Genomic DNA, 69,245 nt, shown 5'->3' on the forward strand with positions numbered 1-69,245 from the left:
TTCCCCCTTACCTCCTGCCAGCTTCCTGGCCACCAGGCCAGTCCCAATGACTGACCCATGCCACTTTTCTCTCCTTTGCTGCAGCCTACTTCTTCCTCCAGGTGATCCATGCAAGGCGCACGTTTGGCGTTTCTCCTCCCAACATCTCAGGCCCACCTGAATTTGAGCGGATCTTTCGAGCACAGTAAGAAACTTCTCTCATGACGTGCTTTGCAGCCCTCCTGTCTGGGGGCACTGCTCGTCCCTTCCTTTGCTGTTCAGTTTCTCTGATGCCTTGCAGCACTTTGGAGATGTCCACCTCCCCTGGGGTCCAGTTAATGGATAGAAGGGTCGGTACTGGGATTCCGTGAGCTCAGAGAGCTTTGAGTGGGGCTCAGAGCGGGACTGCCCAAGTTCAGCATCTCTGCTGTCAGTCCTGTGTCCTGCATGATCTTCCTCCTTTCCCTTGTTTATAACTTTTCTCTTTCCCTCTAGGGTGAACTCCTCAGAGTATTTTCCCATTTTCGTGGCACTCCTGTGGCAGGCTGGACTCTTTTTCCACCAAGGTGAGAGCAGCCCCACAGCTGCTTGGGTGCCAGATCTGCAGTGCTGCCTCTGTCTTCGGGTCCTGCTCACCCTCTGAGGAATGAATTAGGCAGCAATACTGTCTGATAGGAGTTCAGAGACAGTGGGCACTGCCTCTATTCCTCACCTTCTGCTCTCCATTTAGGAGCTCTGTAAATCCTCTGGAGCTCTCAATATCTCTCAATCACAGGTCTGGCTGCAGCCCTGGGCCTGCTCTATCTTTACTCCCGCTATTGCTACTTTACGGGATACAGAGCATCATCCTCAGACAGGTAACACCTCCAGCCAGTGCTGACTGCTGGGTCTCAATTTGCTCAGTTCCACAAGCTGTTTTGGGGTTGCTGTGTGAACCAGTGCTGGGCACAGCGTGGACAAGGGCCATGGGGTGAGGCTGGAGCCAGGGCTGCCTCTCAGCCCTTGGTGGGAGCAGGGCATTCCCACAGCAGCACAGTGATGTTCGGTCTCTCCCCCTCCAGGCTCACCCCCATCTACTTCAGCACCGGCGTTCTCTGGGTGCTCGTCGCAGCAGCGACCCTGGGCCTCCTGCATTTCTTTCTCTCTCACTATGTGGGTCTGAATGTCCTCCGGCTGCTTGCAGCATGATGCTCCTGGCCATCACTGGCATCACCACTTCGTATCTGCCCCCAGCTACAAGCCCACCTCACTGTGCTTCCAACACCTGTGGAGCTGGCAGAGCCACAAAGGCCTTTCTGAAGGTTGTTTGTGCCCAGCACTCCATGCCTAGCTGCTCTGTATGACTGATGGCCAAAGCAAGGAGAATTTTTGGAAAACAGAAGTAAGCTCTTCTCAGCCCCCGCATCCAGCCCAGGCACCGTGGGGTCAGCACAGCCTCCCATGGTGCACAGCCAGGAAGAGAATTTCTGAGGAAGCATCCACAGGCTGGGGCAGGGCAGAGACAAGGGGCGACCCAGATCAGGTCCCTGCACACTGCTGGCTGTGCTGCAGCAGTGCTGCTGCACACAACATGCACAGGAGCTGCTGCCAATAAAAGGACACTGAGCTTGCTGAGCTATGCATGTCCTCATGGGTCTGCATCTGGCACAGGGCAAAACCTCTCTTTTGGGGTGCAGGGCTGTTTGGTTTCCCTGCAGGGATGAAGACAGTAGTGGTGCAAAGCTGGTTATCAGCAGTGCAGAGCTCTTCAGGTGGGCTCAGCCCCTGTGACAACAGGGCTGGAAACGCTGGTTCTGTAGGCTGGCAGTACACAGCTCAGGGAATAGCAGAGGTGCTCTGTTGCCCTCGGCACCAGGAACCTCTCACCAAATTCAGCGAGAACAGCTGCATCAGCGTGCTGCTGGATTAACAGGATTGTAAGCCTTGTCATGCTCCCTCCTTTCCCAGTGACAGGCATATCTTACATTGGAAGAACACAAAGCACTTTTTGGGGAAGTTATGAACTTTGCAAATTGCTTAACTTCCTTCCCTGTGGTTTAATTGCTTTGTCCAGCAGAGCCCCGGTCTGTTTCCCTTTCAGGCTCTTGGATTTGTGCAAACAATTCAATTCCAAACCAAACTAACAGCACTCATCTGTGCAAAGTTTCCAGCACAGCTCCAACCTTACGGGAACCCCCTGGATGTGAAATCCCCCCTCAAGCCCGGGCAGGTCTTGCAGCCGGAGGAGAGCTGCTCCCCTCTCCCAGGGATGCCGCCATCGCTCTGCTCCTCCTGCACCAGGATAGCAAAACAAACAAACAAAAAAAAACAAAAACACTTCGATCCGGACCATGGCTCCACGTCCATGTTTGGGATTTATCAGGTTCAAAAGCTGAGGCACGAGTGGGTGCGGAGATCCACCGCCCACCCGCAACCGCCAGGGAGCCTCTGTTCGCCCCGCTGGGAGCACCAGGGGGCGCCGGTAGCACGCGGCTGCGGGGCCGGGGGCAGCGGGACCGGGAGCGGGAGAACGAGGCTGGGAAGGCCGAGGGAACGGGGGGATCAGGGACGGCCGCTCCCGGGGTGGGCAGAACGTCCCGCTGCTCCTCCCAAGCACGCGAGGCCGGACGGCATGCGGGGTAGGCAGGTTACAGATGTCATTGTAAATGCAATGCAGTACGTGATGGTGCATTGAATGAGGTGGCTTAGTGCTGGGAATCGGTGATCTCGAAGGTTCAGGCTAGATGGTTCTGGGATTCTGCGTCTTCTGCACAAAGCTTTTTGTGACCCATTTCACACAGCCCTGCTATTAAGGTTACCAGTGGGAGGGAGTCCTGTAGCCCCACAGAAACCACCCCGACGTGTCTTAGTAATGACCTGAGAGCCCCTGCAAGTGCCTCACAGGTTCCTGGACCTTCTTGCTCCCTCTCCTGCTGCCAGCAGGAGGGCAGCTCAGCTCAGGGTACCTGGAGGGAAATTTGCAGCTGGATGAATGGGAGCTCAGCAAAGAACTAAGAAAACATGGTGAAGCAGTGAGAATCCTTCTATACTGAGAAAAGCTCAGAACCAGGCCTCCCTTCTGCACTTCCCTGTGTGCAGCGGGGAGGTGGAGGCACTGAGCTCTGCCCACCAGCAAAGCCACTGCCTCCCCAGCAGGGATGGCCATGTGGGTGCATGCTTGGATTCATGTGCACGTGCAGAAACTGAGGCCCCTGTAGGGCTTTTATGCTCCATTGAAGAAGTTCATAGCATGTTGACTTGAAAACATCAAGGGTGCACACACATTGTTTCCTATCCAACATGTGACAGCTGTGCAGGATACATGCACAGAGAGGTCTGGTGACAGGGCTACATGCAGCCCACAGCACCCAAATGCTGTGCCTGGGGCCAGAGGAGGCCATGCAGCTGGCAGCAGGAAGAACTACTTGTTACCAGAGGTAGTATCTCCTCGGGGTGCTGCACATGCAGCCCTGCTGAGCTGGGAAGGGTGCAGCAGGTGGCCTGGTGGCCTGGTGTTGTGGCTGGCATGGCACCAAGATTCCCATAGCACCAACATCCATGGGCCAAGGAGAGGGAGGGAAGTAGGTCAGAGTGGGTGACAGTACCCAGACAGAGCTCAGGCTGGTGAGGGAAAGGGGATGAAGCAGAGGACAAAAGTAGAGGGGAAGGAGACAGCTGAAGAATGAAAAAAGGGAAACGAAGCTTTCATATTTCGAACAGCTCATTTCTTTCCCTTCAGAGAAAAAATAAAAAAAATAAAAAAAATAAAAAAGGAGGAGGAGAACCTCTTAAAGCCACCTTTGTATATCAGTACTGAGAGACCAAGGCCAGCACCCAACTCCTGCCCATCTGACAACGAGCTGCGACGGAATTCAGATGCTAATTTGTAGCCGAGCTCCTCAATGGGTCTTTATTCCCACAGCTCCGGCTCCCGGCGGACCGGCCAATGGAGGAAGCTCGGCCGCGGCACGGGAAAGCTTCCCTTTCCCTCCTCTTTCCCTCCTTCCCTCACCCCGATGCTGTTATCGGCTCATCTCGGTTTTATCTGCTGACATTCGAGGGCAATGAAAAGGGAAGGAAGTTGTGCAACAGGAATAACGACCCATCTTACGAGCAGGAGCTGCAGGGACCGCAGCAGTGTGCATCAGAGCAAGGAGTGCTTTGCTCCGAGGAAATCGAAGAGTGCACTGCACCGGCAGAAACCAAGAGGTTGGCACGGTGCTGGTGGAGACAGAGCGAGAGGGGATGCAGTGGATGCAGTGCTGGTGCACGGATGAAGAGAGGGGCTGCAGGGAGGTGTGGATGTTCCTGCGGACTGGGGAGGGCAGGCAAATACTGCCTGCAGGGAAAGAACATTCCTAGATTAGATACCATGGTAAAACCCAAGCAAAACCAAAGCTGTCCACCATTTTGTATTATCAGTCAAGATAGGTAGGCCTGGAAAATCCACATGCAAAGGTTAAAATTTGCCTAATCATCACCAGTTTTATACATCCCAGTAAATAACTCTTCTCAGGCAGCACAAAGAATTGATCTTTTCCTGGTTAGGTGAGAGCTGTAGTGTACATGAGGTCGGTAGGATCTAATGCAGCCTCTGAAGGAGAGGATGGACACATGCTGCAGTGTTGCTCTAAAACCAACAGTAAGAGGTAGGTAGGAAGAGCAAAGCAGAGCCAGCACTCAGGAAGATGCACAGAGCACTCCTGGTCTGTACATCAGCTGTATCACTTGGGCACTGTGTCACTCAACAGGAGAAAACAGAGTGACCCTGCACAGCCAGAGCGGTGTTACCACATGCGACAGGAGGCGGGGGTCACCAGGTCAGCAAACATGGAAACAGTGAGCACTGGTGGTCACTGCTCCTGGGCTAAGACAGGCTTCATCTCGTGACTCCACGTCACGGTCAGATCTATGGCTCATCGACTGCAGTGGGCTCCTCGTGGCTCCCCTGCCTCAGTGCCTGCAGCCCTCCCTGCCTGTGTCCCTGGAAGCTGCTCCTTGTCTGTCATGATGCTCCCAAGAATAATGAGTTTGGCAAGGGCTGGGCTGTGAGCTAGAACTGCAATGTTATCTGTCCAGCTACATAGATAATGCAGCACACTCCCCCAGAACCAGACTGGGGCACCCCCATTGTAAAGTATTTACAGATTTACAGCTCATTCTGCCTCTGGGAGGGAATAAAGAAATGCAGACAAGTCTAATTGCAGAGGATGCACATGGACGCTTGCCCACCTCCTTCCTGGCAGGTGCAACACCAAAGTGCCAAAGAGCTGCAAATGTTCTGCCTGAGCCCAGAAGCAGCCTTCCCAGAGACCAGCCTTTTTAGCTCACCCAGCATGGCCAGATGGCTCCTGGTTCACAGCTGACTCATGCCCACCACGCTCAGTCAGGCAAAGCATGCAGACAGCTGAGGTGTGCTGGGAGAGGACTCTTGCTGTAGGAGGATGCGATCACACAGGCAATTCTTCCACGTTGCCAGATATGAAGGATGGTCTGAGCATAAGCTGTGAATAACCTGGTGGTATAAAGGCAAGGGTGATAGATTCAAACAGGACAGCAGCTTCAGAGAAAAAGACTTGGTATCTGCCTCTATCTTCAGCAAAGTGTAGCAGATTCTCAAATTGGTTTTCAGACAGACTTGACTCTTCAGTAAACTTGATAAGGAAAACAGAAACATGAGCTCTTGCCCAGCCTCTGCTGCAGAGCACCGCATTCAGTGTAATGAATAAGGACGGAAGGGGTGAAAAGGAAGAAAGGAAAGGTGAAGTGTAACCAAAAAGCTTCTGGATTTGCCCAAAACAAAAGGGAGTTGGAGGGTGGATTAGCAAAGCAATAAATTGAAAAAAGGAGCGGATCATGAATGTGGCCATGTTATCTAATATGGTAGAACACACAGCGTGCATATTTAATAGTATTGTTTAGCTTGTATTTATCACAGCTAGAGGCTGTCTAGTGCTATGGGTAGGGACAAAAGAAAGGTTATAACGAACTCTGGGGCTTCTGAGTCTCACGTGGAGAAACTGTTACTAGTATGGGACTTCTATATACTTCCCATTTTCAGACCTCAAATGATACAGCAAGTCAGCTGCTAGCAGCATTTGGTGAGAGATAATCAGGTTTGCAGATTAACTGTTAGATCCTGAATTATACATGCTTATATGCAAACACAAGGAACACGCAACACGTCTAGACGACTGAGCTGTGGCTGAGACTTGAAGGATTAGTCTTACAGTAGAACAAATGGAAAACTTCTAGCTAGGAAAGCGGGAAATGTACAGACCACACAGCATTCGGACCAGGATGAAGTGTTGTCATCCTTTCAGAGCAGGTATTTAGACTCTGATTGCTGGTTTTTGTTTTTGTATTTTTTTTCTTCTGTGATATGGCAGTCAATAGTAACAGAATTATTGGTGATTACTTTTTGCACTGCAGTAGAATCTCCAAAGTTCTGTTGGGGATCAGCATCTGCACCACTTCCAGACATGCAATATGTCTCCATTTGCTTAGATGCCTATAAAACACTTGAAGCAGAGCCGTAGAGTTCCTCTACTGTTTTACTGTTCAGGAAAGAAACTTAAGAAACCTAACAAACAACAGTGTATGGCTAGTTCCAAGCAGAAATGTCCTGAGCAGGTAGCAAGCTTCAAAGAAGAGCTTTACTTTAATCCTTTGGTCTAACTTAATACTTAACATTTCTGCCCAGCCTTGTGCATCTCTCTGCAGGCTGGATCAGAGTTCATGCAGCCCATCCCCATTCACCATGAACTTCAGTGAGGATGTCACATAGGGCCGTGTTAATATTGAACAATTAATTTCTCCAGTCGGTTTCTACCCAAGAGGGCCCCCCTTTTTTGCCCATTTTCTACCAGATGGACTACAAAACTCAGCATGCTGATCTCCCTGTGCAGACTTGAACACAGCTTTATTTTCTTTCTGTTAATGAAAGTGGGAAAACAAGAACAGCTCCTGTTTCCACCAGCCTGCAGGTATGCCTTTTGCAGGAACAGGCCAGTGAAATTCTGAAGCTGAACAAAGCTCTTTTAGAGGAAAACAATTACCTGAAGCTGCAACTTGAGTTGCTGAAAGACATGCTGACATGCAACAGCTCAACCATGCCTGTTGGAGGTGTAGGCGTCAGACTGCAAAAAACAAACGAACAAACAAACCAACACAGCAACAAAAACACAACCAACAACAGGTAAACAGACAGTCCTCCAAGAGATAGTGGAAGCAAGACCCAGAGGTCTGCACATTCATCGCTTCAAGAAACCTAATAAAATCCTACATCAAAAATTTCTAGCAAGATTTTTGTCCCCTATCTCATGCTTTGCAAGTGCTCATTTATTATGAGACTCCCCTTACTTGCAAAGGCTCATCTCAGGTACGGCAACACAAGAAAAGGGCTGCTGCCTTCAGTTGGCAATTGTTTTCAGTTTTCAAACACCACGTATATGTTGGTTAATTATAACTCTTCTGATAACTATTTCGATCTTTGCTTGCCTCTCTGCATGTCTGCCTTTCTGCTGTTCACTGCCACATTCTTCCTCCTGGTAGTGGCTGCATACAACGCCTTGTTGGCTGTGTCAGCCCGGGCAGGCGTTTTGCCGGCTCTTGCAGTTACATATTTACAAAGAAGTCGCATGACCTTTATTGTAACACTAGGAGAGTATGCGTGTAGCAGGACTGCTTCCCAGTGTAAACACAGGAAGACTGCCATTTCCGAAGTGCCCTCTAAAGAGGAAAGTCAGAAAGCAGACTTCAATAGGCATATGATCGAGACAGCATTCGATAGACCTGACTTTATTTATCACTGAAAACCAGACAGTGCAGCCCACTGCAAAGCTGCGCACTGCTGTGGATCGCGTTGAGTACAGCAGAGAGCCAGCCCCAGTAATCAGATGTTGTAACAGAGACTAAAAAGGCCAGAGCAATAAAATGGCACTTACTAAATGAGCCTCAGCCTAAGTTTATTAACACTAATTAAAGGAGGACAAAAACGGCTGTCAGAAATGAAAACGTTTCAGTAGGAATTAGCGCAGGGGCTCACTGCACATTGGCCGCTCAGTCAGGAAAGCTGCGAGGAGATGCCACACCTGCGCAGTCCTAAGGTCAGCCCGTATCAGACCCATCCCTCTGGCTCCTTCGCAGCTATTCCAAGCCGTCCTAGCGACGCATTCTTTCTAACAGTACTTTCGCTAAGAGCTCTTTGCAACAACGCTCTACAGAAGGAGCAGGTCGGGCTAGGAGTGCCGCCGAGGGGCCGTGGAGAAAAGGTCCGCGACGGCGTAGGGCCGGCCCGACGAGGGCTCCTCACGGCCCTTCCCGCCTCGCCCTGCCCTCCCCTCAGTGCTGTCCCCGCCTCACAACGCCTGCAGTCCCCCGAGCGCCGCCCCGCTGCGGCCAGGAGCGGCGCTGAGGAGAAGAGCGGTAGCTCTGCCCGTCCGGCTCCGTCGCGCGGGAGGCGGGGCCAGGCCCGCTGACGACCGCAGTGCGCCGAGCCGCCGCTCCCCGCCCGGCGCCGCGCAGCGCCGTGAGTGAGGGCGCGGGGCGGGGTTGGTTGGTGCGAGGCGGGCGGTGGGGACAAAGCGGCCGCCATCTTAGGTCTGCGGGCGGACGGCGGCGGCGAAACGGGTGCGCGGGGCTGAGCGCCCCCCGACTGCCCAGATCCGTAAGGCGAAGCGTGGGGCCGGAGCGCGCGAGCGGCCACAGCCCCCCACCGCCAGGGGAGCCATTAAGAGATCATCCCTGCACCTCTCTCCCCCTTTCCTCCATCTTCTCCCCCCCCCCCCCCACCCGCAGCGAGCGGCGGGATGTGATTGGTCGGTTTTAACTTGTCGCGCTGCCATTGGTCGGCGGCCGGCGAAGGGGTGGGGGCGGGCGGCGCGTGACGTCAGCGCGCAGCGCAGCGCGGCCGGCGGCTATTTATAGGAGCGGAACGGCGCTGCGCAGGAGCGAGCAGGCGGGTCGGGCCTTGGAGGGCCGGAGGTTCCATCGGGCTTCATCCCCGCGGGAATAGGGAACAAGAGGTCGGAAGGTCGCGATCCGCCTTCGCCGAAGCCTCTTTTCGGCGTTCGCTGAGCTTTTGTCTCCGTCTGTACAGCGCTCGAGCGCCCCGTCAAGCTTTTGTCTTCTCCCGGGCCCTGTCCGGAAAGGCGCGGCCGAGATGGACCCCTGTCACACCGAAGAGACCGAGGGCGAGATCCCCGGCTTGGGTAAGGCCGTGTGGCGGCGGGTGGCGGCCGAGAGCGGCGTCGCGTGAGGAGAAACCGGTGGGGGTGGGGCGGCGGGTGGGGGAGGGGCGATCCGAGGCCCCGGCGCCGTGCGGCCCCCCCTCGTGTTGGCGCCTGCGGGCGGCGGGGCGCGTATGGCGCTGAGGGCCCGGCGCGGCCGCGTGTGCCGCTCCCCCCCTTCCCGCTTTCTCCTCCCTTCTCCCCCCCGCGCCGCGTGCGTCGTGGCGGTCGTTGAGCTCCGGGTGGGGGTTACGGGTTGAGGCGCCCGGCTGGGCGGCTTTGGAACGGGGAGGAAGGTTTGAGGGGGGGGCGGGGAGAGAGCGGTGCCGCGGGCGGGCGGGTTGCTGCGCGTTTGTTGTCCTGCCGACGGCTCCCCCCCGCTCCCTGCTGGCCTTGTGGTAAGGGGGGGGAGGAGTGGGGGAAGGGGAATTCCGGTGATGGGGGAGATCGTATACGAGGCACCCTTAAATGAGAGTTTGTTCCAGGTGTAATCCTTCTGGCTGCAGTAATGCCTGACCTTAAGTAGTGTAAATCCCTTGAAAACAGCCATTTAATGAGGCACAAGTTGAAAGGAAAGGCTCAGGACGCCATAACAGTCTGATCTTAAAATGGTGAACTATGCCAATTATTGCAAAACAACCCTCCCCGGCGCCTGGTATCTATATTTACCGGTTGTCAGTTGCTGATAACCACTTAACTCCTCTGTGCTTGGAGCCAGCTACCAGCCTGTGTTATTTTGAAAATGTTTATTAAAGAGTAGAGAATATACACAAAATGAAATACATTATCAAGGCACTCTGTATTTTTCTTTAAAATACACAGTAAAGTCTATCTAAAAAAACACAGTTCAAACAAACAAAACTACTTTTCTGAGGTTTATAAGTTATACTGACAGTACATCTAGTTTAGCTAGACTGTTGAAGACCACGTGACTGTTCGGTTTAACTCTTGAGTTCCAAGCATTTCATGTATTTCTTAATTCTTCTTAAGAAGTCAGGAAAGATTTGATCTGTGGAAACAAAAGCGTATGTTTATCATGTTCTAAAAAGAAATGGCAGAACACCAGAAGTTTCCCCCTTTTCAGAAGGAACAAAGGAGGTGTTACTGTACTCCTTCTGCATGCTGGTCTCCAGTGCTGTTTTGCCTCTACATACAACTCATCTACATATAATTTGTGATCTGAAATGCCTTTTACTATAATTAGTACTGGGTAGACTTGAGTAACCTAAATAATTCATTAGAAAGATAGGGAAGGTAGCTTTACCGTATATTGTTCCATTAAAGAAAAATGGATATGCCTTCACTAAGTAGCCCTTCCTTAGGAAAAAGGGGATTGTCTGAAAATCGAGCCAAGCTCTGCTGTGTTTTCCATAGTGGAAGATGCAAATTCATAGCAAACACCACCATGTTATGTTGAGTGAACATTATGCACCCAAGCATAGATTTAGATTTTAGATTCAAACATTCATCTTTAGCATTGATGACCACAACAAGACAGAAAAGTAGTTCCTAGGATTTCTTTTGCTGTGGACTGGGTACACAGTAGTTAGCTACAGCAGAGTGCTTTGGGGCATTTATTCCCTGATCTTGTCTTTCCCCAGAACTAGCAAACACCATTTTGTCTGGTGAACTCAGAGTTTCTTCTGATGGCTGTTGGATTTCTGTGTTCCTTCTTAAAGTGTCACATCGTGCACACAGACCTGCATACATCCTTGTTTCTCAGATATGTTGTGCTGTCCGTGGACACCCTTGATATTTGAAGGAGCACAAGTAGCTCTGATCTGACTAGCAGTTTCTAAAGGCATCATGGATGGCATGAATTGCACGCTACCGCTGTGTCAACTATTTAATGAATGGTGTGGCAGTGCAGACTTGGCAGGGAGCAGTCAGTCTGACTGGCCTCCACAACTGCCCCTCTTTAAAAAATAGTCATTTCTCCCTTGAACTGCTTCAAGTAAGGGATTAAATGGTTTTGTAGAGGAAGATTAAATGCATCTTCCTCATCCGTGTGATGAAGAGGGCCAATTGTAGAAGCCCCAGATTACTACTACGTAATTCTGTATTTTGAGTTTTTAAGGTAATACATTAAAAGTCATAAAATTCAGTAACTTCCAATTGTTACCGCAGGAGAAAACATGTAATACTTACCTCATCAATCAGGTACTCCTGTTTAATTTTATCATTTTTAAAATCTTCATTGACATCCAAAACAAGAATAGGAATCTCCTTAAGGTTCTCAAAATCAACTCTGTTAAAAGATGAACATAGCTTTACAAATTACTTTATATAAAGCTTTACTCACACAGTGTTCTAATTGCTTTCCAAGGCATCTCAGATTACCACGTACACCTGGGATGTTGATGACTTTGGTATAAATCCCTGTCCTTAATCACTCATCTGCACTGCATCACTGTAATGTACATTTCATAGGACTGGCTCTTGGTAGGAAGAGGAAGAACATTCTTTATGCTTCTCTACCTCATTCTTTTTGCTGTGGAGCCAACTATCAGGAATCCAATTTTTATAAGAGGGAGTGAATATTTTCCTCTGAAGTACCTCTTGCCCTGTGTGTCCCCCACCACCTTTGTAGTTAGCTGCTAATCCATTTACCAAGATGAAGTTTTAAAGCTTCCTTTTGGGAATGACCTCTAGCAGGTTCTAAGACTGGTGTTTAAAGTTGCTAGGAGATGAGCAAGACAGTTTCAGCTGCGGCCTGACAGCAGTGGCTGTGCAAGTAGATGTCACTTAGAAAATTCGTGATTTAAGAGAACTGTCTATGCTTGAAAACAATTTCCAGAATGCAGTGAAGGGGGCTGAACAGCATTCTAACTTGTATTAAAAATACAGGAAATGTTTGCTCATGGGTTTGGAATGAGTACACAATGTAAATGTTATAATTCCACAACACTGCAATACATTCTTGTCTCCTGAACTCTTGGGTCATCCTACATGAATTCTAGACTTAGTAAAAGCAGATGTGCCTGTTCAGCTTAACGTACTTTTCTTGGAATTGTTTTGCATCTGTTAGCACACCATCTGGAAGTAGTTTTGTTTATTTCAGCTGAAAAGTCACGCTTGCCTACCAGGAATATCCTGAACTCTTCTATGATTTTTTTTTTCTGTTGTTGCAATGGACTTAATATGCTGATGTCATTTATTACTGCTGCAGTCAGTAATAAATGTTTAACCTCTTGTTTGCATTCAGTAGACTACTTCAGGTTCTTATAGGGAAAACCTGAAGTTAGCGTTTATGTCCAGCTAATTCCTACGTGGGGAAAGCTGATAAGTATGACTCAGTAAGAGTCGGGGGGGGGAAAAAAGACGTGCAGAGATAGCTTAGTCACTGGCATGTTTCCTTCATACAAGGGACTGCCAGAAGCCTTTCTGATAATTGCTTGTTTTGAAGGTAGGGTTAATATTTAAACCTTGCTGAGACACAGTCACCCGAGTTTAAAGGTAATCAGGACTTTACCTTCGCTTACATTGGAAGTTGCTTAGTAAGGAATTAGCCACTGAGTCCAATTTCAACTGCCCTATTTCTATGTACTTCCAGTTCTAAACTTAAGGAATTGCTGGAGAAAAATCACAACTAGCATAGCTTTTCAGTTGAAGCTAATGCTTAAGTCATTCCAACCATGCCCGAGTGAAACTAGAGATGGATCTCAGGCTTTTTTCTACCTTCTGATTGATAGTAAAAACTTGCTTATAAGTTGAAATGAGAATTAGCTGGTAGTTGTCTGGTTCCTCATGGCAACAGGTTATTTAAGCAATTTTGCCCACATTAGTGGTCCAGGGGAAACAGGTTCCTACCTCATACTTCTTTCGTACAGCCACGTCTCATGTTTATAGTGGAGGTTTTCCAAGTACTCGAGGTCAATTCCTTCCTCCTCTTTTCTTCCCCTCTTCTGTAGCCTTTCCATGCATTTCTGAAAAATTGCAAGCCTGAATGTTAACAATGTATTAAAGTAGTCATTAAATCAGAACCATTAATGTGTAACGTGAAAAATTATGAAGGTTTGAAAAGCATTAGGCATCAGTGAGCATTAATTTGAATGCTTGGGTGAGTCACAAGTCAACAGTTCTTACTGAAAGATTCTTTCCTTCCCATACGCTGTTGTTGAAGTACAGCTCTAAAATGAGCTTTGGCTGCTTAGTGACTAGGAGATAATAGCAGAAACAGCGTTTGTAGGCTTTAGAAAGGATATGTTCAATTTGGTCTCTAAAGCAAATCTGAGTTTACTGAAGGCTTCCTGTTACTTTCGGAGAAGAAAATATCCTGGTTCAGTGTGTTAGGGTGTGAAGTCACTGCAGTATGTCATACATAAATACTTCAGCATACCTGAGGTGTGGTCCTTAGGTAGATCATCCCATCCAGTTCTATTTCAGATTGAAACTGATTTAAAAGCCATGTGTGCCAGTCCTGATAGATAGCCCACTCTGTTTCATTGATGTTTCCAGATTCAAACAGGTTAGAAGCAAACACATACCTGCAATGAAAAACACTAGTGTCATGGTAGGAATAACGTAAGTGAACTTTGTAAGTACTTCCCATCAGAATCAGTACTGAGAACATCAATGACATAGACCTACATCTGCAATGCTCCCTACATCATTGAACTCGTGCCTGTTGGTTAAAACTGCTTCTTACAGATAATAGTTAAAAGTGTTGAAGCTGTTACTCTGAGCTCTTGTTACATTGGATCATTACCTGTCACTGTACACAGATCTCTCAAAAAATTGCACTGGATGTTCTGCTTCATGCAGCTTGGCTGAGATGGGTTTCAGTTGTGCCCTTACTCGGCTCAAGCAGGCATAAGTCTGAAAAGTATAAGCCCATCTTGTAGGTTTATCGTACAGCATTTGAAGTAGGTTTCCTCCACTCTTCTGAGAAGTTGAAAGTTCCTAGGGGAGAAGAGAGAAGACTTTCATAGGGCTTCATAGGCTTTTATTCCTTCCTTAATGTCTCTTAAGAAAAGCACAGTGGAAATGACTGAATGGACTTGGGAGGAAACAGCATCTCTAGAAACTAAGTACAGGCGAATTTTGGCACGATTTCCTTGGTGAATGACTTCAGTTTTCCTCCCATGCCCACCTTTCCTTGGGCCCCCCGGCACAGCACACCCACCTCGCACTCATCCTCGCTGGTCTGGATGTTGCACCACTTGGCGATGGGCTCGGGGATCACCTCCCACTCATCGCTGTGCTTCTCCAGCAGCCTGACAAGTGTAGACTTTCCGGCTGCTGCAAAAGATTCGTAAAATGCAGAGTGTGAGTGTTAACTGGGCTGTTGTGGCGGATAGGATAGTGGCAGCTGTGAGGTTTCTTGAGAGACCGCAGGCTGCGTTTGTGCAGTGCTGGGCATGCAGAGGTGCGTGTGCACGGCCCTGCCATAGCATCTTAGCAGGGCCAGGCGCAGGCTCGGGTACGTTCTGAGAAAAAGGCGCTAATCTGCAGCGCCGGAGCTGGGTCCGGGCGATAAGGATGTAGCGGGGCCCTCGTGGGGCCGCCCGCGCCGCCATTTTAGGAGCAGGCAGTGCCGCGTTGTTGGCGGGCTGGCGGGGCAGAGCGGGGCTGCTGCGCCTGCGCGATGCTGGGCCGGAAGGGGGGGGAGGGGGGGGGGGGGGGAGAAAGCCGCGCGCATGCGCGATTAAATGGCCAGCTGGCGGCGGCTGAGCGCTGGTGTACAGCGCCGCTTGCGGGCGGGAACTCCCGAGTGCGGTAACGGGTGGAGGCTCGCGGCTGCTTCCAGGTGGATGCGGCCGCACCGAGAGAAGCCGTGTTGTTATAGCGCCCGGCGGCACCGCTGAGGTACATAACAGGGACGGAATGCATCCGTCCCGGACAGCCGGCGGCTGCGGATGGTGGAACGCAGTGCCTCTGCCTCTGGTGGTGGTGCCGCTTCCGAGCGGCGCACGGATGCAGCGGGGCTCACCCGCCGGTGCTTCACAGCACGGCTCCTCCAGCGCAGTCCGGCTCTTTGCCATTAACCCATTCCCCCTCGCCGCTGTTCCTTCACCCGCTGGGATGGGGAAAAGGCGCTCCCACACAAACATCCCCCCCGCCCCGCTCACCGATATTGCCCTCGATGGAGATCTTCCTGAGGCGCTTCTGGAAGCTGGAGTCCAGCTCGGCGGCGGGGCCGCTGCGGCTCCTTTTGGCGGGAGTGGACATGGCGGGAGCGGCGCTGCGGCTGCGGCCCGCTTTAAGGCTCCCGCCGAGCGCTGGGCGGGCTCTGCGCTGCCTGCCCCTCCCCTTTATTTCCCGCTCTAATTTGCATCCCCCTTAACAAGTTCCCCGTGCTGGCGGCTCCGTATCGGTGTACGTGCCCCGCTCCCCGCGCGGCTACCGGATTGGGTTCTGTGGGCTCGCGGTTGGACGCGGCACGTGCCGTGTGAGGGGCTGCTGTTGGCGCCGGTAACTGTTGTCTCCGACAGAGAGGTGCAGGGCGGAACTAGCTAGGGCCAGTGTGTTTGGAGGAGATGGGAGGGGTGGATATTTTCCTTTACGTTATGATAATTGTGACCCGTGTCTCTTCTTTCCCCATCTCCTACAAACACACCAGGCTTCAGTGACCGAAGCGAGCAGATTGTTTCACGTGGTGTAGCGTCAGCCTTTGAAGCTGGTAAGTGCCGGTTCCCGCACACCCCCGCTCGGTCAGAGCTCTCCACACGCCGTGTCGGAGGGGGTCGGGTGGCGGCGGTGCGGCCCGGCGGGAGGCCGAGGGGGGGGGGGGGGGCGCGGCCCGCGGGGCATGCGCAGTGTGGAGAGCGGCGCTCAGAGGCGCGTGCGCGCAGGCCCGGCCCGCGCTCTGCGCGGGAGCGAGCGCCTTGGCTTTGTTCAGCGCAGCAGGCAGGCGACGCATGCGCACAAACCGTGGGGGAGGGGGAGAAGGGAGGCGGGAGGGGGAGCGTAGATTAGCGAGGACGCATGCGCAACTTGGCGGGAGCGGCGCGGGGAACGTCTGCGTAGGGGGTTTGTGTCCCGGGGCGGCCGAGCGTGGCGGCGCTACAGAGCATGCGCAGGCGGGGGGGGGGCCGAGAGGCTCCCCGATTGGCGGCGCGGGGCGCGTGCGCGCCGTCCCAGCCACGCCGAGGTTGCGGCGAGCGGCGCGGCCCGTTCCGGTGGCCACACGTCGGGCTCCCGCCGAGCTCCGGGCCCTGAGCCGGGAAGGAGTGCGGCAAGCGTCGGTGGGGGCTGCCGGACGTCGGGCCCGCCCGGGCGGTGCGTGGGGTCGGGGTTCTTTGTGCGGCGGAAGGCCCGGCCCAGCGGAAGCGGGAGTACCCGCCGCCATTTCCTAGCGCGCTCTCGCCACAGGCTCGCCCGCTTGCTGCCGCCTGACTGGGACTAGGCGCTCTCCGGACAGCGGATCAGGCTCGGAGCCCTAGAACCACCGCGGAGCCCCACCATGTGTGCGTGCGGGGATGGGGGCTGGGCGCGGGCAGGTGGGCGGGAGCGGCTCTGTGTGTGTGAGGCGGGCAGCGGTCCGAGGTAGAGGAGGCTTGAGGGGGAGGGCTGGGCCGGGGGTCCGCCGGGCGCTCTGAGGGGTGCGGGTGGTGGCCATGCTTTGCAGCGGCTCAAAAAGACTGCTTTGGTCTTGTGCAGCCACCACTGAGACCGAGGCGGAGCCAAACCTGACCTCCAATGTGATGCTGAACACGGAGAGCAGCGAGGGATACGTGGTGAAAGTGAGGGGGCTGCCCTGGTCCTGCTCCACGGAGGAGGTGCAGAGGTTTTTCTCTGGTAAGTGAAACAAGTCAGGCTTTAGGGGGCTGGCACTCTTTGGGGTTTCTCTAGGTGCGCTGCAGCTGGTGGGTGAAGGAAGTTCAGGGTACTTCAGTAGCCAGCAATGTTCGTGAAGCAAGAGCCCCAGCCAGGATGCAGTGTAGAAAGCCATGCTTCTCAAGCAGGAACTGAACAAATGTAGCTAAGGGAGCTGCTGGAATACCTGTAGCTCTTTTTGAGCCGCCAGGGTAGAGAATCTTCTATTTGAATGAAAATTGCTTACTGCAAGCTTAATTAAAGTAGTTTTTGATACTGTTGTAACTAGCCAACTATTTCAGGAATTTGATGCATTAGATCTGGTCCTGACTTTGTTCATTATGCTCCATTTGATTGTTACTACTTATCTCAATCTGTGCTGACTAGAAAGTCTGTCAGCTGTGATCAAAGGCATATTTAACTTGACTTGAGGCAGCAAACATCTTTCTAAAAAAAAAAATAAAGTTAATCTTTAGTCTTGAGCAGAAGAATAAGTTGATTTTAGCTAGGCCCTCAATTAAAAGAAAAAAATGCCCTATTTTAACAGGAACACTGTTATCTTACACAATTTCAGTTATTTGCTTCCTTTTGGAATATCTGAAGCTTTTAAAGCTACCACATTCTTCTAACAGCTAAATTAATGGGGCTTCTTGTTTCTGTTTTTCAGACTGCAAAATTCTGAATGGAGCTTTGGGTATTCGTTTCATCTACACAAGGGAGGGCAGACCAAGTGGAGAAGCATTTGCTGAACTTGAATCAGAAGAGGATGTGAAATTGGCACTGAAAAAAGACCGAGAAACAATGGGACACAGATATGTTGAAGGTTTGATTTGGTCTAGTAACTGACTAGATGTATTTGTTTTTGGTGGGTTTTGGTAATCTGTTCCGTCTCTAAAGTGCATGTGGAAGGACAAATGGACTTCTGTTGTATCATAAGTTGACTAGTTTCAAGGCAAATGGCTTTAAAAAGAGCTGAGCGTTCCTCAATGCATTAATTCTAAGTGCCTTTTACAGTTTTCAAGTCAAACAACGTTGAAATGGATTGGGTTCTGAAGCATACTGGTCCCAACAGCCCTGATACGGCTAATGATGGTTTTGTACGTCTTAGAGGACTCCCATTTGGCTGTAGTAAAGAAGAAATTGTACAGTTTTTTTCAGGTATGTGGGGTAAAAGTACTAGCTGTAGCAGTAATGGTTAATGCTAAAAGGAGAAACAACAACAAACAACTAACAAAACCAGCAACCAAAAAAGAAACACCCCCCAAAACAGGAAATGCACTCCTGGCTGCCCAGTAATACCTCCAGCAGCATGCTGATCTGCATTAAGAGCAAATAAGCAGTTGCCAATTAATTATCTGGACTCATGAGATAATTTCTTAAGTATTTATTTGCTAAATAACTCAGGTATCTTGCAGAAGCTGTCCTGATTCATAGGTGTGGTGCAGACTGTTCCAAGGAGGGATAGTAGGAAATGTTTTTCTGAAGCACAAATGAACGATTCAAGTGGAAAGATATTTCCTCTCTGCCTTAGCTAGTTCATGTGCTGGTTCTGGCTTCCTCTGTGAAGGTAGAGGAGGGCAGTGCATTTTGCCACTGATTTCTTAGAAAAAAATACGGATTTCCTACTGAAAAATACCCCAGGTAAAAACAAACAACGGCGAAGCCATCCAGCTGAACTGTGCTGAAGTAGAGCTTTTCCCGTGCCCGTCCCACTTCCCTTGGTGTTGAATAGCTTAGTCGTTTCTTACGGAGAGAGAATGCTTTGCTGACTCTAATTTTCACTTTCTTGCAGCTGTTGTGTATATTCTTATTTTCTTAGCGATGGGATGCTGTTGTAAATGCTAAGAATGAAATCTGTTCTCCTGTTTATGATCAAAAGTGTCAGTTTTTGCAGTAGTAACTACCTGCTGTCTAACTGTAAATGCTACACGTGGCTAGACTGTGTTATTAGCAGCCTTTAGATGACTCAACCTGTTGTCTTTCTTTTAAAGTATTCAAAATACTGCTATGAGTTCTGAAAGCTTTACTGTATTCTGAATTAGCAGTTCCAAAGTGTACATTTTAACTTTGCTATGGTTAAATTATTTAATCTTCAAAGACTGTTAAATGTGCTTAGTATCTGAAGTGTGCCTCTTGTGTTCGTTAGCTAATACTTTTGAAATTCATGATTTCTCTTAATTGAGCACTGAAACTTTGTGTGATTATTTTACTTGACTGACTTAAATAGTTCTGTGAAGTTGTTTACCTTGATGTGTTTGAATCTGTTACGTTGAAAAGTTCATCTTAAAATCAAATACTTTCACAGAGTTGAAAAGATTTGTACAGTGTAACCTTCTTAATGCACCCTGCCTCAGATGCCTTTTCTGAGGAGTTATTTTTGACGCTCAGAACTCGTCTGTGCTCTGCAGGGTGGATTAAGAACACAGAATGGTATGTGGTGATACATTTCTTCTGTTTACGTGCTTTTTCCTCTAGTGTTCTAGAATCAACATACCATTCGTTTACAAATGCTGAACTTCTGGTGTATTTAAAGCTATAAGAAAACTCATGACTGGGCTTGTGATGTTAATATTGCCCCCTACTGGGGTTATTTGTCCTTGGGTTGAAGGGTTGGAAATCGTGCCAAATGGGATAACATTGCCGGTGGACTTCCAGGGGAGGAGTACGGGGGAGGCCTTCGTGCAGTTTGCTTCACAGGAAATAGCTGAAAAGGCTCTAAAGAAACACAAGGAAAGAATAGGGCACAGGTGGGGATGGATGGTTGGTTGGATATGTCGCTTTTCTTATGGTAACCAATTAAATCCATATTCTCTCTTCTGAAAATGTTCGTGTCCAAACAAACACAGTATTTTGGTCTCTAACTTGGTCATCAGTTAAAGGCGCTGACTGACGTGCGGCGTGGCACAGGCTGTCTGCACTGACTGAAAATTGAAATTGGGCTCAGCTGCGTGCTTTGAAAACGTGGTCATTCTGAGGAGTGCAAAACCAGTAGCTTGAGAGTGGCAAAGTTGAGAGACTATGGCTTTAACTTCTCCAATAGCACCAATTATACCTCTAGCTCTAAAGTCACGCACAGTACTCTTATTACCATAAGAAAATGTGATAATTTCTAAACTTGTTTTATAAATTGAAATGTAACAAATTTTCTTACTGTATTAATCTTCCATGTGATAAGCATAGCTTTCAAGAAATTGTCACAAAGGGTTTTTATTCTATTTTACTTGTGACTATTTTTCATTGAAGCATGCACTTCTTGCCTACGCTGAATCACTGAAGCATAGGCTGGGTTCATTAGCACATGCAGAGCTTTTTGTAGCATCCTGATGGGTTAAAATCGTGGTGGAGATCAGGTTTTTAACCCTCTACTTGCATTGCCACATGAGCAAAACAGTGCTGAGTTGAGTGGACGTCCGTCCCTCCTGTATTTTCTTGACTAACACTTTAAATTTGGGGGTGGGGGTGGGGATTCAGTCTCGCTCCCCCGCCCTTAAGGGTGGGATACTGTGAGGTATGAGGAGCACATGAACCCTTCAGTAATTGTAATTTCTTGAAAAGATACTGATTTAAAAGTAACGTAGGGTTTTTTATTTTTCGTAGCATGTCATTGCCTGTATAATGTAAAGAAACCTGGCTTAAAATACGCTGCCAGTTTCAAGGCTCTGACTCAATGTCTTGCTTTATTGTGAAATTGTAAGGTCTTCTGTGGAAGGAATGAGAGACTGACTACTGCCTGTGGCAACAATTTTTAGGTACATTGAGATCTTCAAGAGCAGCCGGGCAGAGGTGCGCACTCACTACGACCCTCCACGCAAGCTGATGGCGATGCAGAGGCCAGGTCCCTACGACAGGCCTGGTCTCACCCGCGGATATAACAGTCTTGGTAGAGGAAGTGGCTTGGAGAGGATGAGGCGCGGTGCTTACGGAGGAGGTGAGTTTGTGAGGCCCAGGGCGAGCTGCAGGTCGGGAGGCAGCAACACCTGGAGCTGAGGTCTGGTTTGTATGCGGGTCTGGCTTTATTTCTTCGGGAAGAAACAGAACTTCTGGTCGCGTTGTGTGCGGCGTGTTTGTGTGCATTGGACATTCCTGCAGTTGAAATGATCATGTTGTCCTATCTACTTGCAGGTTATGGAGGTTATGATGACTACAATGGGTATAACGATGGCTATGGTTTTGGTTCTGATAGATTTGGGAGAGGTAAGCTATCTCTAATAGGAATTGTAACTAACCTTCAATACATATAGAACAGAAACTTAAATACATCTGAAAGACCTAGAATGGACTCTCTTCTCTGCAGGAATGTCGGACCACAGATACGGCGACGGGACGTCCACCTTCCAGAGCACGACTGGCCACTGTGTCCACATGAGAGGTCTGCCCTACAGAGCGACGGAGAACGACATCTACAACGTGAGTTCACACCTGCTGCTCCCTGAAGCCCTGGGGTGCCGCAGTTGTTGGTGAGGGTGGTAACCGTGCTGCTGCTCAGCAAGTGTTCCTGCACAGAGAACGACTTGCTGTGAAACCAAACTGCTATATTGGTGCATTTTAATCTCTTTGTGTTTTGTATATAGTTCTTCTCACCTCTGAACCCTGTACGAGTACACATTGAAATCGGACCAGATGGCAGAGTGACTGGAGAGGCAGATGTTGAATTTGCTACTCACGAGGATGCGGTGGCCGCCATGTCCAAAGACAAAGCAAACATGCGTAAGTGTGACTGTTGCAATACGCAGCTCTGTGCCGTGCCCCCTGGAAGTGGGATGCCAAGCATTCTGCAGCCTTTCTTGCGGTGGGACTGTGAATTTGGTGTCAAGCACTCTCTTTTCTTTCAGAACACAGATATGTAGAGCTCTTCTTGAACTCAACAGCAGGAGGAACTGGTGGTGCCTATGGCAGCCAGATGATGGGAGCAATGGGTATGTGCGAACAGTCTGACTGTCCTCGTTACATGAAACTTAATGTTTAATGATACTAATAAAGCTGGCTAATCTTGCTCAGCTTCTGCTTATTCTGAAATACAGCATTTTATCTTAATCACACAGTCAAGGAGTCTGAAGGAGTGGTTCAGGATTGGAACACAAGCACATTGGCAGGTATGCAAGTCTTCAGAGTATTCCCATTTTCTGGTTTCTTAGAAACCTTAAAGTGGAGCACCTTAAAATGGGGGGTGGTGTTTTGGGATTTCTTTGAGGGGGGGAGCTGGGTATCTGTGTGGGTATAGTAGTATTTTAATCACGGAATGTCTAGAAAGTAATGCTGGTGTTTTATCTATGGAAAGGTTCTGTAAGAGTACATGTAGACAAGAAGTAGATGAAGAACAGTGGTTAGAAAGCTTAAAGAGCTCCTGTCAGGACTGTAGACAAAAACAACTCCAGGTGCTGAGTTAGTGTCCCGCACAGGGCAGGTGTTACAGCAGGCTGTGATGTGCTCCAGATAACAGATCTGTCCCACAGTGTGGAGCGGGATTATGGGAGTTACGCAGCAGAAGCTGCAAGAGTAAAACCCTCTTGTGCTTGAAAACGAGTGCTTGCCATACTTCTTAGAAGCTTCTGTTGCCGCTTGGTTATAGGAATATTTTTTTCAAACTCAGCTATTTGTTTGGAACTGGTTACGTTATCTATTTAGGAGGTTACCTAGGCTAAAGAGTGAGCTATTTCCTGAGCATGTGGGACTGTTGATGATGGGCTGGTTTGTAACGTTTGTATCCTTCTCTTGAAAGGAAGCCAATCCAGCTACGGTGGCCCAGCTAACCAGCAGCTGAGCGGGGGCTACGGAGGAGGATATGGCGGCCAGAGCAGCATGAGTGGATACGGTAAGGCTCTGTTTGCTGCCTCTGTGGGGCTGCAGGCAGCTCCAGCGGGAGGTCCTGCTTGTTGGTGTTGAAGGGCAGCTGTATGGAGTGGGCTGCGATCCCCAGAGTGAATTGAGAACAAGAGGGAGATAAATTGAAAGCGGGAATCTGTTGCCAGGGAGAAGCTTGCTAAATCGTTATTCTGAAGTGGATCAGGAATGCCAGTCTCCAGACTTCCTAACTGGCACTGTGGTACTGGAGACGCCCTGGTGTAAATGCAGCAGAATGAATTGGTGGGGAGGAAATGGGGTACTGTGCACAGGAGAGTAATAGAAAATGCTGAGGCTCTTGGAAGGGGGGGGGAGGTGTTGGCTCACAGCAAAGCGGTCCAGTTTTGGATAGGGAGCTTTAAGCTGCAGCTCTCAGCACGGGGCGGAGGAGTTGCTGTGTGTGGTGCGGAGCTCGAGAGCTGATGGCTGCAGCTGCTGCGTGGGGTGGTGCCGTGCTGCGTGGGGTGGTGCCGTGCTGTGTGGGGTGGTGACAGTGCTATTTGGTTTCCACCCAGACCCGAGCAGTCAGGGCGCCATGAACAGCAGCTACTACAGCAGTGGGAACCGCGCGTCCATGGGAGTGAACGGCATGGGCGGGATGTCCAACATGTCCAACATGAGCGGCGGCTGGGGAATGTAACCAACGGCTGACTTTTGGTCAAATCTTTTTTTAAAAAACAAAAAAACAAAAAACTAAGTTTAACAGTTTTGCAATACGAGCTTGTGATTTATGCTTTACTGTAAGTGAAATCAGGATTGTTATTTTAAACCTTTCGGGTTCAGTATTTTTGAACATACAGAATGAACTTTCATCTAGGATGTAATAACCCAGCTGAGCAGAGATGATAACTGTTAAACAACTCAGAGCGTTTCTCAAGTTAGTTTTGTTGTAGGAGTGTATTTAAGCAGTAAGCGTATTTAGGTTAAAGCTGTTTGAATTATGTTAAATGTTGCTCTTATACCATATTACATCTGACACTGTTTTGAATACATGTTGAAAAAAACATGCTTTTTTGTAAAGAAACAATATAGGAGCTGTGTCTGAAATTCCAAGTGAACATTTGGCATGTTAGTTCTAGTTTATTTCTTTTAATACCCTGTAAGGCACGTTAAAGCTTTTTTTTTAAGTTAATGGGGGAAACGTGTTGAGACGCAATACGGCTACTTTAGGATTTCGGTCTTGGTGTTCGTATACAATTCTGAGGCCTTGATTTAATCTTTCATTGTATTGTGATTTCCTTTTTAGGTGTATTGCGCTAAGTGAAACTTGTTAAATAAATCTTCCTTTTAAAAACTGGAACTCATTTCTTCTTGAACTTCTGCCTCTATCTGTACCACAGAAGTTGAGATGCTGCTTTGTAGTCAATAATTGTGCTACTCCGTGTCTGCTGTGAGTTACTGTGCCTGGCTGGAGGAATGCAGAAGCTGTGGGGCCTTGTGGGGTGTAAAAGTGACGACTGTTTCCCAGCCACAAGCAGTTAGTGAAGGAAGGTGCGTCCTGTTGGGGTGGGGGCTACAAACTGCAGGAGTTCAGAACGCCACGGTGCCTGATGTTGGCTGCCTAACGTGGTTGTGAAGTTGCAAAGAGGGCTGGGGGTAACTGTGTACGTAGCTACAGGCGTCGATGCTGGATCAATGGACTTTGCAGCTTAGTGCAGCTGTGTTTCAATAAATTCAATTTGTCAAACTCCATGCTCACAGATGTGGTTTTATAAACAGTTTAAGCTTAGTGACAGCTGAAGCTTCCTCTGAAGCGGTAGGGCAGCTGTTTCCATGCATCTACCATGGAGAATTCGTCCCTTTCTAACTAAACTTCTAACCTGTGGTTGAAGGGGAACGGCTGTGGGGTGTCTTTCTTCAGTGGTAGAAATCCAGCAATAGATTTGAAAAGATTAAAGCCAGTTTTATCTCTGCCCTATAGAAAACGCTTTCCACTGCTACCAGGCTGCTGCCAGTGCCGGCCTGCAGTAATGGATCTCCAGTTGTGATTGGTGCAGCGCTGTGTGCTCAGACCTCAGCAGTGAGCACAAGTGCTCTGAGCAGAGCGCAGGCAGTAACAGCCCAGCTGGTGAGGCAGCTCACCTGAAGGGCTGCCCTGCTCCCAGCCATGCTCACTGCCTGCAGTATTCAGTAGTAGTGAAATCTGTTTCAGTCTGTATTTCTAAGCCTTAGCCCTGCACCACGCTGTAACAAGGCTCGCTTCCAGGCTATGGGACTGACGGAGCATTAGAAAAAGTCAGAACTGAATCTTTTTGCAAAAGACTTTATTGTGCAGCTACCACACTGTGCTCACAGCTACTTTCAGAACAAGTGTTAAGGTGTAGTTTTTTTACTCTGAATACAGAAGGCACATTCATGGACACTCATAAAGCTCTTTCCATAGACAATTGGTAAGTGAACATTCCTTTTCTTAGCCCATACACAACTGTACGTTAGCCAGTGTCACAGGAATGCCTACAGTGAGGGTACAGAGGAACTGAAGTTAATGTACAGAAAAAGTAACTTCTAGAGGGACTGAGTAACTAGAAATCCCATATACAAATATTAATACAAACATCTCCTGTATAAAAAAATCAGAAAATGGATTTGCATTTTAGTCTCAAATAGAACTTGAATGGAACTCAGGTAATACAATTTTAGTTATCCCACTTGCATTACCCCTACCATTCTTGCACACTGACCTGTCCTAACGATGGAAAATAGAGCAGACGCTGCTGCAAAGGTGCCTGGAATTCAGAATCGATGGCTACTTGTCCAGCGCTGAGTCGGTCCCTCTGAGGTTACCAGAGGCTTAGGAGGAATTAGATGAACACCGCTGAAGTAGCAAGGTGTGACAAGTGTCACAGACACGGACAGGTTTAGGATACGAGGGCAGCGCCAGTTCGTTGCTGGAGCAGGTGTTGCAGAAGATGTCCCCACAGTTTCTGCAGTGATGCTACAAGCAGAGAACTGCAGTAAGAACAGCTGCCTACAGAGGAAGCGTACTGAGGAGGTACGACAAAAGCCTTGAGTCCACTAATCTCATCCTCAAGTCCCAGAATCCCACCCTGCACAGCACCGTCTCCTATGCAGAGAACTCACACAAAGCAGCTTAACTTCCCCAGCTGCTCTGAGCTGCCCTCAGCCCCGGGAGCTGCCTGCTGCCCCTCAGCTGTGTTCTGGCACACCTGGCTGCATCAGCACGCAGGTGGGCCCTGCCCCGTTGCCTGCAGGCACACAGAGCTGTCCCCAGCTGTGCAGCAGGTCCCCGTCCCCTGCAACTGGAAGGCACCACCAAGCTCGGCCTGTCAGCATCCAGCCCTCCTCACTCCTGAACTCAGCAGGAAATGAGGACAAATCACAGCACAGGAGAACACAACCCACAACAGCCTCCTGCCAAGGAAAGTGCCCAAGCAGAGACGTACTGTTCTTAGAGCGGGAAACACCAAACTACTGCTCTATTTAGTTCTCACACCCACAAGTCCTTAGACTGAGGCAGTCAGCAAACGATACAAAGCACTTTTCTTTCCTGAGAGAAAAAGGAGAAATCCAGTGAACAATGGTACCTTTCTTCTTGAGATAGAGAATTCCTTCTCGCACTGCTTGCAGTGTGTTGCTTCATCATCTTTCAGCCAGGTGTGACCCTAAGAAATTGGAACAAAACGCTCACGTTGCAGATAAGTACATTCATAAGGCTCAGAAGCAATTTATCCACACTGTTTGTAATTCTTTTTCCAAAAGCCATCTTTTTAAAATAGGATAAAATAAATGAAGAGTTAACGGCGGGGAACTTTGAAGGTGTTAAGTGAAATGCACATATATGCCAAAATATCCACAAAATAAGAGAGTACCTTTAGTGCTTTGTTTACTTCTTTGATGTCTTCCATCTTCAACTTAGATCTGGGGGAAGAAAAGAAGAAATGATTCCCTCTGCACAGCATTGTTTTACCTGCCCTTCCCCTGTCCAGCCACTGAATCTATTCTTCAGTCAGCTCACCGTTACCATTCTGAGCCACTCTGTATCACCAGGAAACGTTGCCACCTCAGGGTACGCCCTGCTTTTGGTATATTCAGAAGCAACGTGGAAAAAGCAGAGTTCCACATTATGAACTAAGCCTTTACTGCATTGTTTCTTATCCCTGCCAGTTCACTCACACAAGGACGGCCGTTTTGCTTCGCCATGTGCAGTAACTGCCTCCTCAAATTCTCACATCTACCTGTTCTACAAATGGACTCAAACTTCTTTGTACTTAATTTGAAACCCCACCCTCCAAGTCACGCCACCCCCAGTTCAACTCCTATCACTCACTGGCTGAGATGAAGCCCCATCTCTTGCAGAGCTTGCTCCTGCTCCTCACAGACTTTCTCCAGCTGCTGCTTCTCATCTTGCAATTTTCTCAGCTCCTGTAAAATCAAACTCAAAAATCAAGTTCGTGTGCTAAGCGTGATCTGAGACACAGTCTATCCGAAACACCAAAGCAAATCACAAGCATAAACTTCTTTACAAAGCTGCCTATTTCTAAGGGTTCATTTCTAGTGTTAGATGGGGGAACTACCCATGGATGCTTGCAGGGTGAGAACAATGAAGTCATTTAACCATATTTACCAGAAAAAAAGGAACAGTTTCAGGCTTTAATCATCCCTGAGCACAGCCAGAATGCAGCAGTGCTATGCCCACAAACGTGTTAAGAAAAGCCCATCTAACTCATTTATTCTCTGTGCTTGAAGATACATTTCAAGCCAGCTTTAGTTCTGAACACAGCATGCCTGCACCATGTATACCTTTTTCAGTCCTTCCATTTGTTCCAATTCTGTTCTAAGCAGAGAGGTGGCATCCTTCTCTTGGTGTAGTTCTCTTTGCAAAGTTTGTCTCTGCTCCTTTTCAGATTTTAATTCCTTTTCCAGAGTTGAGCTATTTAAAAAAATGATTGATTCAGAGGAACTCTACAGCAGAAAAACATCCTATGGCATTTAAGGCCATCAGCAATATGAGAAGAAAACTTGTCCTAAAGAGGACAAAACCTACATCAGTATTCTGCCAAAGAAACAACAGAGATATTACAGCAGCAGACAAAAAAAAAACCCCATAGTAGTACTTAGAGAGTACAGAAAACAAGCAGTGAAACTGGTGAATAGCCAGAAGGAAGAAAAAAAGCAACCACACCATCTCCACAAAAATGCATTGACTACTTGTGTTCCAACGACGCCCTGCCCTGATGTGCAGGCAGTGAACGAAACATTGCGTTACAAACCTGGGAGGACAAGAGCACCAACCCCAGTCTGCCTTCAGGAAATCCCAATTGCTGTGGCTGACAGTCACTGATGCACCAAGCCTACAGGATGAGCACTGAAGGCACTTCTTAAACAAATAGAAATGAAGGAAAATAAAAAAAGGAAAACTGATGAAATAGCACTGAAATACCATTTGCTATCCAGCTGGGACATTTGCTGCCGACAAGTGTCAAGTCTGCTGGCAAGCTCTTGCTTCATCTTGTTGCATCTTTCCTCTGCAGCTTGCCTTGCCTTTTCTGCATGCTGCAATCTGCAAAGTAAGGAACACATTTGCTGACATCTCACATTTTCCTCATCTATTCACTGGCATTTTGTTCTTTCACATTTTTTTGCATAGATCTTTACAGAAAGTAGAACTGAAGGTACTGGTGGAGAAGCAGGAGTTCTAGAAGGCTGTTTCTGCTGAACTCCCAGGTCATACCTGCTTTTCAACCCACGCCAACACAGTTTTTAAACAGTCTGCCTACAGCACAGATCTTTTTCAGACGAGTCAGTGCTGTGCATTTCTGCTTGGGCAAAGGGAACAGATAAGCGTGGAGCGTGGTAATAGGGAGAAAAAGAGCAGAATGCTGGCATGCACCCCACGTATCTATAGGAGACACTTGTGAGCGTTATACTGAGAAATAGAAAGCCATTCTATAATAACCTCAGTCAGGTCTATAACAACCTTCTACCGACCAATGGTATTGAGCTTCTAATTATTACCTCTCTTCCATTTGTTTCATAGAAGACATCATCTCATTCGTTTTTCCTTCAAAAGAAGATATTACTTCTGTTTTCTGTTGTAAAGAACACTCTGCATTCTGCAGGAATAAAGCAGTCGGGGATTGCAGACAATACATTGTAGTTTTCTGAAGGTCACTCAGTCAGCAGATAAAGCCTGTGCAGTTTGTGACAAACCGTGCCAGGTCTAAGAGCAGCGCGCCAACAGACGCTGATAGTGGCAGAGCAGACACTGCTCAGCTGCTCTGTTAAGAGCTCAGAACAAAAAAACTTGATTCCAATAACATTTAAACTTAAGAGATCAGCTACAGGCCAAGTCTTCTCTTAAAGAGTCTGAAGAAGGAAATTGTCACATTATATTTGTTACTTTTGCAATCTGAATGCAAAAACTGCACTTGAAGGACATTGTTTCACAGGGAAGTAAAAAAACCAACACACAAACTTGGCTTTCTATTGGTTTAGCGAAGCTTGCTGGTTTTTTGGTAAGCAGTGTGAAATGCAGTGCAACTGAGAGGCAAATGACACAAAGGGAAGCAGCAGCAGGGCAGTTCTGGCTGCAGGAAGCAACTGTGTTTTTAAAGACTGCTCCTTCAGCTGTCAGAACAGACACCTCCAAGCCACCTTCCCTCCCTGCCAGAGCTGCTTCTCCACAACTCGCTCAGTGCCTCCTGGATGATCCCAAGCACAGTGCTCAGCATCTCAGGGAAAGTCCTTTCCAAAACCACCCAATCTCGTATTAATAACAAAACTCAGCTAAAAAAGGAACCAAACAACTTTTAAAACAGATACTCCTAAGAAAACAGATGCACCCATTTCTGCAGATACACACACGTGCGTTACCATCACATCAAGGCCATCACTGCAGCTGCTCTGTCCTCTGCTCTGCACATACCTGAGATTTGTGAAACATCTGCAAGTTAATTGCTTTCACTTCCTCTAACTGTTGGCGAAGTGCAACCAAGGTATCTTGTTTTTCATGAGTATCTTTTTCCAGAAGTTTCATGGCTATTTCCATTTCTGTTTTCATTCCAATCTGTAGCTCCAACTCCTTCTCTAGTTCCTTACAAAGGAGATTTCTTAATTACTGCCAGGTAATCACACCGGGGACAAGTATTTCCAAAGCCCACATCAAGCCAGACAGAAATTCTGCATTACTCTCTCAGGTACAGACCTACAGTTCTACAGAAAAGTTAGTCTCAAATAATACAGTGAGTCAGTAAGGGCAAAAAACTATTTTGGCTCTCCAGGTCGTGGCAGCAGATCTGAGCTCTTGCCCTAAAATGTAGAGCATGGTGTGCATCTCAGCTGTGCAATTTCCTGCAGGCTGGAGATGGTCTGAACACAAACCACAAGCTTCAATGAGCCTGGCACTCATTTCACCAGTCACTGCTTCGCAGGTAACTGTGAACGTGGCTGCTGGCATCCCACAGCAACAACTGCCTTTCTGTGCTCTTAGCTCAAGTCTCTGCTCAAATAATCCTGGTACACTGTTAAATAGGCCCAGATCTGCAGTTCTCTTCTGACACTGTAGATGACCTATGAGCAGCACCTTCTTTCCAAATCCATCACGAATTCTGAATAGTTTAGAGAAATGCACACCATGCACCACGTGCTCATAATCCTAGCTCACAGCAGGCAGTCCTGTACCTACAGAGAGTGAAACGAAAGGTAAGCTTCCTCACCAGCCTCATTTTCTTTTCTTCTTTCAACTGCTTCCAGACATCGCTGTACATCTCATCCAGACCCTGCCGGGACTGCCGGTAAGTATCCAGTTCTACTTTTGTATCCTCTTTTGTCACCTAGAGGAAACAATTGCAAAGACCACAAAATCACAACGCTACAATTCGGCTGTAACTGAGAAATACTGTTTCACTGAAGGATTTGTGTGCGATTTCAAGCAAAATCCTATTGTTTCACAATGGAAAAAGTAGCAGACATAAAGTCATTTACAGAAGTGCGTTAAGCTGTGCTCCATTGCATTCCAGTTCAAAGCTGTTTCAAGAGCTCTAACTGTAGCTGAACAAGAGAACTGGCTTATTTTAAGGACCCCACCTTCAAGTCATGCTCCTACCTCAACACTTTTTTCACTTCGTTCCCGAATTAATTCGTTTTGTTGCTTTAAGTGCTGCTGCTCTTCCTGCAGTGAGCCAATTCGGTCAGTTGCTGCTGCAAGCTGTGAAAAAAACATGTCTGTATTTTATCACTGCACGAACATGAAACACCAGAAGAAATCCTGAAGTCTGGAGCTCATTTTTCTCTTGGCCCTTTCATTCTTCCCAGAAGCTGCCAGGCCATTTTGCAGCTATAGTCACCCTACAGCCTCAACAAGGCCACAACATTTATTAGTGTGCCCCCTGCTCGATGCCCTCATCACTTATTTTTGAGTCACAGCACAAAAAGCCAAACACAACCCCAGGTCTTTATGTGCAGTGTTCTTCCTGGTACCCAAAACAAGGCACAAGGCAGCCATGGAGCTGCTGGAACATTATGGCAGTTTCAAGTGGAGATTCCCCAAAAGGCACTGGATGCTGAATTATAGCAGTTCAGACTGTAGGCATGTAGTGCATGTAATATGAACAATAAAACAACCATTACCTGAAAACAAACAAAACAAATACCAACCAAGCAAAAAAATCCCCTCAGCCTTTGTCACATGTACTGATGGCTTTTACTGTGGTTCCCAACTAGGAAAGATTCCCAAAGTGAACTTTATTCTTTTATTTTTACCCGATTTCCATTCTAACTCACACGAGAGATATATATAAAGGTGTGTGAGCAGAGCAAGACAAATCGTGTTCTTTAGTGATATGATTAATTTTGGATGGAGACATCACTGACCTTGATTAAGGAAATCACTCATACTTCACTATTATCAACTCAGTCCAAGTGTGTGGTGAATTCTTTGGGTGTTTTGTCTCTGACAGAAGAAAGCTAAGAAACACTTAATAGCCAGACACAAACCTCTTCCTGCAGCTTTGAGTTGGTCTTTTCTAAGCAGTCTATTTTGTTCTGAAGATCTGTGACTGTGCAACTGCATTGAGAAAAAAATAATGCATGAAAACAATACAAGCTCCAATGTTCAACGTTTATTCCTGTTGACAACCATACTTCCATCATCTGGTATTTGCTAACAATGACTTTTGTTCATTATGACAGCTGTTTTGGGTTAGCTTTTAGTCTTAACACCTCTGCGATACTGCAGAGGTTGAATGAAGCCAGCTACCAGCACTGAGCAGCTACATAAGAACACATCTCCATCTAAAGGGTGGACTTTGAGATGTTTGTTCAAGGGAAAACTGTCACAAATCCATCTGCAAAATCCTCTGTTGACCACTAGCAAGTTTTGGAACAGTCAACTATTACTACAGAACTTGTTTTCTGCTAGCATCTGCCATAAGAAGACTAAGGTTGCAACATGAAACTAAGTTTTCGGCAGAGAATCAAAAAAGACAGTTCATAATCAGACAAAAGTCTGCAAGAATGACAGCAAAGACATTTAAAGCTGTAAGGGAAAGTGACTGGTTGTGCCTCAGAACAGCAGAAAGTCCTACCTTAGGTGCCGGTTCAGCTCTTCCACGTAATGCTTCTGGTCAAGGACAGCAGTAATGCCTCCATCTCTAATTGTAAAGCAAGAATGTATCGATTGAGAAGAAACTTCTCTCCATTTGAAAGTGTTAATTTGTACAGAGGTTGTCAGCATGCACTTGCAAATCTTTTTTTGTGATAGAAATGTGTTTGAGCAAGGTCAGGAAGCAGTAACATCATCACTTAACACTTCCAGTAAAAATACTTCTGTTCTCCATAACTGGTATCTCCCACAGAAAAAGCTCCTTCACTGAGCATCTCACTGAGCTGGTGCTCAGAAATCAAGCAGTGACTTAGCAGAGGCTAAGTTCACATTTTGAGTGTCATTAGTTTGGTGCTGGCTCGGGACAGACTCTCCTCACCACATTGTTTAAGTTGCCACGGGATCAACTATTGTTGTACTTCTGTTTAGCTAGTAAATCTATTTAGGATTCTCTTTTTTCAGTTAATAAGAGAGCTTGATATCTCTAGCACTGATGTGCTCCTACAGACTGACAGATGGGCTTGTCCTTAAAAAATAACAAAACACAAAACCCAAACAATTTAGAATCACTAATCCACCATACATACTGTTTGCCATCACTGTCTTGTGTTTCCTTAAGGTACAGAGAAAAATCAATCACTCCAACCTGAAAAACATTATTTAAGAGATTACCATGCTTTCACAACACAATTCTGAGTAGCAGAAGGCATTTCTTTGTATTTGGAAAAAAAAGTAAAAATCTAAATGTTCGGATTTGGGAAGACAGATAATGCCTATGTCCTTCACAACCAAAGCAAACCTCCAGGCCAGTCTGTCAGCATCAAAACCACCACATTGGGTGCACTCAGTTTCCCTGAAGTTACTGTTTTTGACAGCATTTCCATAAGCTGCTACTGAAGGAGATGGATACTTTCATACTTGTCAGTATGGAAACATGACCAGCTTCTATGTGGGACATTCCTGCCACTCTCCCTCCCCCCAGCCTAAGGAAAAGCTCCACTCACCCTCAAAACAAAAGACCCCACAAGGCCTTAGCAGACTGACTGCAACGTGTCCCATGTGTTTAGCTCACTTCATCTAAAGTTTGGTTTCTTATGCAAGGAATTCAAACGTCCACTTACAAAAGCAGTGACAATCCCTATCTACATAACAGATTTAGGAATTCTAGGCTCATCTCTGTGAAGTATTTATCAGAGTGCTTAATTCAACTCAATTATTTTAAGGACTGATCATATTTAAACAATCTTCACCTGAGAATCCAAGTCTTCTCCTTTCAAGCAAAGGTTGGCATCAATGACATTCAGTCCAACTAAGAGACCCACAATGACTGCTCCCTCCTCCTCCATCATCAGTGCATCAGGTTCATAAAATTCACTAGAAGAAATAAGATAAGGCATCACTGAACATCATAATTACAATGGTACCTCTATCACTAAAATGACATAAGCAGTAATGTTGTGCTTTTAAAGCTCAGCTGACCAGCCTCCCCCTGCTAAGGTAGTGCACGAGGCAGAAGATGCAAAACAGAAAATTCTCCTGACCCTAAGTTCACTGCAAGAACAATGAACAACTTATTGCCTTGCAGAATGCAAGAACAACCCAAAGTTAAATGGGACAATTAATGACTTTTTTCTACAGCTATGCAAGGATTCAGTGAATGCAAGGTATTGGTGTTGTTACCTCAATAGATGTTTATGGTCCAAAAGCACTTTAAGATAATCCGCCAGTTTCTTTTGCATGAGTGCCAGATAAAGCCAAGCCCTTCCTCTTCCTACAGCAGTCCTAAAATGAAACATTAAGGTTATGGTAAAGCAAAAACGTTTAAGTAGAGCTGTGCAATTGAAAATTCTCTCTTTACAAAGGGAGAAGAAGGCACTTATTTATTAAATTAATTAAATCTCAAAGGAAATAGTTTTGTGGCCAGAGCAAGAGAAGGATTTGATTACATTCTGTTGTTTCAGTGTCAGGAAAGTGTACTGTAACATCTTTCTGAATCAGAAAGCCCTACATATCTTCAGCTGACACCAGAACCCAACCGTTCATACATTCTGGGAATAAAACTAGTCTCTTCATTATCCTGAGGCCTCAAACGAAATGTACATGCACACGAAGTTAGACAAAGCCATAAAAGTGATGGGAACAAGGGGAAAGAACCACCTGTGAAGATCCTACAGTCATTTGCAGCACGCTTACAGAAATTTTGCAATGCTGTTTTTGAGTGCACTATTTGAAACAGAAGAGCGGAATATTTTGAGACAGCCTCCTTATCTCTGGGAGCACTCAACGCCTCCTACATACCCTGTTTGTCTCTTTGGAACGAGATCTCATTAATGAAGCTAAGGAACCACCCGAAGGATTGCATTTCCCAGCAGAGTGAGCGAAACACGTAATTCCCAACAAGGAACTTACTTCAGCTCTGGCAGATTTTTGACACTAGTCGCTATATCTGATGCTTCAGGACAAAGCTTTTCCACCAGCTCCAAAGGACCAAAGAACGATTTGTTCTGTCCAATAAAGGTCTTCTTCGCTACAGGGAGCACACAGAGAAGTTCGTGATGAGAACCGACAGCCTCCCAGCCGCCATTCCACAACCACACACCTGCATCTCTCACAAGCGGACAGCTGAGAGGACAAACAGCCACAGGGCGCTCGGACAGCCGGCAGAGCACCACACAGCCCACAGCAGACACGGCCGGGCACAGCGCAACCAGTGTCACTGCGGGCCTCCCCTCAGCGCACGGCCGCACAAGCCCACCTTTCAGGCCGTGCTTCAGGCAGTGCTCCAGCACCACGAAGAACTGCTGCAGAGGAGGGAAGTCGGAGTCCAGGGTGCGGCCCAGGCTCAGGGCCGACTGGATCAGGGTTTTGATGCTCAGCTTCATCATGTTCATGAGGTTGGCGCGCTCCTCCATGGCGTGGTGCCTCGCGGCTGTGCGGCGGGGAGGGGCAAAAACAGAAAAGCCGGTTTAAGAAACGCGCTCCCGCCGCCCCCCGCAGCGCGGCGCCCCCCGCCGCCCGGCCCCAACTGGGGGCGCTTCAGACCAGGCCCCTGTGCTCCCGAGTTACCACGGCAACAGCAGCCCCCAACAATCCTGAACTCTCGCGAGATTGAGCGTGGCCCGCGCGCGCCGGGCGCCATTTTAGAAATAGTTCGTTCTGCGAGCAGGGTGTCCCGCGCGCGCACAGCGCCGCCTCTGAGGGGCGGGAGGCGCTCCTCACCTTGACCTGAGCGCGGTAACCTGAACGCGGGGCGAGGCAGAAAACAAGCAAAACCCATCGCCAACAAAAACAAATCCACAGCAACCAACCAAAACCCCGAGACGGTGAGCTACCGCTTCAGTCAGCGCAGGCCCACGGCCGACTACGTTTGCTTCGGGCCGAGCGCGCTGCGCTAAGAAGCCTGCCGCCTCTGTGCTGTGGGGGCGGCCTGGTCGCCTGCGGGAATGCGAGTTACGACGAGTGAGTCTAAAAGGTACAACCCCGTCAGTCACGTGGAAGAGGGTGAGGGCTGTTAGCAACACCGCACAGAAGTCCGTTTGAGTAGTAGTTCTCATCATGATGTTCTCGTGCACAGAATAGTAATGTAGAGTTAAAATCGAGTGTAACTTTTCCCTATGAGAAGAGTGTAAGCAAAGTTATCCTAACCAAATTATTTCAGCAAATCACAGCACATGAAGTCCTGTCCTCCCAGCAGCCTAGCTCTGCCATATCAGTACCAAAGTTGCTCATAATGCCTGAGACTGAGGATTATGAGGGCTGTAGCATTTTGGATTTTAATGTCAGGTTGGACATTAAGGACAGAGAAAAAAGCCTGACTAGACATAAGAAATCTGTGGCTTTGTTTAGATATTGAGGTGTTCAGTAGCAACTGAATATATATTGTTATGCTGTTTTCTGATCTTGAACTTTCACTTATCAGGGATATTTTGCTTGTAAGCCTTTCTGAAGAGATGCATATATATATATATATATATATATATATAAATACAAAAAAAATATATATAAATATATATAAAACACTATATATATAAAACACTGTAACACTATATATATTATCCAGAAGACTTAAAAAATGAATACTGTGAATGAAGTGTTCTTTATGAACACAAATTTCAACTAAACAGCACTGTTGATGATTTGTATTCGGTTTAAGTAACAAACAATTGCTTAGTCTGTTGGAAATCTAGTCACACACACCTTTAGCAAAACTATGTACCAGTTGGTACATGCAGAGTAGCCAGGTGTTAGCAAATTATCCAAGTCCACCCTCAAAGCTCACAAACTGAATTACGTAAGTGCAAAAGATCCCAGATATGCAATCTTTAAAAACATGTTATTGTAGTGTCTGACTCAGTTCGGCTGATTTTAACATCACTTTGAAGCTCCATGCTTTGTTTACCATACACTGTTCTACACACAGTAGGAGAATAGCATAAAGAAAAGGTGACAGTTCTCCATCTTTTGGTCTTTAAGACAGTCTTTCTTGATTTGCATTCTTTACATTTGCATCTCCTGCCTTCCCAGCCAGGCAGAACAGTTTCTTCAGTGACAGAAAATGGGTTTATGATGTGCCTTTCCCTCCTTTGTCCAGCTGACCACACAGCGTGTAGCAGAATCTACACGTGATCACCAGATCTGAAGTAGGGGGAAGTTAAATAAAATCCGTACGAAAAGATGGCAGCAGGGAACAACTTGTTACTTTTCCACAAATACACTTGCAGGCCACAAGTTATTTCTAAAAAACACCTCATTTAAATCAAATGATGCTTGGTCAAAGTTAACAGGGAAGTGCTTTATACAGGAGGGTAGAACAGGTATGAAATGTGAACAGACACTGGATCACCCCAGTTGAGAAGTTTGGTGTGAGTTCTGTGGATGCAGAAAGAGATAAGAATGGAGGCTGCTTTCTGGACAGGAAATCTTGACCTCTGACTATGCATCACTGAGGAATTTTCACACAAAAAATATTCTATCAGCCTTATTCCACCATGCAGTTACGATTCATCCTCAGGAATGCAGCTTGAATACGTAATATTCAAAACAAAAAGATTATAACCAGCCAGCATAACTGAGCTCTGCTGCCCAGAGCCATCAGACACCAGCTTGGGAGCTTGCAGCCCAATGTGCTCATGTACTACTGCATTTGAATGGGTTTGTTTCCTGTATTGTAAATATTACTGAGATTTAATTTCCATAAAGATCCCACTTAATTCAGTCTTAAGAGAGCTCTTCCATAAATCCCATGCTACTACACCTATCAACGCAATGCTTAATAAAGCAAGCTGTGATTAAATGAGATGTTTTTCAGCACAGTTAGCAATTAGTTTGTAAGCAACTCGTTCCTTAGTCCAGCTGCCTGCTGTCTGACGTGTGAGCCGTGCAGGAAGCAGCGTCATTCCCTCCCAGGAAGGCACCCCGCCAGCAGGCTGCTGCTCAGCACAACTTCAGGCAGAAAGGGAATCAAGAAAAGCCACCTGAACCACAAATACAAGTGAATCTAAGGATGCTGACAAGAGCTGCAAGAGCTTAGGGCTCTTCTGGTTATAGTTTGTTGACTTCTCCTGTGCTGCCTGCGTGCTCTTGCTTAAAGAAACAAGCACAGCATTACATTAAAAACAAAACAAAACACCCTAAATTCAAAGTAATAATAAAGCATCACACTACTTAACGCCACTTACGGGAACTAAACTTATTTGTGCCGCATAAAAAGCAAGTTTACTAAATAGACATAGCCATACTTGTTTTTGCTGTGCTGTCATTGCTGACTGCTTTGGATATGAGTCCTACCGAAGCCGCAGACTTCAGAGCGCTGCCATAGCTCAGCGCCAGGTTTTCGGAGGCTTTCTTTGCCAGCGATAAGATGGGAGCGGACCACTTCGCTTCCTCCTTTTCTTTTTCCACGTTTTTCAGCTCGGCTGTGTCAGGCACCTGCGTTTTGTCAATGATCTCAAAGTCTTCCTTCATCCCCGCGGCAGCGCACGGCTCCCCGGCAGCCATCTTCCCTCCATCACATGACTGCGCTCCGGCAGCGCTCGGCCCGCCTCGTCCCGCATCTCGGGGCCGTGCCGCGGGGCCGCCCTGCCAGCGCAGGCCGGGCTCGAACCGCCTCCAGAGCTGCCGGCAGCCCGCTGGTAGCGCCCAGCTGAAAGCTTTAGGAGAGAGGGGATGGGCGGCGAAACCTGAGCGGAGTTCTCTTTTGAAGCGAGTTTGAAAATAAGAAAAAAACCCGCACGTTATGTTTTCTTTCCTTGCATTCTGTGTTTCCAAATGTTACTTTCATATACATATAAATATATTTAGTATCTTTCAAAATGCCAGATTTTTCTGGTATTTTGTATGCTGAAACAGATCTTTATTACTTTTATTGATATAGTTATACACCTATAACTGAAGCCATCCTATCTTGATTCAAGTGGTGGGTAGGAAGGACAACTTGCTCTTTTGGTAAGTGTGTGCTTCTGTCACTGCCATTACAAAGCAGCTGGGCACAATCAGGCTATTCATGACTGTGATTGGGCCATGCTTAGTAGGAGAGATTTATTGCAAAGGGGAACTGAAATGACAATGATCCCAATATGATCATTGAGCCTTAGTAGGTGTCCCAGATACTGATGGTTTATCACCCATTTTTTTTCCTTCCAGAAGTTGTATGCACCCAAGTTGTATTGGTCATTTTGTTGCGAGGCAGATAGATCACTTACTCAGTCATATGATTTTGCATATTAGCTTTCCTGCTACAAAAGTTTCTTTGTTTTCTTCTCCCCTAAGAAAAAAAGAGAAGGGGAGACGGAATAGGAAAGTTGGAGATCATCACAGCAAAACAGATCTTTATGTCTGCATCTTATTTATCCTCCCACTTTGAGCTAGTTTAAGATTGATTCTATCCTTTTGGCTTCTCAGATACCGCAAGTTTGTCAGCTCCTCTCCTACAAAGCATAAAGAATCTGGTTTATTTTTGCCTAGAATTCAGAGCTCAGCAGCCTCTTGTTCATCCATGACTCACGCGAGCTAAGAGCGGGCAGTAAGCTGCTGTTGCTGGAAGGGTGCAGAGTCCACCTGGTGGACTCCAGCAGTACTTAACAGTGGATTTAAGCGACCACTGTGTCCAATAGCTTCGCAGGTTCTTACCTTGCTGCTGCTTACAGAAGTATACTTCTGTCTGACTTGAGTAAGACCTAATGCTGATTTTCAGCCTTCACTGTCTGTGCAATACTGAGTCTGAGGACAGTATTGGCCAGAGGGGCAAAACAGAGTTGTGAGTTTCAAAATAATTTTGTTATTCAATAGAGTAGAAGAATAGGATGTGGAAGGTTTGTGACTGAAAGTAAAAGCAAACAAAGACCCCTGTCCACCTACCATCATGTTGATCCAGTAATGTAATCATGCATCATACTTCCCTGTGCTGCCTTGTAATTAACCTCTGTGTAAAAACAGTAAATGAAAGATCATCTTTCTGCATATTGCTATTAAAAAATAATAATCAATGTACATGCTAGAGAAATGACCACAGAGGATGTAGTTTACAGAGAATAGAGCTTTAAGCACAGCTAGAAAAAAAAAAGTTGTTCATTATTTTGGTCTTGAATGAAAGACAGGCACTATGCATGAATAAGAGTGCAATTTTAGCTCTGAAAGTGGGTTCATTTCTATTTTCCACTTCTGCATTTGCTATTTCACCTCTGTTCATTGCAGACCACTAGTCCTGCTCTTGTTCTACTCTAAACTATCACCTGTTTTTTAGCAAAGTAAAGGAAATAAAAGACCCATAGCAGGAATGCAGTGTGCTGCGATCTGGAATGTCAGAATACAGTTAAGAAGTGCACGCCAACTTAGCTTTTTATTATTTATCACATTATTTGTTGGTGCTTTGCGAATGGGCAGCACACAGAGCTTCCCGCTAGGTGACACTGTGGCACTGCTGTATTCGTGGGGCGGCATCTGACGCACGGCAAGGACGCACCGCGAGCAAATGCCGTTGTGAGGCTGCCTGGGAAACAGCAAACAGCTCTCAAGGTGTCACCTTCCCAGCAGGGCGTATAAATACTGGAATTGTTGTGCTGGGCTCAATCTACTGTATGCACAGGGTTTGATAGTGATAGGGCAAGTGGAACGGTTTTCAGCAGAAGGAGGGGAGATTTAGATCAGATATTAAGGGGAAAGTTTTCCAGAGGGCGGTGAGGCACTGGAGCAGCCTGCCAAACAAGCTGTGGGTGCTCCATCCCCAGAGGTGTTCCAGGTCACCTACAGCTGTGCCTTCTGATCTTTCATGGAGATTTGCAGGGGTCTGCAGGGGTTGGGAGGCAATGTTCCAGGCCAGAGTCATTACATGAAAAGTGGTGTGGCTTTGCAAGTTCACTGGAAGCAGTATGAAGGTATAGAAACATTTAATATTACAAAATAGTGGAATGATAAAAATGGGGGTGTTGTAGAGGAGGTTCCGTTTTTGCAAGGTTCTGTGCACATCAGACAACAGACTGCTTTGCTGCTTCAGTAAGAATAGAAGGAAAATTCAGACAAAGGATTTTAAGTTACCTGAAATACATTTAAGTGAAGTTTATTCTTCCGTAGGAATAATAAAATACATTTTTTTCACATAATATACCACAGATCATTTAGATGCTTGCTTACAATCCTGGTGATGCTGCTCCTGTTCACCCAAGGGCAGGATGTGGCACAGGCTGCTTGTGATTAAGTCTTCTTCATAAATAGTAAAGATCTTATAACTAAGTCACATCTTAGATGCAGTAAACTATTGAAAGAAATTGCAGGAGGCATTGAGAAGTGTAATTCCCTGCCTTTACTTTGCCTTGGATTTTCTCATTTTTATGCTTGTTTTGTGAATGTCACTGCATGTTAATTGGTCAGATACTGCAGAGCCTAAAACAAAAGGGAAATCAATACATCTTTGGCTAGATTTTTATTTAAAAAACCAACAAAAACAGTCTCTTCTATCTGTCTCTTCCTTTCTTTTATCCTTGTGGAGTTCAAGCTAGCAGCTTGTTTGCCACAATTAGGGATAACTCCCAAACCCTTTGATTCAATAGGGATTTTTTTTCTGGAGAGGGAGGAAGAAAAGAAACGCTGAACAGATGTGCAGAAGCACCTCGTTTATTGCAAGAACCGAAGAGAAACATGAACTTTTGGGTAACAAAGCTGTGTAACTGTTACCACCTTCCCTGTTTCTCCTCATATAACGAGTAAGGATAATTTCACTGAAGGCCCTTCCCTGCTTCAAGATCAAGAGGGAAACTTCAGTTACTTCTTATTCCTTACAACAGCCCTGTTTCCTCTGACATCTTGATAAGCCAATCAAAGGTAAAAAATGGCAGGAATTTATAACTGTAGCTTTCCAGCAGCCAAAGGCAATCCAGCTGCTGGCTGTGGTGCTGCTGTCTTTTACTCTGACCAAATCCTTTCCCCAAGCCCCTTGGTCATTGGTTTGCTGAACCACTTCAGTGCCCTGAGTTGGCAGAAATCTGATAAAACAGAAGTAAATTGTTTCCCTACTGATTTAATGTACCGAAACATCTCATATTTTCCAGATGGTGTGTTGGAAGAGTTACTCATGATATGCATGTCCTGTTCAACCCCCAGTTTTCTGCCTGACCTGAGCTTTCCGTGGAGATTCCACATGGCAGATTAGCAAAGCAGATGACAGACTTACTAACGGAGTGCTTTACCTTAAACATCCTTCCTCCCATCTTTTGGCAATCACAGAAGCTCCTGGCATCATAGCAGCTATAAATGTGTAGGGAGAAAGAAGAACCATAATTAGAAAGTAGAGTCATTGTCTTAATAAATCCTAAAAGCTTCTAGTAGCCAACACAGTAGTGATTTTGCGATTAGGAATTGCAGCTGAAGTAGCCTCTTAGTAGAAGAGAATAAAAGGAAAACATGATCTGTGTATGAGCTGAACTTTGCACGCTGTAGCAGAAGTGCTCAGTCCCAGCTTAAACCAGTGACTGAGCAGCCGGTGGCAACGCAGGGCCAACCCAGGGGAGCTCAGGTGTATGCAGTGCAATGCACCTGAGTGACTGGAAGGGGTGGAGCCAGGATCCACCCATTCCCAGACCTCATTGAAGGACTGGCAGTGGAGGGAAAGGGATCTTGCCTTTAATTATTAACCCAGTTTTGAATTGCTGTCACCAGATATGGTATTATCTTAAAAAGATCCAGTTCTGTTGCTAGGTCCATGTTTGCAAAGAAATTTATGAAACCCAACCTGGGAAACCTGCTTTTAATGTAGTTCTGAGCATAGAGTTTGTTACTGTCACTAGCATGCTCTTATTTAGCTTGACTTAAATGTCAGAAAATATTATTCAGGTGCAGAAGACACCAAAGATCGCAGCTAACTGATACACTGAATCACAATTAGCAAGGAGACCACATAAAGCTCAGAAGCTTCTTTGTACTAAGAACACAATTGTGACTTTCTCTGTTTGGCTCTAGGTGTTTGCCTGCTAAGCCTTTATTACCAAATAAATGTGGGGGGAGCAGAACCCCAAACAGATGCTCAATTTTCCACTATCAGGGTGTGAGATTAGGCCACAATGTTGCATGAACCAAAGCTTGTTTCTTCACTGCAGCTCAATCAGCGTGAAGTGTATTCTGTGCTCTGGAAGGGTATCCTGGTTTAACCACCAGCAGGCTTTGTGCAGCCCCGTTGTGCTTAGAGAATACCAGAGCATCACTTTAAACTATGTGATAAACAAATAGTTGCAAAACAGATTAATGTTTTATCTCTTGCTTGAGATAAGAGCACAGTCCATGTCACTGTTAATGAACTCATGTGGCTACTGGGGGAGCAAACCTTTTTCTTCCTGCTTTGCTTTGACACTTGTCCTTGGCAGGGTTATTTCTAATTAGAGCGTTACTTTTCCTAATTGGAGACAGGACGCACACAGGGAACAACTTGACTTTGTAGCTTACACCAATAAAATGCATCTCTCTTCTTCAAACTGTACCTGAATTTACGTTTGTAAGAAGTCCACCATCATGGCCACTTAAATGATTTCCATTTGTTAGATGTTCTGGGTGTGATCTGTGAATGGCTCTGCATCAAACTGCAAATTTTTTTTAATTTTTTCATTGCGGTGAAGTTTCTGAATTTACAGTGTGACCTTGAAAAATACTCAAGGCACCCAGAACTGAGAAGAGTTTAGCTTCTGTTTGAGACAGACACGTTAAATGTTATCGCTAGTTGTATTTATTGGCATTGGATCACCTCTTTACAAAAAAAATGTACCAAAATCTGTTCATTTAATTGGACATTTTCAGTATTAACAAACAACACAACTGAAATCTCATATCAGAGAAGCTAGAAAATACACTCAAGTTTTTATTTAAACACAATCAAAACAACTCGAAGCTCATCTTCTCATTTCTATCTTGAATAAATAAAGAGCATTGCTGGTCTTTCCTAAGCAGATAACTAGCAAAATTAATGATCTAGTGTACAGGCTTGCACAAAGTGCTGCTGTAAGAATGCCCTGGGGACCTTTGTGAATGTTGACCCTGTTGGTACGTGCTCTGTGTTAGGTTGTGTTGGGACAAACAGGATTAACAGCTGTTGGGTTCTGCAAGTGATTCGTGGAAGAAATCAGTTTATCTTTGTGGAGTGCTTTTTTGTTTTGATTTGTCACACTGAAGTTTATATTAACCATAGGAGTGTAAATCTTGGATCACGGCCTGCTCAGGTAGGTCTGACCTGAAATGGAAAGAAAATAGATCTCCCCAGATTCATAATCTTTTCTTTCTTTTCATGACAGAGAATGGTCAGTCCTGCTATTCCTGTTATAGCTCAGATGGATTTATAGGTTATCAACTTCTGTCTCAGCTCAGTTGTTTATCTGTAAATCTGTCTGAAAACTGCTCCCAGCAATGTCTCTGACATACTGTCCTGTGTAGCCACTCTCTAGCTTGGATGTCTGTTGCTGCTCTTAAGGTTTGAAGAAAGGTGGAGGAGTATGTAGAAATAAGTACTGAGAGCTCACATTTCAGTCATATCCAAGCGGACGCTGAACAATCCAATGGCCTCTAGAGAAGTCTAATCTAACTACTAATGGCTTACAGAGAGCTTTATTGGTTGTTTTCTGGTTAACTAATTCCAGGAGATTCTGAAAGAAGATAAGAAATCAGTCCTTGTGTTTGGAGACCTCAGCCAGCTCTTCTGGCAGGGGAGGATAGCAAGAGGAGTGAATTCATTTCTGATTAGGATGTGAGACTGCATGAGAAGCACTTGTGGTTTTTGCATCTCGGTGTCAGTAATGTAGGTCCATACTTTCACTTGGCAGCGTGTGGACTCTGTTTTCTGTAGGCTGTTTTAAGGGCCAACCAAAGCAAAAAGGCTCTTTGAGCCATGCTGGAACTTACTCTATTGGAGTCTACACACCTGGTGTGGAATACTTTCATACATGAAAAAAGCTGAGAACTTTTGTAATAAATTGATATTGGAGTGTTACTAGTGTGAAGAGAGGAGCATGTACGAGACAACAACGAAGAAGAGAAAGGGATACATAAAGAGAATGGAAAGCTAAAACCTGCTAGACAAGGAGCTGATAGTCCAACTCTGAGCAAAGCCCAGAGGAAGAGTTCATATGTTGAAACAGAACGCATAGTAACTCTCCAACCTTGCTCTGTTACAGTGGCTTCTGTTAAAAAATGAAATACAGCCATTGGTAGGTACAGCAGGAGCAGGTGATTAAGGGGCATGGGGAGGATGAGCAACTCAAGGAATTCTGATGTGTTTTCTAACTCATCATCAGCCAAATAAACAGTCTTCTGAATTTCAGCCTGAAAGTCTCTCAATGTCCTGTATGTGATATTCAGTGCCACCAACCAACTGCACCAGCTGTTCAGTTGTCCTCCAGCAGAAAGAGTGGCTCAACACTGCATGGAATTTGATGCTTTTGTCCTTCTTCACTGATGGCTTTCTCTATTCTGTGGTGTTTGTTTTTTTAACCTGGTTTCTGTTTTTACCACTAGTTGAGCAGATTGAACTCACAGAGGAGTTAGAAATATGCCAGTGCCAGTACAATACAGTACAATAGTAGAGTAGTTGCAAAAAATCAGAAGTACTGCAGTAATTTCTTAACAAATTTTCAAAGGCACTTTGAACTGTGTAAATCAGAAGAGTATCTGAGAGTGATTATCAGAAGATGGGTATCTGTATGGCTGGCTTCCTCGAGCTGCATGGAGAAGGTCTTGCTGCAGTCAGTAGCCATTCCTTAATTGCAGACAGTTACAAATAACTATTTATTTGGATAGAATTTGTGGAGAATGGGCCCCTATGTGTTTTTCATCATATGAAAATAATCCTTTCATGAGATGCCAATAGTTCTGTAAGAGAATAAATGATTCCCTACTGACTTTGGTAAATATTAAGATATCTTTGTTTTCTTCAAGTATTCTTCTTGCTGTCAGTCGTAGTATTGCTGGAGTTGCAGTTATGCTTTCTGAACACCTCTGTGGTAATGCTGTCTTCATTACTGATACTTGTAGGACTGAAATAGATTAGTTTCTCCAATATGGTGTCAATATGTCATCACTGATCCCTGTTCTACTGCAGGAAGTAAACGGGAGAATGCAACAGAGATGGTTCATGGAAAGTTAATGCCACAGAATTATTTCCTCGGAGGAAGAGGAAATGCAGGGCATTAAAATGTTACACTTAGGAAATCACAGAAACCTGGCTTTTTATGACGTTTAGTTCATTTTTTTCATTTTTCTAATTCCTCCTTTTTATTCTGTCTCTACTTCCAAGGTCTCTCGCTGTTACTCTGTGACTGCCAGTTTTTCCATTCAAGAGTGCATTGTCCACTTTCTGGTGCCTTCAGTGTTATGAAAGTTTTTTTTTGAGCTTGCTGTTGGTGAAGAAGCCATTCAAAAATCACTTGAGTAGGACTAACTAAAGCCTATAAGTCACATGTTATTTTAGCTTTTTATCTTATTGATTCAGGAGGTGAAAGTGGCATAGTAAGGAAAAGTCAGAAGGGGGAGAAGTAGATCAATATATTGCTAAATTCTTATTGAAATTCTCATGCTCAGAGTGTTCTGGGCAGTTTTACTTCTGCTTAACATTTGCTGAGTAAAAGTCATTGCCCTAGAGATGCAAGATTTATTGACACACAGAGATGAAAATGATTAGCTAAAAGGTTTCTGCATGAAGAGAATCAAAATCATCTGAAACACTACAGGGTGGATCATATACAGTAGGCTGAGATACTTCAAATAAGTTATTAATTTCAAAGCTGAAAGATGAGCGTCGTGTGTTATATCAACTATTTATTCTCTGAATCCTTCACAGGAACCCCAAGGAAATGAAAAAAGCTTTCATTTATGTACCTGTAGGTTTACATATTCTACAAACACACATAGTTGTTAGAGTTAATAAAGGCATCATTATCTTTTCATAGATTTATTTTTAATTCCACACTTATTAATTTGCAGGTTCCAGCTTTTCAAGAACTGACTGTATGGAACGATCCTGCGGCCCTGGCACAGGTATGGCCTTATGGCAGCATACTCTGCTTCATCAACAGTCGTGGTCACTCATTTTGCATCTCATGTTAATGACATGCTGTGTATATTGGTACACTGTATTTAGCTTTCCAAACACCTGAAAGATGTCAGCATGATTTGGCTCACAGTGCGTGTGAGCCCTCCAGAAGTGCTCCACACAGCTTCTGCATTTTGGCTGATTGAAGTGTGAGTTGTGTCTTCCGACTGGAGTTTGCCTTGACTTTGTACAGACAGAGGCTAGTGAAGCCTGGGAAGTTTATTGTTGGAAAGATCAAATTGAAATGCAATGTGATTTGGTGCTCTCCAAAGTCGAATGTAGGAAACATTCATTCTCTGACAAAAGAACTTCCCAATCTTTCTACTGCTGCTTACATTTTGTGTCAGCAGACTTCTAGTGGCAAACTGCAGTAGGCCACATCTTTGCCCCTTCATCCAGCCACTGAATGGACAGGAAGCATTGCAGATGGCCCTGAAGGAGGTCTGTGGAACTCCTGAAGAACACACTGTGTTTGCACTCTACTTTGCCAGCGTCAGTGTTCAGTGTGCATGCTTTCTCACTGCAGAGGCTATGATAAGAACAAAAGGTATTTTAAACAGTGTTGGTGTTCCATAGGATTCTGATGGTCTCCATAGTCAGAAATAGGGTTCAGGAAGGACACATCTTGCTATTCAGCTTGTCTTGACCGAAAAGTAGGGCTTTATATATCTTCCTGTCCCTCCTTCTTAAATCTGGAATGTACTAAGCAAAAAGTACCAAATCAAAGAGATTAAATGCAACATGTAATTCAGAGAAAATGAGATGAGAGATTACTGTACACCCGACAAAGCTGGTAGTATTGAATAATTATGTATATTGTTGCAGGAAATGTTGTATGAAATTTAATTCTAGGTTTCATGCAAGCTTTAAAGCTCTGAGCAGGTTTTATTTTCAAATAGAAATGATTAAATATAATTTTTCAATACTTTTACATGATTAATGTAACAAGCTGATCTTTCTTTGAGTACATCATAAATACCATCCACATTGGTGTGCTATATATGGGGAGTTTTATTGCTGCAGCACTTTATGAAATTATTCTTTGGGAAATTATAGATAGTCAATGAATAATTCAGGGGAACGAATAAAAGAAAATCTAATAAACTCTGCGTATGATTGAACTTTGACATTATTACAGTAATGTGTATATACAAACCTCACTGCTATTCTGGAAAAGAGATTCAAGTAGAGCTTGATTTTTATGAGAAGAGATGTTTTCACTCTTATCCTGTCTGAGAGAAAAAGTAACATGCTTTTTTCTAATTGGTAACCTGAACACAACCATACTTTTTTTCCAAAAAAGTGAAGAGCAAATGATATAACAGATAAATTGTCAAGGAAATAGTAGATTTTCGCCAGGGGTCCCAATCACTGTAGCAATTTCTGGGAGCCTGAAAATACTCCTGTGAATCAGAAAATGAAAACCCTTGAGGAAAGGTGTATCTTATAGGACTATAAATTCATTTCTTTCTATACTAGGCACAAAAAAGTCAGACAACAGTCATGGCAGCAAGTACAGAAAGGCCCAGCTGGATTGAGAAAAAGGGGCAGTTTTGCTGCTAAAAACAGCTTTTTCCCTTTGCCATTTTGGCAGAAGTGATGTGGGCAATGAGAAGAAGGTTTGGGTTTTATTGAGCTGAGAGGACCTGGGTGAAACAATGTGAGGGTCTGAGGAGGTCCCATGTCCCAGGACTGACCTCCTGGCATATAGTACAGAGCTGATACGAATGGAAATGAATGCCTCTAGCATCATCGTGTTCTGCAGACACTGACTTTGGAGACAGGTCTAGGCAAAAAGCCTCATCAAGTCAATGATACTGGAGTCTGGGAAAAAGACAGTGTCAAAATCAAACCCTTGCTGCATTTCAAACAGCTACAGCAGTTTTAGAGTCTGTTAAAGAATAAAGTTCTTGGGCTCACCGTTAGCAGTTTCCTAGAAATGTGTCCAACTTTTCTTATTTGGCATATAATGTGGGAACAGTTATGTAGGTATGTGTAGCAGGAGTAACACTGTTCTTAATAGCAGTACATGAATTTATTCCAACTGTGTCATCATTAGCTTCGATGGTCCCACGTAGCTTCACGTTATCTAGAGATCCAGCCCACTGATTGGTCTGTCCAGCTTCCCCTAGTTGGAGAGCTACCTCCCTCCTACTCTTTATTTCCAATTCATTAAAAAAAAATCAAAGAACAACATTATGGGCTTCATGCATTTGTGACTGCATTGAAGGTAGTCGATACACTGCATTAGAATGAATGCAACTGAGAGTAGGATTGAGTTTGGTGTTCTGTTTGTCCACCTATCAGAAAAGGAAAAGAGTAAAAAAGTGAAAGATGAAATATCAGCTATGTAGTATTCTCACTTACCTGGAAAAAGTGGAGTACTATTTTGGAATTGCTTCCTGGTTTGTTGCAAAACTTGAAATTGTTTAATTTTAGTCAATTTTCATGACTAATCACAGCTTCACAACTATGGAAAGCTGTGAGTGCCTGGGAATTTGCAAGTGTCTGGGAATTGACTTGCACTAAATTCTGTTTGTTCTTCTGCTCAGTTTGAGGTTGCAGGTTGATGTTATTTCTTTTGAATTAATGCTTATTTCATAAAGCTGAGGAAATTGTTAGGATTATTATGCGAAGACTTGGTATATATGTAAATGAAATGCAGTGAAGTAAGAGAAAGCAACTAATTTGCTTTTGGGAGTTGAGGATATGTTATTTTGGCCAAAGCTTTTATGTAAATATTTCATATATCAGACTTGCTTCCCTCCTCTCTAATGATTCTTGTGCAGTGTGCCTGTGTAAGGGAACTTGATGAGGAAATCCATGTTGGTTTGAATGTGTCGCCTTATGCGTTACTGGAATGCTCTCAGCTACAAGAGGTTTAGCACGAGTCTGCCTTACTTTAAGGCATTAGGGGAATAATTGTCCTTGGTGTCAGTGAGTAATGACTGAATACTTTGAGACTCCCCTCTGAAACAAAAAAATCAGCTTATTGCCTGGTCTCGATCTTCCTTTGTCTGCAAAGAAGAACGTAGTCCTTCTTAAATGATCCTCACCAATTTTTCATTGTGATGGGGTAAATAGCAAGAAACTGAACAGCAAGAATTCATGGGGCAGCGCTGCATTTCAACCTGTCAGTGTGAAAGAGAATTTGTTTTTATGTGACTTCCCTTGGTACTTGCAGTGAATACAACACACAGTGGGATCAGTTATCAAAAAGGTGACTCTAATGCAAGTTAAAGGCTGAAATGATGAATTCCACATCTGTTAAATAGACCTAATTTCTGCTGACATTATAAACTGAAAAGGGCAACAAGCTCCTTTTTCATTGCACACAGATCTATCTGAAGCAGATTAGAATTTAGAATGTGTTCAGAATTGAAGCTAAAACATCCTTTAGTCTCTGCTGAATGATCAGAAGAAAGTGAGCTGGCTTGTTAGGTAAATACTTGCTGACTCTTTGGGATGTTTTCACTCAGGGTATCTGGTAAGATCTTCTGGAGTCATTTAAGATAATGGTGGACGCATGGAGCAGATACCTGGTGTCAGTAACTTCCTGTGGCAACACCAATTATGAGTTAGCTGATGAAAGCTGCATGTTTTGGTTATGCCAATCCTCTGCATGGCTGAGGAACGTGAATGTGAGCAACTGCTAATTCAGTTCAGTGCTGGAGTACATAGACAAAATCTATCCCTTATCTTGTGACCTGCTGTGAAATGATTGCTTGTGTGAAACTGAATGGAAGCATCAGGAAGTCAGAACTGACTTAATTAACTTGATACATTTGTGTTCAGGTGTAAGAAATTGAAGATTGTCTTTGAAATGATTCCTTTTTTTAAAGAATGTGGCACAACAAAATGTCTTGGTTTGATACATTGTGTAGTAATTACTTTGAAACATCACTTTTTAGTTTCTTTCTGTGGGAATCTTCCACATCAGTTTAATGTATACTTTGGAAGTCCATTTCTTTGAAGGAAATGATGTTAGTTTCCTATTTCTGCTTTTCTGAGGCATCTGTTACAGAACACATCCCACTTTTCCCCCGTTCTTTCGGTTCTTACTTATTTTGGAGATATATTCCATCTTTGCAGCTAAAATAAATTTGGAAAATATTTTCAATATCTTATTATATGGATTTCTAAGTGTAACCCATGTGCACTAGTTAAAACACTCTGCCATGGGTAGACTTCCAAGTCTTTGGTTTAGCAACGTATTCAAAGAGATTATGATTGCTCAAGAGCTTTCTAGCAAAAATTGTAGTTTTGGGATAGTCTCAGGCCTTTTGTTTATCTTGTGGTTTATATAATCTGCAGCAACTCTATTCTACATTTTCAGAGAAGTTTTTCTCATCCAAAAAGAAATAGTTTGTTTTTCATAAGAGCCAGAGCTAGACTCTGAACAGCTGGAAATTAGCATGGTAACATCCATGGAAAAACCTCACATCTTCTGCAGTGCCTTCATCCCAGTTGCTACCATCTCTGGTAAGGAAAACATGATCACAAAGACAGCACACAGTTGTCTTCCCAGAACTTTGTAGCTGGGAACCATTGCAAGAACTTGTAGAATAGATGTTCTTTTAATACATTTCTACCAAGTAAATATACTTCTCAAAGTCAGGGCTAAGAAAAGGATAGTAAACAGAGCTCTACTTACAGCACAGAGTGGTATTTTCCAGCATTGTTACATTTTAGTTTCTCCTACTTCCTCTCAAAAGATTTTTTTCTGAATTATGACATATTTCCATGTCCTCACAATTCCTTTGATAAATATCAGCACTGATTAGCATTCAGCAAAGCACAATTTCCCCTTGATCTACATAGCTGAGCACTCAGTCAAGGGCCTGGTGCTGCTCTGGTGTAAGGAAGTCTGCCTTTCAGCAGCGCTGAAGACTGCAGCAATCACATTCTGACACTTGGAAAATAATGATTCAGCAAAATTCTATCATCACAGAGAGGAATGTGCTGAGATCTCTGTGACTTTTGAGAGTGAGCATGTAGTAAACACAAAAATGGGGAAATCTGAGGGATCGGATCCTCACCGTGGCATTACTGGGATCATACGTTTTCCCCAGGATTTTTTCCCTTCTGTCTCTTGTTTTATTTTTGTTCCCAAGGATACCACTTCTGGCTTTCACCTCACACTTTTGCTTTATAGATTTTAATTAAAATCCCTTTCCCAGAATGGAAGAGAAATGATGAGTATGAATTTTTAATGAAATGCTTGTTTTTATGAAATATTTATACTTTTTCATTCTACTCTATATTTTTCCCCCTGTCATTTTGGGATAGCAGGTTCTCGAAGGGCTTTTGTTTGTATTTTCAACTAAAGTTTGATAATATTCGTTGTAAACAGCTTCTGACCCAAGGGTTTAGCTGGGTCGTACCAAAGGTAGTGACCCAGAGAACAGCTTCAGACTTGTTTTCTCATGCAACCAATAGTTTAATAGGCAATGTGGTATTGCTCTTGTTTAATACATTGGGTTTTACATTGCAAAAGCAACAAAGTATTCTCACATTTACTTTTAGGATGTGGAGATTAAAGCAGTTGCCAAACTTTTGTATTGTTGGGACTAGGAGTCCAAGCATCAATCATGTAACGGTTTTTGCATTGAGTTTTGAGCAACCTGGTAGAGAGGGAGGTGTTTCTGCCTATGTTATGGGGGTTGGAATTAGATCATCTTAAAGGTCCCTTCCAACTGAAATCGTTCTATGGGTCCTAATGATTCAGTTTCAACAGCACATTGACAAGCAGAAGTTCATGCTCTCAGGGTTTGTGAGAAGTACCCTTGCACAATTTGTCCTGTATTATCCTGAAAGAACATTGTGGAAGGTTCATTCAGAGCAAAAAAAAATCACGACTTATCTTTTAACCCAAAAAGAACTTGCTTCTCAGATTGAGAATAAATGAATAGGAGAGGTGCTTCTTTGCAGTCAAAGCAGAGGTGAAGCACGTACTGCCTAAGAAACTTCCTCAGAGGACATCAGGTTTCCTCCAGCTCAGGGGAAAGCATGGAGGCCTGTGTTCCTGTGCAGCTCTCACGTTAGCAGTAGCATCCGAGTCAGTGCCAGAAGTGAAGCCTTCTGCTGGGAGATGGCTCTCAGATTCTCATAAAATCACTGCCTTCTTTTCTCATCATGTGGTGTCAGGGCAGTGCAAACATCGATGCCATTTAATGAACTGTGATGCTAACTCATTGGTTCCAGGCAATAACTTCTTACTTAGCTCTACTATACAAAGATTAATACTAGGATGATCACTTCATCTGATTATTATTTTTTAAGCTGTTCCAATTTTATGGATGTTGTATGAATAAATTGTATTTGTTCTTCTTCTTCCCCTTGCAAGCACAATTCCCTAATATTAAATCTTCCAACATCCTGCATCCTTTCTAACAGGGTGTGCTGTTGCTGGGCAACACCAGATTTGCTCTTTAAAATTATCCAGGTTTCTTTACTCAGCTTTGTGAGTTGGTGCAGCAGGGAAGCAGTAACAATGCTTCAAAATGGATGTATTTTTATCTCTAATTATTGGTATTTCTTGTATTTTGGCTGCTGTGACTACACATTTGTGGCTGTACGTTCAAAGAACATTTTCATTTTTTTAAATTCCGCATGTTAATTTTTGTAATTATGTAACTGTACTTGTATAACATACATTGACTCCTTGCGCAGAGATGCAAGGAGAGAGCAAAGCTGTCACATGCACCTATGTAAGAAAACTTGATTGAATTTTTTTTCTACTGAGATCAAATCATTGCTTCCTTGTGAATTGTTTGGGCGCTCCTCAACCTTGGGCACCCCCAGCTGAATAGGTATCATAAAAGCTGACAAAACATTCCTTCCTGATATTAAAATGGAGAATACAGGAAATATTTTCTGTAGACTGAGTTATTAACTATTCCAGCATGGGACACAATTTTAAGCCGAGACTTGTGAATCTCAAATGTCTTATTTTCAATGTCAGTTTTTAATGACACCAGCAAAAACTTTCACCTGTAAGATTTCCTTCGAGTAAATAGATCCTGTGAATAATATGGTCATACTCCAGCAAGGTGCTAAAATGTTTGTGCAAGACTCACATAAGGTCAATTGGACTTTGCTGACCCTTTGATTCAGTAAAGCTGATTCTGAGCTCATGCTGCAGAGGTAGCTTTAATGTTTTTAGACTTGAACATTTCTGTAGAATGAAACATATGCAGGAAAATGAAGCTGCTCTTAACTGGATCTAAGATTTTTGCAGTATTTGGCATTGCAGACTTAATGTTGCACCACAGTGGTAGACTTAGAGGAAGTGTTTTCATTGCTGGTAATGGGAGCAAGGTCAAGGACATTTTAATGATAGTATTTGCTAATTTTGGTAGGGCTGATCTGACTGATTGATGTCAGTTTTAAAGTGACTTTTAGTCAATGTGAGATTACGGGTTATCCTTTGGTATTGAATCCTGTGCTCTGATCCTTTGAAAGCAGGATCCTACTGATTTTTGAGGGAGCAAACAAGGATTCTTCCTGGCTATTAGAGCTGTTGTCCACCACTGTTTGCAGTGGCCAAGTTTGCTGATGATGGGTTACAGCTGGTTGGCCACTTGAAGTTTCTCATTTGGGAAAGGGCCATATTTCTTGCAACCAAAGCCAATGGTTTCTGTTCCTTTTCTAGGCCATGAAGGCAACAAAAGCAATATAATGTCATTGGAACTGAGTAACTTTTTCAGCATGTTTTCTTATGTATCAGCTTTTTGTCGCTTAGGTCATGTACTTAGTATTGTCTTCTTTTTGTTGGGAAAATAGCAAAGAAAAATGAGAAGTCAGTAAATGTCTTTCTAAACCAGTCATCTGTTGAGTCTCTGCCAAACCTATGAAGCCTCACCTTGTGCACAGCAAGGCACGTGGCTCTGCTCCATCCCTCTGCCTCTGTGTCGCTGGTCTTGTACTCCAGCCACTGCTGAAGCCTCTCTGCTCCTGTGTGGCAGAGCAGATCTGCTTGTCCCTGTGCAGGTCTTGCATCTGACTATGGAGTGAGCCTGAAGCTCAAGTTTTTCAGAACTGTGAAAATTCTACACTTCAGCTATAGCACAGGGCTGTTGTGCATTCGTTCTTCCTGCATTTGGGAATGCCTAGGGAGAGACGAGTCTTGTGCAAACATGGCAGACTGCCTGTTGCTCTTGAGAGCTGTCTGCCAGGAGCTGAGTGTTTGAAGAATGTTCCTCCTTATGTTCACAAGAAAGTAGTGTAGTGTGAGTTCAAGCTGCTGGTTACAAGGAGCCCAAAGAACAAACTAATGGCTGGAAGCTTATTAATGGAACTAACTGCATTTTCAGGCACAGAAAGGAGAAAACTAGGGAGCTTCATACTTGTTATCAGCTGATTTTCAGCTCCTTGTTGTGAAATTGAGCCCCTGCTCTTCAGTGTCAGCTGCGTATATCCACTGTTCTATAGTGTTAGTGCTTCTGGTGCTATGCAGTGATTTAGAACAGGGAGATAATTTGACTAAGAGTGAATATTCTTTTTCATTTGCTCCACTAGTTTGCAGTTATACTGGTTCCCTTGTCAGACTCACGGTGCAACCCTGGGACAGCTACAGCCAGCATTAGAGAGGCAATGAGAAGGAGGAGTTTCATCGAGAGGGGAATTTAGAAGCACCCCATTTCATCGGCGTAGATTTATGCTGGATTAAAGCAGCTGTGTAACCATGGCCACAGATCTCATAGGATAGCTGAGGGGTTTTACAGTTGCCTTCTGTGCTTTTCTGCAAAGCTTGTAAATATCTGCTTTGCTAAGGAAGATGCTGCAGGTTTACAGGCCTTTTTCATTGCTCATATGTTGAAAGAAGGGGAGTTCTGAGGAGATATCTTTGTACAAACAAACTGCATAGCCACCAGCTGAATGCATAAGTAGAAAAATCTCACCTATTCTTCATCACTGCTTCCTTATTGACTCTCTTCTTGTGTGCTCAAGTCAATGTAAAGATTAGAGATTAGTTTTAAATTAAAAGGAGAGGATATACAACCCCCAGATGATGAATAGAAGGTGAAATACACTGCCTGAATGAACTTGCGGAACACAGAAGGCTAGAAGAAATGTCTTGGCATTCACTGCTGGAGAAGACAAGGAAGAAGAGCACAGCAAATAATGATCAGAACATGTTGATCACCACTCTTATAAAGCTGTAGGATCCCCTTGAAAATGTTGACCCAGGCAATGATTACACCGCAGAGAAACAAAATGTAATTAATTAGGAGCTAATAAATCCAAGCAGCAAGACAAAAAGTGTATCAGGGGAAAGTACTAAAATGATGTGCAAAGGATGAAAGAATATTTTTAGTCCAGATGTTCCTTTATGAATTTGTGGAAAATGAGCCTACTTTTGAATAGCACTTTGAAAACTCCCCTAAGGACAAAAACATTGTTTTGAAATTCTGTGATTCCAATATAGTTGGGAGAAGTCCTTTTATTAATGAGCTCTCAGAAGGATGCCCTCACAATACACTTTTATATTTAAGAATCTGATTTCCAGTGTTGCTTGCAAAATAACTTGGCTGCAATTACATTAGTTGTACGTACACCACAGCTTATGATACAACAGCATCTTTGTCTGCCTGTAGTGGCCTTCTATTTATCTGTCTCCTCATCTGTGTGTATGAAGGTAACCATTCTGGACGGCGACTTCTTTCTGATTCTGTGCTGCACATTGTATTCCTGGGTCCTAGCCCTTGGCTAAGAATCCTACTTAGTGTCACAGCAAAGATAATGCCATTCAAATACCACTAAACTTGGCTGTGCTTTGCAGCCTTCTGATCTCTAACCTGTGTCCATCACAGTGAAATTCTGCTGCCATTTCTGGGCTGAGTTTGTCTACTCTGGTCTCCTGACCCTCAGTGACTGAACTTATTAAACTAAGTGACAGTAATTCTGCTAAGCTGAACAGCCAGCTGTAGAGGAGAAATAGACTAAAAAGTGAACCATAAAGAATCAAAAAGTAGAAATAAAATGAAAGGAACTCAGTATTTCTGACTGGAAAAAAAAAAAAAGGAAAACCTAATAATTTTGAGTTGATCTCTGTATTTATCAACTGTTAAAGAAAAGTTACATGCTTTTCCAAATCATGGCAGGGTGAAAGAAAAAAAGGAGCATAAATTCGTGCAATGGGCCTAAGAAGTAAGATTGGCTGTCTTCTTGGGACACAGCACTCTCTGAGTTACAGGAGAGTATTTAGAAGCCATCCTGTATTTGGTTTTGTTCTTAGAAAAGTGGAACTTTTTTTGCATGTGGCCAGAATCTCCACAAACACCTTTCAATGGCTTACATTTGGATCACATCACCCTACAGAGGCTTACAGGAAGACCACGGCCAGGCAATTTGGTAACGAGAGGAGTTTACAGGGAACGGAGAAAATGTTTTTTGGTAAATGAGGCTGTTGTTCTCAGTCATTCAAGGGATTTGAAGCTCCAGTGATGTGGATATACAACCTTCAGTAGGTCAGGAGAGTAGGTCATCAGTGTGCTTCAGCTGTTATGAAACAAGACTGCATCCACTCACAGCAAAGTGATGCTGTGCTTAACTTGAACCGTATCGCAAAGTGTTCAGTAGAACGTTTTGTTCAATTACGTGGAACTGAAGTTAGAAAAAGCTTTAGCAATGAAAGATTTTTTTTTAAAGATAAGCCAGATATTTCAGTTTCTGCAAGTCACAAGTAGCTGTGAATGCAGAACATCATTATCTAAAACAAACACTTCATGATTTCCCTGAGTGCATCCTGGAAATAATGATCAGTTGCTGCCTACGGAAGATAACAAACAACAAATATTATACTGTAGGAAGAATGAAATTTTGCACCAAAGCCTCTTAATTTGCACATTATTCAGATGGCATCTAAAAGAGTATTTATTTATACACCAAAAGTTAAACTCATTAGAAGGCACCACCACACAGACAACTCAAGATGTGTATTTATTTTCCAAAATCTCATTAAACTCAGGTATTTTTTCTACATTTCTTCTCATAATAATGAAGTGCATGCAGAGTTTCTTTCTGCTAACACTGAGAAGGGGATTTTTTTAAAACAAGACAGAATTATAGACAAGGAAAGCTGTTAGGACAAATGTGTTCTGCCTCCTCTTCTGCATTTGCTTTAGCACTCAGCTAGGTCTGACTTCAACACCTTGCCTGGTCCCCTTCTTTGGATGTAGGTGCAACTTGAACACGTGAAAGTATGCATTTAATAGCACTTGGAGCATGAGAAACAACAAAAGCTTCAAAGTGTAAGGCTACTGCTTGCGTTGGTTTCATCTTAATGTGGAAAGTTTGGGGTGTTTATCTAATTGAAAATGGTGCCAGATCACAGGAAGGCAGGCTGAAATCTGTTGGCTGTGGTGCTTCCTCAGCAACATCCCCATTCCATCCCCCCCAGGACTGTGTGTATGTGTGTGTGTCAGGAACGGCTCAGTTAGAGCTGTGCTGACAGCACTCCACACTGCAAGTTCTTTGAGTCAGCTCACAGGAACTTGGTGCTGTTCAGGTGGGTAGTTGTGCTTCCCTCAAGAAGTCAGAAGGAATGTAAATGGTGTCCAAAGAATAAAGCGGTGTGTTTGGTTACCGGATGTTCTTTAGTTCTGCTGCAGGAACTGGGAGGCATGGTTCCTAGCACACAGACATGCAGGATTTCTAAAACACGTACAGTATGGAGGTTATATGAAGGATCCGACTTTTTGCCCACTGCCTTAGTGGCAAAATTCCCTTGGGAGAATTGGACCTCAGACTTCCAAGTCAGTTATTGTTCTTAAATGCCTCTGAAAAACATCACACAAATCCGGTAGTGATTTACAGAAATGTATGATCTTTACATATTTGACTTATCTAAATGTTTTGGCCTATCCTGGAAAGGCTCTCATTTTTCAAAGTTGTTTTAAACCAGAATGACATTTTGAATTCTTCCTAGTATGAGTAATAAGGGTAGAGTCTGGCAAGTATTTGTCTGTTACATTGCAGAAAAGATAAAGGGTGCAACTTCCAAAAGTTTTTTTCTTTCTTTCCTTCTGCAAGATTCTGTAATTTAATACAAAGAGCAACATCAAAGAAAAAGAAAATTAAATCTATTCTTTCCCCTCACTCTCAGGGACGTGGTAATGTGATGGTAATATTTATTCTTTGGCTTCTTGGATTCTCTGCAGAATCACCTTAGTGCTCATTTATGATAGTCTTTTGAACAGATGGTCACAATGGTGATGTTTAATGGAAATGTGTGATTAATACCCAGGTCCACCCAAAAAGTCCTGGCAAAAAGAAGTCCACTGTCTGTAACTAAGTTCTATAGCAAGTTTGCCAACCTTTTTCTAGCTCAGTCTCCATTACAGGGTGAGAGTAGAGGGTTAAGTGGTGGCAGTTACAAATATGTATTATAATTGTTGTAATAATGCATAAGACTATTACTTACTAAGTATGCAGGGATGAATTCAGCAGTAGGGCTTGAAGAATAATGAAAACATGATTATCTCTGTAGAACTGCCATTTCTGTATTCCAAAAGCACTTAGGGCCATTGTGGCTGTTTCTGACTCTCTTTTCCCAAAGAAAGGCCCTATAGTTGGCATCACTTTCTGAAAACTGTGGGCAAAGAGATACTATGTAACATGAATGTCCTTTATCATAACCACACCAGCATCTGTACACTGTGATGAAAGGGCACTGCAGTGGATCAGGGAAGGCATCAGAATATTGGCAGGTGAATGTGCTGCTCCAGCCATAGCTGGGAATGGCTCTTCCTCTCTAGACTTTAATCCCTACTAGAATGGGTGATGATGGTTTTACAAAGATCATCAGCCTGTAACAGGGACTTAGTGTGCAGGGCCCCTGACCTTTGCTTTAAAAAATGTTATTGAGTTTCTTTCTAGTGATGAAGTATTCACCTCTGAGATACAATCCTGAGCATGATGATAAGATATTGCAAATGCCTAGCAGGGGAGGTGCATCTCTAAAGGTGGTGTTTTTTCCAGCTCAAGTATGTTATGCTAAAATACTCCCAGTTGGCCTAATTAAAAGTGGGAATCACAGTGAATGCTGTCTTCACGTTCTCATTCTCTTAACCTATATGATGTGCATTTATGCTTCAGAAAAGCTCATTAAGGACCATGTAACTCAGAGTTGAATGGCAGATATGGTACTCATTGGATTATAAACACATGACAGTATTTCACAGTAGTTATAATGAATTTCAGAAAACTCCTTTCAGTAACATTGGGTTTGATCCAAAGAGTATTCTGAAACATTAAATGGTTCTTCATGTTAACAAATGTTGACTCTCCTCCAGACTTGAGAGAAGTTGCGTACAAACCACAGTAACTGCAGCATCCTGTTATGGAGGCTTTAGTGAACAAAAGAAGGAGTTGGTGATCACACATCTTCACCCGTGTGTTTTTCCTGTCCTGATCACTCTTTGTTCGTAAGAGAAGAGGTGTGAAAGTTTCTCCTCTGATGTGTTTCCAACTTGTTATGACCTGTTTGCAGTGCTGCATCATTTGACTTTGAGCCAAGCAGAAGGCTGCTGGCTCAACATTGCTCAGGAAATGGTGCGTTTTGGAGTGAGGTGCAGTGGAACAGAGCAAACCAGTTCAGTTTGAGATGGAAGAATGAGTTACAGGAAATTCTGCACTGCGGCCTTACCACAAGTGAGATTTCTTTGTCCCTCATCTCTGCTGCAGATGACCAAAATCTGTAACTAATGCTCTCCTGTTTGGTTTGATATCCTTCCACATTTCCATTTTCCCATTGGCTTTTGCTGTGTGGAGAGACAGAACCTAAAGTACCAACTGTCATTTTTGTTCCCTCCCCTTTATTTAAGGCATTGCTATCAGACTGGTCAGCCTCCTTACTGCTCTTAGTCCTCCAACAGGCAGTGCATGCAAGCTTACTTCCCTACTTCAGGGGAACCACGCTATGGGATGATGCAGGATGAAATCATGTGGAGAAACATGAATTCATTGAAGAACAATGATAATAAGTCAAGAATAGAAATTCAATGTGTTTAAAACAGGGAAGCAATTTTAAAATGGTATTTCTTTGGTTTGGTGAAGCAGTTTTCTTAATTGTAAGACTGTCTACTCAATACCTTATTGAACTCTGAAAAACAGACAATTGTAATATATTTTCCTAAAAGATATCTTATTGATTTTTATTAATTATTATTTAATTTTATACAGGACATACATCAAAATTTTTAAGATTACTTTGTATGATGGCCTCTGTCCTTACCATTCGTCATCCTTTAAAGTGCCTGCCTAATTACATACATCTTCATAAAATGAAATGTAACTCGTGGTTATGTCATAAGCAGGACAGTGACCTCTAATGGCAAATAAGCAACTCACATGATGAATTGCTGCGACTTTTCTCATTACAGCTGTAACTGGCAGTGCCTTCCTGCAGGGCCCATGCTAGGCTCAGGCTGAGCAGCAGTTCTGTGGGGCAGCAAGGCAGTGAGGGGCTGAAAAAGCAGCCCGGCCCATGCAGAGTGCTGCCAGACCAGCTCCTGCTGCTGCCCATGGGGAGGGCAGTGTGTGTATGATGGGCACTGAGGCTGTGAGAGCAGAGCTTTCACCGTTCTCTAGGTAAATACCTTTGTTTATATAAGTTCAACTCTGAATTTTATGAGTAGTTCAGAAACAGCTTGGAACTTTGTATGTAAAATTTCCCCGTAGTCTTCGTAGTACCAGGTAATACTAAAGAAATTGTCTATTGCTGTGTGAAAGGGGGTGATGGTGTTATGGCAGATCACATACACAGGTGCTGTGTGTGCATTTCTCAGCATCAATTGCAATCTGGTGCAGAGGATTCAGCTGTGCCAGTGCTGGTGCATTGTCTGGTTTGGGCTTGCTGGGGCATCACCATCAGGTTAAGAGCAGAAACACAACGTGACAAGGTGAAATCAGATCCAAGTAAACCCGTACATTACATCTCCAGTGTAATTCTTTCTGGGCAACACAACTGGAATTTTTCACTTTTAACTGTGAAGGAAACTGTTTCACCAGGAAATTTCCCAGAACAGCCCAAACAGGGCTGCTCTGTTCTTTACTCTCTGAAACACGCAGTGTCTTTCGGGAATTTCTTCTTTTATTATTCTTATTTGCTACAATTCACATCTTGATTATTCTTTCAGCTGGTACAGATTTTATTTTGAGTATTTTATAGACATGAGAGGGATTTTGAAGGCAAGTTGGAATTCAGGAATTAGGTTTTTTTCACACTTAAACATTATTTTATTGCCATAATTTTGTGTGTGTGTTTTCATAGTATCAGCACTGGTTTTGCTTATATTTAATACAGGGAAAGCAACTGCAACAAATTGTTGACATTTAATATTGTAAGAGAGATTTCCAAAGTTGATCCTAAAATCTTGAGTCTGTCCTTGAATAATTGTTTCCTAATTGATTTATCAGTTCTGAAATGTATTTGTGAAGGCAAAAGGTAAATATTTTAAGATCATACAGTTGGAGAGAATGGATTTGAACTGTACTGAGCAGTGGGCAGGATACCAGGAGGGATGAATAGAAGACCATCCCTTGAGGTGTTTTTGTAACTCTAGCTGGAGTTTTTCTTTTTGTCATCACTGCTATCAGACCTCATCCCACGCCAGGTAACGTCATAACCTGAGCTAAGGAGGCACAAGGAGTATTGCAGCAGCCTCACTTGCCTTGGTGTGCATCAAATGAGAGAGATTATCTCTGCAACTTCTGATCTACGTTACCTGGATCATTCTGGGACGGAACTAAAGTTACTGGATGTGATAATTACGTCTCACACACCCATTTTCTTCCTGAAAGCGATCTGAAAACTTAATTTCTGACAAATAAGCACTTGTGACAGATCCCAAGCACTAACAAATCCAATTACACATTGATAAAAAAATGTAAAAAAACTGCACTGTTTGATTGTCAGGCAGTTCAGTGGAGTTTCTACTTCAGTGTGAGCAACTACACTGAGTGTTCTTACACAACCAGTAAATGAAGGCAGAAATATCTGCTATTGCTCAGCTGTTACAATGCAGTTCCTTGTAATTTTTGCTTTTATTTTAATTTTTTTTGCCTGCAGCTTTCCAGCCTCCAGTAAAGTATATTTATGTACAATATATCTGCAGAATGTAGGAGTAGGGACAATTATATTTGAAAATAATACGTGTATTTCTTCTATGGTTTTTTTAAAATTTTGTCATTTCATATTTAATTTTCCCCAATTTCTGGTCTGCATACAGGGAAATAGTGAGAGTAATTCTGAGTTTAATAAGCAATGTAAAGGTTTGGTACTTTTTTCCTCAGATGTGACAGGAGCAGATTACAGATTTGGGTTTTCACACCTCTGCAAATTAGAAATTATTGCACTCCGTCAACACATAGCAAATAATTATACAGCAATAAAACATTTCACCTCTGTTATGGAGCAGCAATCGATGAGCGATCTGAAGATAAGAACTTTATGGAATATTTTCAACTGCATGATAAGGTGAGGATCTGTAAAGCATCTTCTCTCCATTCCCTGCTGGAGATACCCGGGCTCTGGTTTCTCCTCAGGCTGTACAAACCTGAGCCAGCGCTGAAGGATGAGGAGCTGCTACACACTGATCTGTGAAGAATGATACACGATTTCTTCTCAGAAAGACTGTATCAAGACCTTTCTTCCAAATAGCCCTGTAGGATGCATTGGCCAATCAGTGCTTAATGCTGCTGCATCTCCCTTTTCTCTGTTTGCTGGGCAGACCTCAGCACGCCCAGCTGTTCCTTGTGGGATCCTGCATTTATTCAACGTGGCTGAAAATTGCTTTCCTTCTTACAGCGCTCACTGAGCCACGTATGATCCAGCTGCTTTTTCCATGTTCCGTGCCAGGATTTTGAGACCAGTATTTCCAGAATCCTTTGAACAGAATTTTTAGTTTGTCTTTTCTGAGAATCGGAGCCCTGGTGAACATTTCTTGCAGTGTGATCTGATTAAAAACAACAACAACAACACTTTGCTGTAAGGAAACTTAACAGAGGAAATGAAGTATTCTGCATTAGTTCTATTAATACTAGAAGAACTCCAGCAGGTGTCCTTGATTTTGTGATAGATGATGGTCTTCTGTAAAGGCTTTATAATGTAGGATTTAGATTTTCACAGAAGGCACCTTCCTGAAAGAAAGCCTTAACACTCACTAAGAAAAGTGACTTTAAAAGCATATTTGTAGCCACTGGGTTATACAAGACCTGAAGACACCAAGCAGTGACACGGGATTATTTAGGCAGTGTGAGTTCAGCTTTTACATTTTTGAATTTGAAAGTCTTCTATGACACAAGCACAGATATGCACCACTTGAAAGGCAGAAAATTAATCTGTGCTAAAACCTTTGTGTGGTTTCTATGTTGGACCACAGCTTCTGAGCACCATGGATACTTTTTTCTGTGAAAGGAGTTCCAGTTTAGGACAACAGCCATTGAAAGCTTAAGTGATCTGGATACAATGAAATTCTGCAATTGTCCTTAAAATCTGCCGAAGCAAAAGGGTAGGAGATTTCAACATAACCATGAGTTGGATTCTCAGTGTATTTGTAACAGCAGTTTTAATCCTGTAATGCCAGTGTGTGACACAAGGCTGAGTCTGTAGGTCACAGCAAATGGTCTCCAAGATATTTTTAATCTGTTCAAAATTTGCATCAATTAAATTGGAGAGAAATGTTTTGTCCGAGAAGCACATACTGTTTAGAAACACTTCAGTATGAAGAACAAAAAAGAAATACAATAAAAACAATTATTACAGAACCACTGAAAAATGATTCTCAAAAGCACTGCAATCCAGATGTTTTTCCATCAGAACACGCTTCACAATTTTAGTTGCAACTGGAGAATGACCTTGATTTGCCATCTTATGGAGTAGTTATACGTGCTGCATTGTCCCCACTTAGCCGTTTGTCAGGAAATTAATACTGATTGCCAAAGGAGCCAATAACGTTTGTCCCCCATAGTGACAGAAATTCTGTCATTATGATGACTGGGGATGATGAATGGGGATGATGGGGACATTTGGAAATGTCTTTTTCGTTGTTCCAATTGTGTAACTGAAGCATTTGTTTGATATAAATTCTTGACAGAAAGACTAAGAGAACAAAGCTTTTGTGTGTGACACCTAAATGTGATGTGGGATGAAGCTGAGAGTAGAACACAAAGGATAACACTGAAGTACAGGCCTTAATATGATTCCGCATGAAGCAAGCAGCTGACAGAGATGCTCCAGTCTCTCTGCATTTCTGAAATTAAGCTGTGTTTTTCAGATAAGGCAGCCTGAAGTGCAGTGTTGCAGCTTGAGTACAAATATAATGGCATTCTGCGCATGGCAAAACTTTTCCCCCAGATGATTTTGGTTTCTCTTGACCAGCTGCATTCATGGAACTATGCCCATGGCTGGTGAACAAGGCCCAGTAACAGAATGAACAGCAAGCCATCCCTGGAGCTGCAGTTTAGAATATATGCAGTGAAGAACTGCATTTTTAGCTGCCTTAACATTGAAGGTCTGTTGAATGTGGATGTATCGAATGGTGAACAGCTGAGCATGTAATGTCTACTGTGGCTTTAAAGTCAAGTATGAATTTGTAAGTCTTGTGCTGAAAGATGAGATGGGTGGGATGTGACTCCTACTTTGCCTTTCTCTTTGAAACAATCAGATTTACTTGATATGGGCGAGCTGTTACACTCAGCCTCTTTGTGGTAGCTCTCTTCCTACTTTCATACCTAAATGCCTTTAACATTAAGCAGAGTTATGCACAGGGAGAGGAAATTAAATGACTTAATTTTCTTGCATCTGGTAGACAGCTGTACTTTAAAACATGCCATACAGGAGAATGAGTAAAAAGGGTAAAGAATAGCACTTCCTTTTATATGCTGATTCCTGCTGTAATAAATACAGGCTAAGAAATGAAGTATTATAATATCCAACTATAGCTGAGAATTTTACATCTAAACCCCTGGGCAGCATGTTTGACAGAAATAAGAGGTACTGTATCCCCAGACCACTCTTTATTTTTGGTTTCAACATGCAAATTACTCTTCACAACTCACTGTGGGCAAATTCAGATAGTAGCTGGCAGCCTGGGAGCATCCCCACCATACAATCAGGCAGAGTTAACCTGAGAAAAGATGTTCTTACTGTACTCTATGCATATTTATAGCTAATCCATGGTGCTCTTTTTTTCTTTCCTAAAGTGAGACAGCAGCACCTAAACCACCTTTGTAGCCAAGAATTTAGAGCTACTTCAGTGTTATTAAGCATTGCCTGTGGCAGTATCAGATTGATAGCAGCAGAGATCAAGGCTGCTGATTCAGAGAGAAAAACAGGTTAAATAGTGAGGTGGTCAATGGATCAGATCACTCTGTTCGTAGCTGCTTCAGAAACTTTGTATCCATGCAAACATGTATTTTATGATCAAACATGACATGAAACACAAATTAAGAGGGTCATCTACACCCCAACATTTTACTGAGCGTGCATTTTCACAGTGAGGTGGAGATGACCAAAGATGAATTGCCACTGATGTGAAGGTGGGGCAGCCCTTTTTGGTGCCAGTGCAGTTTTAGATGGGCTCAAATTGATTATGAAACCACGATCTTACACAGCACTGGCAGGATAATAGGGATGTAGAAAGTTTTATACGAGTGAGCAAATTTTTCTATTTGGTAAAGTCAGTCAGTAGGACGTATATCTTACTGTGCACTGCAACCTACTGTTCACCAGTGCATAATTCCAGCTGCAGTCCCAACATCCCAGCCAGTAGAGATGCAGAGTAAAACTTGACTTACCTGAAAGTCCTCAATATTGGATTAGGAGAAAATCAGCTTTAACTTCAAGTTATCCTTTCCTCCCAGCTCATCACTCAGATTAGTAGATGTAGGTTCCCTCAAGGAATTCCTAATTACTTCTAAATTTTTCCAGGTGTGGATACAGTTTTCTTTCAGTTTTAACTGTGGCAGTCAGCTCATTTTGGAATCTGCATGTTCAGTACACTCAAATAATCATCACCATTGCTTAGTTCCTGGGTGGAGCTGTTACAAGTTGTCAGTCAGACTATTATTGCAGGCAGTATTCAGTATGTGCCATCTAGTTGACTGTGATCTTTTCTGCAAATTAATCTAGAAGAAAGCTAATATGAAAGAGAAAGCGGGCACTGACAACTCCTTGGAGAGATATGTGGTTATTTTTGCTTCGGACCCAAATAGGCTGATCCCTAACCACAGGAGCACATACATCAGCTGACTTACATAATACTTTTGTCACTTCTAATTCTTTTGGGGAAGATTTATAGAATTTAGGGCTCTCTGATTTGGGACTCAGTCCTACAAAGTGTTCTCTTTGCACTGAGGGAGGAGTAAAAGGTGTTGTTTTATGATTTGGCTGTCCTGACTGTGGTAGTTTTCTCCATTGCGTGTGTTACTTCAGCGGAATTAAGGATGATAAAAGTGAAACAGAGGAAGCAAACTGCCAAATGGCATCTTGACCCTAAAGACCAGAACCGACCACTTACAACTGAAGACTGTTCCTGTAAGAGAAACACTGAGTTCTTCTCACACTTCAACGTCAGGCAGAGAAGCTCCCGCTAAGCTGCAGTGATTCGGATTTTAAAAATAAATAAATAACAACTTTGCAGAAGCCAGCTGGAGCATCTTTGAAGCAGTTTTCTCTTTTTTTCCTGCTTTTTATTGTTTCCCTTCCATCTTTTTGTCCCATCCTATTCTGTGCATAGTCTGAGAGTTCCAGCTGACACATTCCTGCTACAAGCATCGAGCATCGTTTCTTTTCACTGGGTTTGCAGAGGGTGCAGTTCTTGACTGCAGCAGCAAAGGCCTTCCTGAAGAACCCTGAACTGCAGAGATGAGGAGCATAACTGCTTGGCAGCTGAGCCCTGAATGTTTCTGCAGTGACTTTGACTGCCTTGACATAAGGTGGGGTAAAACATAGGTCATGTTTACAGGATGTAATTATTCCTCCATAATGATGCCAGTATATCTCTGCTGTCCTTTGGGAATGCTCTGTTCCAGAATTATCCTTTAGATCCTTTATTCTAAAACAGAATGTCTGCAGAAAGGAGATACATGGCAGTACCTGGGGTCTGATATCTGTTCCATAGTTAGCCAGCTCACTATAACTATGCAGACAAAATTCTAAGCAGCATGGAAAAGCCAGAGGATGCTGTGTTAAAGAACACTGCACGTTCTCTCATAACCTTTATGGTTGGCTTTTTTTTTTTTTTTTTTTTTTTTTGGTGGGGAAATCTTACTATAAAAAAGCAAAGCCACACTGCTACATCTGCCATCTTCTCTCTCAAATCTTTCAGAGTTCCTTTTCAGCCTTGCTGTATCTTCAGGGGAAACAAGGGCCAGCTGATGAGCTTTGGCTGTGCTATTCATTCTTTTTCCATTTATCCTTACCTCATACTGTCTAGCACCTATTTCCCCACGCCAACTATTTGTACTACATCCCTGTTAAGAAGGTGAATAAAACCCAACAGAACGAGAATCATACTGCTTAAAGATATACTCAAATACTTCATGCTGTTCATTTGCCCACACGCTCTCACCTTGTGCCTGCTTCCACACTGAAATCTTCTGGGGCGGCTGGGCTTCATTCTGTGTTTGCTCAGCACAGGAGTAGCCTTTCCTTGCACTCCGATTATTGCTACTGTATGTATTTTCACAACAGTAACAAAGAAAGTTTCTGATACTCCTGGGGGTGAAGGAGGAGGAAAAAAAAGTAGTTGAAAGGAGAAGTGGCAGTGATGCAGAATGAAAACAGAAAGATGGAAGAATATGCTGGGCTTCATGAAACTCCATCGTTATGTAACTTCATATAAATTTCAGAGGAGCGTGAATTTGTGTCCATATCATTATCAGATCATTCTGCTTTATTATTCACTTTTAATTAAAAAAAAAAGAAAGCTCCAGAAGAGCATGTTTATCCCTGCAGAGATCTTTCAATAAAATAAAAGGAAAGGTAACAGCTAAATCAGTATTCTGTATCTATCAGGGCTACTCTGGTCAGAAAAAGAAAGGGAAAAAAGAGGGAGAGTAAAAATCTGTCTGACCTCATTTTACACTCAGACTTGATTAAGGTTTTACATAAGATGGTAAAAGTCACTGTCACTCTACACAAATATAATAAAATTGAAGACTTTTTGTGGGCATAATAAAGAGGTTTTTTAATTTGTATTACAGTCCAATAGCTGCTCTCATTAAATACATTTCTCTGGCTGAGATACATTAATACTAGAGTGAAATCTGAAATAGGTGAGAAGAAACTAAAATAAAAGCAGTGATTATTGCGATGGGATAAAAGCTCTTT

The 69,245-nt window shown here is 44.1% G+C and overlaps 4 protein-coding genes across 19 annotated transcripts in view; 2 read left to right on the forward strand and 2 right to left on the reverse strand.

Annotated features, from left to right (window-relative positions):
- The window catches only part of LOC122164351 (leukotriene C4 synthase-like), a 5,396-nt gene extending 3,138 nt beyond the window's left edge, over positions 1-2,258 (forward strand). For 2 of the 4 annotated variants that reach the window (XM_042826309.1, XM_042826310.1), the window contains 4 exons: positions 85-184; positions 475-545; positions 755-836; positions 1,041-2,258. In XM_042826309.1, coding sequence (XP_042682243.1) covers positions 85-184; positions 475-545; positions 755-836; positions 1,041-1,167 — 380 coding nt within the window. In that variant the 3' untranslated portion in view covers positions 1,168-2,258. The remainder of the gene's footprint in view (positions 1-84; positions 185-474; positions 546-754; positions 837-1,040) is intronic. The other 2 variants (XM_042826311.1, XM_042826312.1) reach the window with 1 other exon arrangement.
- Positions 2,259-8,880: 6,622 nt separating this feature from the next.
- On the forward strand, positions 8,881-24,087 carry HNRNPH1 (heterogeneous nuclear ribonucleoprotein H1). 11 transcript variants are annotated; one of them, XM_042826204.1, is made up of 15 exons: positions 8,881-8,984; positions 9,059-9,170; positions 15,751-15,810; positions 16,791-16,928; positions 17,614-17,769; positions 17,961-18,104; positions 19,555-19,693; positions 20,696-20,874; positions 21,069-21,140; positions 21,214-21,353; positions 21,518-21,653; positions 21,779-21,862; positions 21,968-22,039; positions 22,666-22,758; positions 23,303-24,087. In XM_042826204.1, exons 2-15 carry the CDS (start codon positions 9,122-9,124, stop codon positions 23,425-23,427), a joined length of 1,587 nt encoding a protein of 528 aa, XP_042682138.1. In that variant the 5' UTR covers positions 8,881-8,984; positions 9,059-9,121; the 3' UTR covers positions 23,428-24,087. The 11 variants fall into 11 exon arrangements, 10 of the variants coding, with proteins under 10 accessions (XP_042682138.1, XP_042682139.1, XP_042682142.1 ...); XR_006170198.1 differs by having other exon boundaries at positions 8,894-9,170; positions 21,945-22,039; positions 23,303-23,390; XM_042826205.1 differs by having other exon boundaries at positions 8,894-9,170; positions 21,220-21,353.
- Positions 9,983-15,359, reverse strand: LOC122164308 (deoxycytidine kinase 2). Of its 2 annotated transcripts, XM_042826216.1 has the most exons (7): positions 15,260-15,359; positions 14,314-14,429; positions 13,897-14,090; positions 13,528-13,675; positions 12,999-13,114; positions 11,337-11,436; positions 9,983-10,197 (listed from the first exon to the last, which is right to left on the reverse strand). In XM_042826216.1, the coding sequence occupies exons 1-7, from the start codon at positions 15,357-15,359 to the stop codon at positions 10,174-10,176; spliced, it is 798 nt and encodes a 265-aa protein (XP_042682150.1). In that variant the 3' UTR covers positions 9,983-10,173. The 2 variants fall into 2 exon arrangements, with proteins under 2 accessions (XP_042682150.1, XP_042682149.1); XM_042826215.1 differs by lacking the exon at positions 9,983-10,197 and having other exon boundaries at positions 11,181-11,436.
- Positions 24,088-25,034: 947 nt separating the features above from the next.
- RUFY1 (RUN and FYVE domain containing 1) lies at positions 25,035-38,361 on the reverse strand. Of its 2 annotated transcripts, none has more exons than XM_042826474.1 (18): positions 38,088-38,361; positions 35,105-35,278; positions 34,759-34,876; positions 34,030-34,131; positions 33,600-33,723; positions 32,937-32,995; positions 32,333-32,398; positions 31,743-31,812; positions 30,853-30,954; positions 30,464-30,580; positions 29,674-29,841; positions 28,764-28,861; positions 28,189-28,308; positions 27,549-27,678; positions 27,076-27,170; positions 26,618-26,666; positions 26,333-26,410; positions 25,035-25,722 (listed from the first exon to the last, which is right to left on the reverse strand). In XM_042826474.1, exons 1-18 carry the CDS (start codon positions 38,344-38,346, stop codon positions 25,579-25,581), a joined length of 2,073 nt encoding a protein of 690 aa, XP_042682408.1. In that variant the 5' UTR covers positions 38,347-38,361; the 3' UTR covers positions 25,035-25,578. The 2 variants fall into 2 exon arrangements, with proteins under 2 accessions (XP_042682408.1, XP_042682409.1); XM_042826475.1 differs by having other exon boundaries at positions 38,137-38,219.
- Between the last annotated feature and the right edge of the window lie 30,884 nt (positions 38,362-69,245).

Source organism: Centrocercus urophasianus, unplaced genomic scaffold (genome assembly GCF_019232065.1).
Source record: "Centrocercus urophasianus isolate 14NV4802_14NV808 unplaced genomic scaffold, USGS_Curo_1.0 seq_26, whole genome shotgun sequence".
NCBI classification, from domain to species: Eukaryota; Metazoa; Chordata; class Aves; order Galliformes; family Phasianidae; genus Centrocercus; species Centrocercus urophasianus.

What these genes read in the sequence shown, in the direction of transcription:
- HNRNPH1 (XM_042826204.1), top strand. Translation starts at nt 9,122, where the DNA reads ATGGACCCCTGTCACACCGAAGAGACCGAGGGCGAGATCCCCGGCTTG. An exon ending in GGGCGAGATCCCCGGCTTGG is followed by an intron (nt 9,171 to 15,750) that starts GTAAGGCCGTGT and finishes CAAACACACCAG; the next exon opens with GCTTCAGTGACCGAAGCGAG. An exon ending in GCGCGGTGCTTACGGAGGAG is followed by an intron (nt 20,875 to 21,068) that starts GTGAGTTTGTGA and finishes ATCTACTTGCAG; the next exon opens with GTTATGGAGGTTATGATGAC.
- LOC122164308 (XM_042826215.1), bottom strand. Translation starts at nt 15,359, where the DNA reads ATGTCCACTCCCGCCAAAAGGAGCCGCAGCGGCCCCGCCGCCGAGCTG. An exon ending in ACCTAAGGACCACACCTCAG is followed by an intron (nt 13,115 to 13,527) that starts GTATGCTGAAGT and finishes GCAATTTTTCAG; the next exon opens with AAATGCATGGAAAGGCTACA. An exon ending in CTGTACGAAAGAAGTATGAG is followed by an intron (nt 11,437 to 12,998) that starts GTAGGAACCTGT and finishes ATCTTTTAACAG; the next exon opens with AGTTGATTTTGAGAACCTTA.
- RUFY1 (XM_042826474.1), bottom strand. Translation starts at nt 38,346, where the DNA reads ATGGCTGCCGGGGAGCCGTGCGCTGCCGCGGGGATGAAGGAAGACTTT. An exon ending in TCCCAGCTGGATAGCAAATG is followed by an intron (nt 27,679 to 28,188) that starts GTATTTCAGTGC and finishes TTTTTTAAATAG; the next exon opens with CTCAACTCTGGAAAAGGAAT. An exon ending in TCTCTATCTCAAGAAGAAAG is followed by an intron (nt 25,723 to 26,332) that starts GTACCATTGTTC and finishes CTCTGCTTGTAG; the next exon opens with CATCACTGCAGAAACTGTGG.